The sequence below is a fragment of the Sorex fumeus genome, unplaced genomic scaffold (genome assembly GCF_029834395.1).
Source record: "Sorex fumeus unplaced genomic scaffold, SorFum_2.1 ptg000227l, whole genome shotgun sequence".
Taxonomy (NCBI): domain Eukaryota; kingdom Metazoa; phylum Chordata; class Mammalia; order Eulipotyphla; family Soricidae; genus Sorex; species Sorex fumeus.
In genome coordinates this window covers 43302-114989 of record NW_026606284.1, presented here as the reverse complement: position 1 = coordinate 114989, position 71688 = coordinate 43302, and the positions used below count along the sequence as shown (strand labels likewise).

General features: G+C 46.1%; 4 protein-coding genes and 1 pseudogene across 4 annotated transcripts; all 5 read right to left on the bottom strand.

Moving 5' to 3' along the window:
• Positions 1-16064: 16064 nt before the first annotated feature.
• Positions 16065-17018, bottom strand: LOC130017863 (olfactory receptor 7A17-like). The gene has a single exon (XM_056108630.1). It carries the CDS (start codon positions 17016-17018, stop codon positions 16065-16067), a length of 954 nt encoding a protein of 317 aa, XP_055964605.1.
• Positions 17019-26775: 9757 nt separating this feature from the next.
• On the bottom strand, positions 26776-27714 carry LOC130017862 (olfactory receptor 7A10-like). Its single transcript, XM_056108629.1, has one exon. The coding sequence runs from the start codon at positions 27712-27714 to the stop codon at positions 26776-26778; it is 939 nt and encodes a 312-aa protein (XP_055964604.1).
• An 8622-nt stretch (positions 27715-36336) lies between these two features.
• LOC130017861 (olfactory receptor 7A10-like) lies at positions 36337-38564 on the bottom strand. Its single transcript, XM_056108628.1, has 2 exons — positions 37654-38564; positions 36337-36370 (listed from the first exon to the last, which is right to left on the bottom strand). The coding sequence occupies exons 1-2, from the start codon at positions 38562-38564 to the stop codon at positions 36337-36339; spliced, it is 945 nt and encodes a 314-aa protein (XP_055964603.1).
• Positions 38565-49499: 10935 nt separating this feature from the next.
• Positions 49500-50450, bottom strand: LOC130017859 (olfactory receptor 7A10-like). Its single transcript, XM_056108627.1, has one exon. The coding sequence runs from the start codon at positions 50448-50450 to the stop codon at positions 49500-49502; it is 951 nt and encodes a 316-aa protein (XP_055964602.1).
• Positions 50451-71371: 20921 nt separating this feature from the next.
• LOC130017877 (uncharacterized) lies at positions 71372-71462 on the bottom strand (annotated as a pseudogene).
• Between the last annotated feature and the right edge of the window lie 226 nt (positions 71463-71688).

Below are 71688 nucleotides of genomic sequence, written 5' to 3'. Positions count from 1 at the left end.
CCAACGAATTTTTTTTCTTTTAGGGTCACATTCAGCGTTGTTCAGGGATTACTCCAGGCTCTGCACTCAGGAATGACTCTTGGAGGGTGCTTGGGGGACACTATGGGATGGCGGGGATTGAACCCGGGCCAGCTGTGCAAGGCAAACTCCCTACTCGCTTTACTAGAGCTCTGAGCCTGAGGAATTTTTTAGGGGAGAGGGCATTGGTGTGGGCCCTCTGGATTCTGGGGATCATTGGATTGAACCTGGTCGGCCACAAGCAGGGTAAGATTATTTTGTTGTTATTCTCTTCACTTTGAACAAGAAGAGTTCTGAACCCACTTTGCTCTGTCTATGACCCAGCCCTTTAGAAAGGTTTCCTGTTACATTCAACCCCACATGCCATCTCCCCACTTTCTGAGGGTTCCCCAACGCTCCTCTACAAGGGAGGCATGGATACAGCAAGATACAGCTCATAAACCCCCAAGTTGAGGTGAGGGAATCCGTCATCAAGGTCTGATGCTGTTTTGCTTTTATTTGATTTGGGACACAAAATCAGCAACACTCAGGGGTTCTCCTGGCTCTGACTCAGAAATCACTCCTGCATGATGGTGCTGGTGTCAGTGGGCCCCATGGGTGGCTCATGTGAAGTGGGAAGGAGAGAGTTGGTCACTTTCTCCCCATATGCCTCTGCCACCCGGGACCCAGGGTTACTGGGTTCTTGTCTTGCCTCGCAGAAAGGAATTTCAGGACTAGACAAGCAGTGAAATAAATAGATTTCATTTGGAGGACTTTTATTTATTTATTTTTTAATTTTTATTAGTGAAACACCATGAGGTACAGTTGTAGACTTACAAATTTTTGTGCTTGGGTCTCAGTTATACAATGATCAAGTACCCATCCCTTCACCAGTGCCCATTTTCCACCACCATGGGTCCCAGTATCCCTCCCACCCCCCATCCCCCCCCAATCCCACCCTGCCTCTGGAATGCCAGAGGCAGGGCATTCCCTTTTGTTCTCTCTCTCCTTTTGGGTGTTGTGGTTTGCAAAAGAGGCATTGAGTGGCAATCATGTTCGGTTTATAGTCTACTTTCAGCATGCTTCTCCCATCCTGGGAGGATCCTCCCAACACCCTTTATTTGGTGTTCCCTTCTCTATCTGAGCTCCCTTTTCCCCTAGTATGTGTGGCTGGCCTCCAAGCCATGGAGCAAAATTCCTGATACTAATCTCGGCCACTTTTGGGTGTTAGTCTCCTATTTTGTTACTTTTATGTTCCCCAGATGAATGCAATCTTTCTATGTCTATCCCTTTCTTTCTGAGTCATTTCGCTTAGCATGATACTTTCCATGTAGTACCACTTGTATGTAAAGTTCATGACTTCATCTTTTCTAACAGCTACATAGTACTCCATTGTGTAGATGTACCAAAGTATCTTTAACCAGTCATCTGTTCTTGGGCACTCAGGTTTTTCCCAGATTCTGGCTATTGTAAAGAGTGCTGCAATGAACAAGTGCAGATGTCACATCGACTATACATTTTTGCCTCTCTGGGATATATTCCCAGTTATTTGGAGGACTTTTAGGGTGTGGAGGGGGAGAGAGAGAGAGAGAGAAACGTACTCAAGAGAGAACACGGGCATCTCCAAGGGTGGAGAGAGCCCCTAAACACATCCTAGCATTAGACAGAAAAGTATGAAAGTCCACATCTCAAGAGGGGAGATACGGGCGACACATGTGCTCAGCCTACATGTGCTCACCCACGCGGGCGTGAGCAGCACATGAGCTCAGGCAGCATATGCGTGCCCTTCCTTTGTTCAAAGTGGCCTTTATAGGGTTTCTCCAACCTGCCCCACATGGGCCTGTTGCTAAGGAGGTTACCAGGGAGGTTGGGAGTGGTGATGGTCTTCTTTGAGCTGGATCACATTTTAATCAGATTAAGGGAGAGGTCTGAGGGTTTGAGGAACTTCAATGGGGAGAGGTCCTATATCCTCAGGGTCTGCCGATGGTCTTATCAGGTCTTTGTTTTCTGTATCCACAAGGTGGGTCAGTCCTAGAATTCTTCTTCCATGAAACTTTGTTGGGGCTGGAGCGATAGCACAGCGGTAGGGCATTTGCCTTACAAGCGGCCAACATGGTCGACCCGAGTTCGATTCCTCCGCCCCTCTCGGAGAGCCCGGCAAGCTACCAAGAGTATCTTGCCCTCACAGCAGAGCCTGGCAAGCTCCCCGTGACGTATTCAAGTCTTATGATGGAGACGTTACTGGGCCCGCTCGATCAAATCGATGAACAACGGGAGGACCGTGACCGTGAAACTTAATCCAGGTTTCATTGCCAAGGGCCTTTCCCTAACTACCTGCCTATATCATTGTCTCACCTCACAGAAAGGAATTTCAGAAGTTGACAAGCAGTGAACTAAATAGATTGTTTTTGGAGGGTTTTTGGAGGGGGAGAGACAGAGACCGAGAGATACAGAGAGAGTAACTCGCTTAAGAGAGAATGCGAGCTTCTCCAAGGGCGGAGAGAGCCCGTAGAACATTTCTAGACACAAAAGCATGAAAGTACACATCTCAAAGGGGGAGATGCGGGTGACACATGTGCTTGTGCTCGGGAACCACATGTGCTCGGCCACGTGGGCGCAAGCAGCACATGGGCTCGGGCAGCATATGTGCGCAAGGTGGCCTTTATAGGGTTTCTCCAACCTGCCCCCACGTGGGGCTTCTTCCCAGGTAAAAGTTCGTTGCTAAGGAGGTTACCAGGGAGGATGGGAGTGGTGATGGTCTTCTTTGGGCTGAATCACTGAAGTTAATCAGATTAAGGGAGAGGTCCTAGGGTTTGAGGAATTTCCTGGGGAGAGGTCCAAGTTCCTCAGGGACTGCTGAAGGTCTTATCAGGTCTGTTTTCTGTATCCACGGCGTGGATCCGTTTTAGGATTTGCCTCCCAGAGGTTCCGTTGACCTAAGTTTCATTGCAAAGGGCCTTTCCGTATCTACCTGCCCACATGAGTGGGACTGTATGGAGACTCAAAGAAAGAACCAGGGTTCTGTCACTGCAGGCAAGAGCCCTAACCATTCTGCTCCGGCTGCAGCAGCCCAAGAGGTTTGCTTGATCCTTAATGACCCCACACTTAACACTGAAGCCAAGAAAAGGGCTGGAAATCTTTTTTTTTTAAATTTATTTGATTTTTTATTTTTTGCTTTTTTTTTGGGTCACACCTGGCGATGCATAGGGGTCACTCCTGGTTCATGCACTCAGGAATCACTCCAGGTGGTGCTCAGGGGACCATATGGGATGCTGGGGGTCGAACCCGATTGAGCCGCGTGCAAGGCAAACGCCCTACCCGCTGTACTATCACTCCAGCCCCAGGACTGAAAATCTTAAGCGTGGGAAAGTTCCGCCAAAACGCCACGCGATGGCGCTGTGGGGCGTTTCCGTGGCTCCCCAGGGATGTTTCTCTCCAAATTTCCACCCTTGGGCTTGCTTCAGTGTTAGGTATGGGGTCATTAAGGATCAAGCACGCAGCTTCGGCCGGTGCAGCGTCGCTGAGCGGTTAGGACCCGTGCCTTGCCTTCACTGGACCATCATCTGTCCATTGACTCCCCATCTGGTACCCCAGTCGTGTGCCCTGCGGGATTCCTGAGTGCAGAGCCAGGAGAGTCCCCTGAGCGTCTCTGGGTGTGGCCCCAACCATAAACAAACAAGAAAATTAAAACAAAGCAGCCTCAATCCCTTGATGGCGAATTCCCTCACCCGACTTTGGGGGTTCTGAGTTGTATCTTCTTCCATGCCCCCCTCCTCCTTGCAGAAGACGGTTGGGGCACCCTCAGAATGTGGGTGATGGGTGTGGGTTGCCCCTAACAGGAAACATTGCTAAATGGCTTGGTCGCAGACCTAGCAAAGTGGGCTCAGAAGTTTTCTTGCTCAGAGCAAAGAGAACAAAAAAATAAAAGAAAATAACCTTGCCTTGCTCATTCCAGACCGGAATCAAAACCCCTGCACCCCTCGTTGTCCAGAGACCAAACTGGGGCAACCCACCCGAACCCCCAGAGGAGATTCAGCAATGTGCCCCACAAAAGTCTGAAGGTGGGAATCGAGCCCTGGTCACCCGTGTGAATGACAAGCACCCACAAGGCTGCACCTGTGGGAGCTGCGTGCTTGATCCTTAATGGCCCCATACTTAACATTGAAGCAAACCCCAGGGTGGAAAATTCTTAGAGAAACAAGCCTGGAGGGGGATGTAAACTCCCGCAGCGCCATCTCGTGGCGTGTCACCGCAACTACAGTGGCCCGAATTTTCCCACGCTTAAGCTTTCCAGCCCTTTTCTTTGCTTCAATGTGAAGTATAGGGTCATTAAGGATCAAGCCAGCCGCTTGGGTCTCTGCAGCTGGAGCAGAGCCGTTAGGGCTCTTGCTTGCATTCATAGGACCCAGGCCCATTCGTAGTCTCCCCATAGGGTTCTCCACTCATGCCGGAGAGATTCCTGAGTGCAGAGCCAGGAGAACTCCTGAGTGTTGCTGGGTTTGTGTCCCCCAAACCATGAACAAACCAAATCAAAGCAAAATAGTGGAGGCCAGCCACACGTGCGAGGGGGCGCTAGGAAGTAAGGGCAGCTGAGACTTAGGTGAGAGATCAGATGCCCAGGAGGAAAATAGCTCTGAGAGCCATGTTATAGAGGCATAGCTTATACTGTCTTCTTGTGTCCATACAAAAAGAACATTGCTTACCACTCCTGGGAATATATCCCAGAGAGGCAAAAATGTATAGTCGAAGTGACATCTGCACTTGCTTGTTCATTGCAGCACTCTTTACAATAGCCAGAAACTGGAAGAAACCTGAATGCCCACGAACAGATGACTGGTTAAAGAAACTTTGGTACATCTACACAATGGAGTACTATGTAGCTGTCAGAAAAGATGAAGTCATGAAATTTACATACAAGTGGTACAACATGGAAAGTATCATGCTAAGCGAAATGAGTCAGAAAGAGAGGGATAGACATAGAAAGATTGCATTCATCTGGGGGATATAAAGTAACAAAATAGGAGATTAATACCCAAGAACAGCTGAGATCAGCACCAGGAGGATTACTCCATAACTTGGAGGCCAGCCGGGTATCCTAGAGGAAAGGGCAGTTCAGATAGAGAAGGGAGCACCAAATAAAGGGTGTTTGGAGGATCCTCCCAGGAGGGGAGATGCATGTCGAAAGTAGACTATGGACTGAACATGTTTGCCACTCAATGCCTCTTTTGCAGACCACAACACCCAAAAGGAGAGAGAGAACACAGGGGATTGCCCTGCCACAGAGACAGGGGGGGTGGGGGGATGGGGGTGGGAGGGATATTATCCATGGTGGTGGAAAATGGGCACTGGTGGAGGGATGGGTATCTGATCATTGTATAATTGAAACCAAAGCACAAAAAATTGTAAATCTACAACTGTAAAAAAAATAAAATAAAATAAAGGGAAAAAAAAGAACATTGCTCTGAATAAACTGTGCAAAGGACAAAGGGAGAAGAGAAAAACAAAATTTACAAGTCAACAGAGCACAAAGAAAGATGTTACAAGTAAACACCAAGGAATAGGAGCACTGTGATGGGAGCAACCCAATATACCTCAACTACCTGACGCTATGCAGGAAGGACAAAACAATGTTATCCTACACCCCACAAAGGTATGAAGGTAGGAATTGCATCCTGGTCACTCACGTGATAGACAAGTGCTCACTTGGCTCTCCTACCGCTGCACCTGTGGAAGCTCCGTGCTTGATCTTTAATTGCCCCATACTTAACATTGAAGCAAACCCAAGGGTGGAAAATTCTTAGAGAAATGGACTTTGGGAGGGACCAAAACTCCCACGGCGCCATCTCGTGGCGATTCACCGAAACTACCGTGACCCGAATTTTCCCACGCTTAAGATTTCCAGCCCTTTTCCTGGCTTCAATGTTAAGAATGGTGTCATTAAGGATCAAGCAAACCGCTTGGGCCTATGCAGCGGGAGCAGAGTGGTTAGGGCTCTTGCCTGCAGTCATAGGACCCTGGTTCTTTCTTTGGCTCTCCATACAGTCCCACCACCATGCCGGAGTGATTCCTGAGTCAGAGCCAGGAGAACTCCTGAGTGTTGCTGGGTTTGTGTCCCCCAAACCATGAACAAGCCAAATCAAAACAAAATAGTGGAGGCCAGCCACACGTGCGAGGGGAAAAGGAAGCTCAGATAGAGAAGAGAGCACCAAATAAAGGGTGTTGGGAGGATCCTCCCAGGGTGGGAGAAGCATGTTCAAAGTAGACTCTAGACCAAACATGACTGCCACTCAATGCCTCTCTTGCAAAACACAGGACCCAAAAGAAGAGAGAGAGAGAGAGAGAGAACAAGGGGGAATGCCCTGCCACAGAGGCAGGGTGGGATGGGGGGGATGGGGGGAGGGATGCTGGGACCCCGTGGTGGTGGAGGATGGGCGCTGGTGGAGGGATGGGTACTTGATCGTTGTATAACTGAAACCCGAGCACAAAAATTTGTAAGTCTATAACTGTACCTCATGGTGTTTCACTAATAAAAAAAAATAGTGGGGCTGGAGCGATAGCAAGCGGGTAGGGTGTTTGCCTTGCACGCAGCCAACATGGCCGACACAGGTTCGATTCCCAGCACCCCATATGGTCCCCTGAGCACCGCCAGGAGCAATTCCTGAGTGCATGAGCCAGGAGTAACCCCTGAGCATCGCTGGGTGTGACCCAAAAAGAAAAAAAAATAGTGTCAGAACCTTGATTCGAATTCCCTAGCCCCAACTCATGGTATTCTGAGCTGTATCTTGCTGTATCCATGACTGTTCTTCTTTGTATAAGAGGGTTGGGGAACCCTCAAAACGTGGGGAGATGGCACGTGGGGTTGAATGGAACAGGAAACCTTTCCAAAGGGCTGGGTCAGACAGAGCAAAGTGAGTTCAGAACTCTTGTTCAAAGCGAGGAGAGCAACAACAAACTAACCTTGCCTTGGTCATGGCCAACCAGGTTCAATCCCACATACTCAAGGGTCGCCAGAACCCTGCGGGCCCACACCAATTCCACCCCCCCCAAAAATCCTCAGTACCAGAGCTCTAGTACAATAGGTGGGGCATTTGCCTTGCATGCAGCCCACCATCCTGTTGTTCGTCGATTGTCTCAAGCAGGTCCCAGTAACATCTCCTTCTTCCTAGCCCTGAGATTCAAGGCTCTTTCAGGGTTAGGAGAATGAGACCCATCATTGTTACTGGTATTTGGCACATTGGGTACACCACGGGGAGTTTGCCAGACTCTGCCGTGTGGGCAGGTTGCATTCGGTAGCCAGCAAGGTTTAATTCAGCCGACCCAGGTTTAATTCCTGCCATTCCATAGGGTCCGCCAAGGAGTCATTCCTGAGTGCAGAGCCTGGAGTAACCCCTGAGCATCGGTGGGTGTGACCAAAAACAAACAAACAAACAAACAAAAAATCCTTGGCAGAAGTGATGTATTTAGAATTTCCAGGGAAGGGCATTGCCTGGTCTTAGGCACTGCCTCTCCTCTTGTGTCACCCTGTTCGCTCTCGGGCAGCTGGAGCACTGCTCACTGAGTGTCCCTTCAAGCAGAGAGTGAGTGGGGCGAGTCCCAGGCAGCACGGACACCAGGACACAGTTCACCAGTTTATTCTTTGACCTGAGGTCCAGCAGGGTGTGGGGCAGGGCCGGAAGATGCTGAACTCTCTCATATCCGCTCCAGCCCTTGGCGGGTGTAAGCCAGTCGAATCCACCCGACTCGGCCTCCTCTTGGCACACGGGTCCCTCGAGAATGAAGGCAGCACCATGGAATCCGGGGTCACCCCCCAACCCCCACTCCACCCCATCCGGTCTACACCTCCTGATCTGGCCAGGTGATTCGGGGTGGGGGGGCGGATTGGTGAGGCAGCATCCAGAGAGGGGGCACACAGCTCCACCAGGGCGTCCCAGTTTTTTCTGGAGTCCGATTTTGGCTCCTACACTCAGGGAACCCCCACCCGCTCTGCTCCCCCAAATCTCAGGGGAAGCCCTCCAGAGGTATTGGGCTGAACAGGAGGGAATCCAGTGATCAACAAGGAGATTCAGAGCACCAAAGTTTTGGGGAGGTCGGGAGGCAGGTTTGGGGTGCCTGTATCAGTTCCGAGCTGGAAGTCCTTTGTATGGGGTGCAGGGGTTCTAAACTTCCAGCTAAAATTCTGCTGCGGCCCTCAAGAGAGGAGGGGAGAGCTTTGGGGTCCCCTCGGAGGCTAAAGAAGGAAGGAGATTCCTCTTGTCTGACCGTGAGGCAGTTGCAGCAGAAGATAAATAGGGCAGTTCTAGGACTCAGCACCATTAGTGCCCCCATGGGGGCGTCCCTTCTGTCCCCGCTCCCATGACCCACTGACTCTCAATTACTGAAGCAGACGGGCCCCAGCTGGAAGCCGAATTTCTGGTCTGGCTGTCCAAAGCCGGCGGCCGCCACGTCGAGCAGGGACACGTCCCTGGGGGCGCTGAATTCCATCAGGGTCTCAGCCTGGCCCTTCCGGAACTGTGGGGGTGTGGGCAGAGTAGGTCAGGGGCACGGGGACCCCCCTGCACGCTCCCACTGTCCACTCCGTGGACCCTGCAGCCATCCTGGGGGACCTGGAGTGCGGCCGCTGACGTCCAGTTCAGGCCCAGCTCCTGGCCGGCGGCCCCCCGGGAGCACAGCGTCCTGGACCCTGCAGCCGCATCTAGCCCGGCGGCCAAGTTCTAGCACAGGCAGGTGAAGGTCTCCCGGGTGCCAGTACTCAGTAGGGACAGGAAGGACAGGAAGGAGAACTGCGGGTGTCGGGGACCAGCAGGACGCCAGGGGCAGGCCGGCCAGACCCGGCTCTTCCTCCTGTTTGCACTTGGTTTTGTTTTTGCACACCCAGCGGTGCTCAAGGATGACTCCTGAAGGGGCTCGAGGGTCACTATGAGGTTCCCGGGGTCGCACCCTGGTCGACGCGTGCAAGGCCAGCACGTCCCCGCTGGACATCGCTGGGGCCCGGCTGAGTCTCTTTTCCTCTGGAGACGCCTGTGCTCTCTCCCCAGGCGTGCTTCTCTTTAAACCTTTCCAAGCCAGTTTCTATAAAAACTATCTTGTGGAGGCCCGAACGATGGTACAGCGTGGAGGGCATACAGCCATGCACACAGCAGACCCGGGTTCGATCCCCAGCATTCCATTCCGTTTCCTGAGCACAGCCGGTGTTAGGACGCATAGAAGATAACCAGACGTCTGTTATGAGTTACGAGTTATGAGATACCCACTGGCCACAATGACCCTATGCGCAAATGCTAGACTTTAAATCTATAGGCTAAGGAGTGATGTACTTTTAAATGGATTGGTTAGGAAAGTCGGCCTCTCCTTTCTCATCCTTCTCAGTGCTGCCTTGTCGGTGAAGCCTTCAGGGTCAGGTGAATGAGACCAGTTGTAGTTACTGGTTTTGGCATATCGAATACACAACGGATAGCTTGCCAGGCTCTTCCATGCGGGCGGAATACTCTCGGTAGCTTGCCAGTCTCTCCGAGAGGTATAGAGGCTTTTGGGGTGACCTCTAATCACCCTTGTAGGTGTTGCCATATTTGAACCCTATCAAATATGGTACGACAATTCCAGAAGATGGGTATTTAGTGTCTTATGATGTGTCGCACGGCCGCAAGCGGCCGCGCGGGTCCGGAAAGCATCCTGGAGTGTGGCGACGGCTGGGTAGTGGAAGTAGTGTCGAGAGTGGAAGTCTGCCAGTGGGGTATTTATCTGGGTAGGGTGGGTCTCCTGTGCACAATTCGATCCCTGGGACAAAATCTCAAGGCCGACCTAGGCTGCCACAACGAAGGAAGACAAAAATGATCGTCTGTACTTTCAATGCACGTACGCTAGCATCAGATGCATCCATCGAGGACCTGATGGTACAAGCGCGAATGATCAAGTACGACATCATTGGTCTGACCGAGACAAGAAGGCACGAATCTCACCATGCCGTTTTCAACACTGGAGAAGAATTGTTCCTCGGAACATGCGATAAAAGAGGTGTTGGAGGCGTCGGTGTCCTTGTCAACACAAACTTGGCCAAGAGCATTGATTCATTCGAATGCCTAACAACCCGAATCGGACGTTTACATTTGAATAGATGTGGCTCACTGCCTGCAGTTTCTATCTTCGTTGTCTACGCACCAACATCTCATTATGATGAAAGAGAAATCGAGAAGTTCTACATGGAGCTAGAGAAGTTCTATAAAGAAGACCACACCTTCTACAAGATCATTGTGGGTGATTTCAATGCCAAGATAGGACCGAGAAGATCAGCTGAAGAACTTCACATCGGGACCCATGGCCTAGAATGGAACGAACAGGGTGAGAGACTGTCTGAGTTCATCATGTTGACCAAGACCATTCATGGTAACTCACAGTTCCAGAAGGCAGAATCTAAAAGATGGACATGGGAGTCTCCTGGTGGACGATTCCACAACGAAATAGACCACATCATATTCAATCGACGGTTTTGCCTGACTGATGTCGCTATTGTCCCAAAATTTCGAACGGGATCGGACCACTGTCTCCTTCGTGCAAAATTCTACTTCACAGAGCGGGGAGAAAGGGCTGCAAAGTTCAAAAAGAGAACTCCCAGAATGACCACCAACTGGGAACTCTTTGGTACTATTGCGGCAACATGGGAAGATGCCATTGTTGACAACATTGACGAGGAATACGATCGACTGGTTCAGCACCTCCATGAATGTGCGAGGAACGCCAAGAGAGAGATAGCCACAAAAAGTCGCCTATCTTCGAAAACTCTTGAGCTAATTCGCCAGCGTGGTTTGGCGCATGCCTCAGGCAACCGCAAGCTAACGTCCGAGCTTGCAAAGCAGTGCAGAGATGCGATCAAGGAAGACCTCAAAGAGAGAAGAGCAGAAGTACTGGTAGATGCGGCAGAAGCCGGGAAAAGTATTCGTAACGCCCGCCTGTCCTTCGCCAACTATAAGACCAAGATGACTGCCCTCCGACGTCCTGATGGATCCATCACATCCTCCAGAACGGCAATGGAGAAGATTATCCATGACTTCTATTCAAATCTCTTCGATAGCCATGTCCACTTGCCGACATACCAAATTCCACAGGATGGGTATGTCGTTCCTAACGTTCTCCCTTCCGAAATCCGACACGCCATTTCGTTGGTAAAGAAGCAAACAGCACCCGGCCCAGACAAGGTCAGACCTGAACACCTGAAGAACCTGCCGTCAGTACTCATCAATACACTGGCTCGGCTCTTCACTCGCTACCTGTCTGAATGCAAGGTTCCGTCCCAATGGAAAACCGTACTACTGTTCAAGAAGGGAGACATCCATGACATTGGCAACTATCGCCCGATCTGCCTATTGTCTGTCATCTACAAGCTGTTCACTCAAGTCATCCTGAATAGGATTGGCAGAACACTAGATGAAGGACAACCATGCGAGCAAGCCGGGTTCCGCAAAGGATTCAGCACCATCGACCATATCCACACGGTAACCAAGCTCATTGAGGTTTCTCGGGAGTTCAAGATGCCGCTCTGTTTAACGTTCATTGATTTAAAGAAGGCCTTTGATTCTGTTGAGACGGAAGTGGTCATTGAAGCCCTAGCCAATCAGGGCATTCAAGCCCAATACATCAGGATCCTCCGTGAGCTGTATTGCGGATTCACTACCAGGATCTCACCATTCTACAAAGAAGTGATCGTTGATGTCAAGAGAGGGGTACGGCAGGGTGATACCATTTCACCGAAACTCTTCAGTGCCACCCTCGAGAACATCATGCGACGACTGGAATGGGAAGGAATGGGAGTGAAGATAGATGGTCGGCAACTACACCACCTCCGCTTTGCTGATGACATTGTTTTAATAACACCAAACATCAGCCAAGCGGCACAAATGCTGGCCGACTTTGACCGTGAGTGTGGAAAGGTAGGACTACAGCTGAATCTTACGAAGACAATGTTTATGAGAAACAGCCTTGTTCCTGACGCCCCATTCGCTCTCAATGGAACGACCATCTCCGAATGCAACAGCTATGTGTACCTAGGTCGAGAGGTCAACATGACAAATGACCTGGCACCCGAGCTGCGCAGGAGGAAGAGAGCGGCTTGGAACGCCTTCAAGAACGTCGAAGAAATAGCTAAGAGGACGAAGAACCTCCGGCTCCGGGCACATCTCTTTGATTCCACTGTTCTTCCTGCATTAACATATGCCTCAGAGACCTGGGCCCTACGCAAACAAGATGAGAACGCCATTCAGGTCTCCCAAAGAAGAATAGAAAGAGCTATGCTTGGAATATCACGTTTCACTCAAATGAGAGAAAGAATCCGGAGTTCTGACATCCGTCGACGATCAAGGATCAGGGACGCTGTCTCATTTGCCAAGGTGTCGAAAATCAGATGGGCTGGTCACGTAATGAGATTTAAAGACGACCGTTGGACTAGAGCTGTTACTGATTGGATTCCACGGGATGTCAAGAGACCGCGTGGCCGCCCACCTACCAGATGGTCAGACTTCTTTGTCAAGATCATGAATGATCGGTTTGAGGCCCTCCATGTTCCCGGAGCGAAGAGATGCCATTGGGCTACACTAGCACGCGACAGGGACAAATGGAGACGTTACTGGCGCCCGCTCAAGCAAATCGACGACTAACGGGAAGTTAAGTGATTAAGTGATTAAGTGGTTAGGAAAGTATGTCATGTTACAAATCTATTGGCTATGAAATGTGCGGGCTCTGCTGTAACGGCCAGTGAAGGCCAATATAAGATCCCCTTTGAAGAAGTTCGGGGTCTTGCCTAACCTATCAGACCCGCGTGTCTCTGTAGGCGGTTGGACCCTGGCCATCCAGTCTTACAATAAACACTGCTTGCTGTTTGCAGTTTCTAAAGTCTCTTTGTTGTTAAAGGGAGATCACTATCCACATCCGAACACCAGGAGTAATTCCAGGATGCAGAGCCAGGAATCAGCCCTGAGCATCACGGGTGTAGCCCAAAAAGAAAAAGAAAAGGATCTTGTTTCACACACACACACACACACACACACACACACACACACCACATACACACACATTTTTTTTTTAATCCAGCTGTGCCTCTCTCGACTCTGAACTTCTGAAGAGTCTGTTCCTGCCACTGGCACACTTGTCTCTGTTCCCAGTCACTGACCCAGTCATTGCTCAAGCCTCAGTCAGGCTGCACCTTGTCCTTGGGGGGCCTGCGCATCCTTCCAACATGCCCCCAAAGTCCCCCCCATGCCTGTGGGTCCCCCACCCTCTCCCAAGAGCCAGCCTCTCCCCTTCTGGCCCGCTTGTGTGCCAACGCAGTGACTGACCTTCATCCCTCGTTGGAAATAGCTGTACCAGCTTCCTGGCATCTCCCTGGACCATGAGGCCAGTTTCACTAGAGGGATTAGGGGGTCAGCGAGCACAGGCTCTGGGTGCCTCTCACCAGCATCTTTTTTTTTGGAGGGGGGAGGGTCAAACTCCTAAGCAGTGCTCGGGGTTTGGGGGACCCTCCTGGTGAGAGTTGGTCGCACCTGTGTCTGTTGAGATGCAGAGGGCTGCCAGGGCCATACCTGTGTGTGGGGATGATGAAGTGCCATGAATCAAAACTCTTGGCATGTGCAAGGCAGGTGCCACGTCACCTGAGCTACCTCCGCAGTCTCTGCCCTGACCTTTGGGACCTTGTCATCAGGATGAAAACTAGAGGCGTCGGGGTCTCCCATGGTGCCTGTGGGCTTCAGGGGAGGTTTGATCCAGCACATACTCTTCAAGCAATGATGGACGGATGAAGTTGGTGAGTAAATGCGCCGCTTTCTTAGCTCCCTCTCAGCCTGTGTGTGTGGGGGGGGCGGGGAGGGCAATTCCTAAGCACTGCCTGCCTCACACTGTCTCCCAGATGTCCCCAGTGAAGCCGAGTCTATCCAACGATGACAATGATATGAAGCTCTCTTGGGGCCTCTTGTCCCAGCTTGTCACCACCCACCATACCCTCTTGCCCTTGGGGTGGCAAGATAATACTAGAGACTACTCATGATTCATACACAGCTGACCAGGGGTTCCATCCCTGGTATCTCAGAGGGTCCCCAGAGCTTGACCAGGAGTGATCCCTGAGCATTGCTATGTGTGGCCCACAGACAAACAAATCTTATTCTTAATTTTGTTTGCGGGCCATACCTGTCAGTGCTCAGGTCTGACTCCTAGTGTTTCTGAGGGACCCTACAGGGTACCGGAGATCAAATCTGGACCAACTGCATGCAAGGAAAGTGCCATTAGCAAAACATGCTAAAAAGGTAAAGGCCCTCCCGTTGATCGTCGATTTGCTCAAGCGGGCCCAGTAACGTCTCCATTGGAGACTTGGTTGTTACTGTGTCTGGCATATCGAATACTCTCGGTAGCTTGCCGGGCTCTCCGAGAGGGGCGGAGGAATCGAACTCGGGTCGGCCATGTTGGCCACTTGTAAGGCGAACACCCTACCCGCTGTGCTATCGCTCCAGCCCAAAACATGCTTATGATGAGAATAATGAAGCCTGGACTAGACATGATTGTGTTATTTCCCTCTTTCCCCAAAGTTACTTCCAACCCGTGGACCAACGCAATGAAACACAGATTTCAGACTTGATTTTCCTGGGTTTGTCAAACAACCCAAGCCTGCAGCCTGTCTTGTTTGGGATTTTTCTCTCCATGTATCTGGTCGCTGTCCTGGGGAACCTACTCATCGTCCTGGCTGTCATCTCGGACCCTCACCTGCACACCCCCATGTACTTCTTCCTCACCAACCTGTCTGCCGTGGATATCGGCTTTGTCTCCACCATCGTCCCGAAGATACTACAGAACATCCAGACCCAGAGCAGGCTCGTCCTGAGAGGACAGTGCTACAATGCAGGGCAGGGGTGGTGGAAAGAAAGAAAACAGACAATTCCCAATAGATCAATAGAACTTCTATGATCAATCGAACTGGGAACTGAGGAGATTGGGGGCTGGGTGGGCACAGGGACTGTGGGGAAGTGGTGAGAGGACAATATGGGGACAGAGAAACTGCACAGAACTAGGGTGGGTCATGCATACCTAGAAATGCATACCTAGAACTGCATCCCTGGAACTGCATATGAATTCTACAGCACAGCAAATGTGACCGCCTTTACCGAGCTAGGGGTAATTCCTGACTGCAGATGGTACAAACCACTCCAACAAGCAAACAAGCCCCCAATAAAACACTGTGCATTTTATTGATTATATAATTAGGAGGAGCGGTTAAAGTTCTATACAAAGAATGTGAGAGAGGCTAGAGCCGTAGTACAGTAGAGAGGAAGCTTGTCTTGGATGCAGCTGACCCGACTTCAATCTCTAGCATCCTATAGGGTCCTCCCAAGCACCGCGAAGAGTGATTCCTGAGCACAGAGTCAGGAGTCAGCACTGAGAACCACTAGGTGTAGCTCCCAAACAAAACAAATAAATAAGAGAATGACAGATACAAAAGTAAAATCGTGGTCTCAGAATTACCTCTAATCAAACTTGTTTCTTTGATAAATATGATATTTTGATCCAGAGGAGTACAGCTCATAGTAATTCTCTTAGCTAAAAGAAAATGATTGGACAGGATGTTATTTGAGAAAAGTTTTATTAAAACAATTCATGTTCTCTGGGCTGGAGAGATAGCACAGCGAGTAGGGCGTTTGCCCTGCACGCGGCCGACCTGGGTTCGATTCCCAGCATCCCATATGGTCCCCTGAGCACCGCCAGGAGTAACTCCTGAGTGCAGAGCCAGGAGGAACCCCTGTGCATCGCCGGGTGTGACCCAAAAAGCAAAAAAAAAAATCATGTTCTCATTGGACAAATGATAATTTCTTGACTATTTCTGATCTGTGGTTGGAAAAACACATTAGAGTAGGAAAACCACACCAGTCCAGAGTAGGGGGGATGTTGGCCAACAAAGAGAACAAGAAATAATTGAATTGTGAAAACTGAAATGAGAAGAGGAGGTAGGGCAGATCGAAATTCTAGGAAACAAATGTAAGGAGAAAGCTTTATTGACTCAGTGAGACCAAGAACAATTTAATTTCTGAAGTTTATCTTCATCATCCCTGTGTCAACTGTCCTTTGTGTAGCTTCTTTACAAAGAAAACCTTCAGGGCCCTCTTGATGTCCTTGTTCCTCAGGCTGTAGATAAAAGGGTTCAGCATGGGGGTGACCACCGTGTACATCACCGAGGCTGTTGAAGTTGCATGGGAGCTGTGGGTGGCCGCAGAGCTGAGATACACTCCGAGGACTGTACAGTAAAACAGGGAGACCACGGAGAGGTGAGACACACAGGTGGAAAAAGCCTTATACTTGCCCTGAGCTGATGGGATTTTCCGGACGGTGGAAACGATCTTAGAATAGGAGTAGAGGATCCCGGCAAAGGGACCACAGCCCAGAATTAAAGCTGCCATATACATCACCACGTTATTAAGGAAGATGTCGGAGCAGGCAAGTTGGAGCATCTGATTGAGTTCGCAGAAGAAGTGTGGGATCTCCACGCGCGGGCAGAACGACACCCGCAGCAGCATTAAGATTTGCACCAGGGAGTCCAGGGCACTTATCAGCCAGGATGCTGTGACTAATAGCCCACAGCGTAAGGGGTTCATGATGACCGTGTAGTGTAGGGGGTGGCAGATGGCCACGAAGCGGTCATAGGCCATCACGGTGAGAAGAAGGTTGTCCAGTACGGCAAAGAGTATGACAAAATAGATCTGGGTGACGCAGCAGGTGTAGGGGATGAGCCTGCTCTGGGTCTGGATGTTCTGCAGCATCTTTGGGGCGATGGTGGAGACAAAGCCAATATCCACGGCAGACAGGTTGGTGAGGAAGAAGTACATGGGGGTGTGCAGGTGAGGGTCCGAGACGACAGCCAGGACAATGAGCAGGTTCCCCAGGACAGCGACCAGATACATGGAGAGAAAAACCCCAAACAGGACAGGCTGCAGGCTTGGGTCGTTCGACAAGCCCAGGAGAATAAAGTCTGAAATCTGTGTTTCATTCCGTTGATCCATGGGGTAGAGGTAACTTTGGGGAAAGAGGGAAATAACAGGATCATGTTTAACCCAGGTTTCATTATTCCCATCATTAGGGCAAGTCATTAATAGGTCCTGGCTAGGACTGCTCCTCTGGAAAGAGCAATTTTGTGTATGCAGTGTGGGACGTGAAGGTGCAGTCCAAATACTTTCTGTGATTCTACAATATCAATTGGAGACTCTGAATACAGGTCCCCAACCCCACCAGGTCCTCACGGAGCACTTCACCTGATGGGCAGTTGAAGGAGCTCAGCCAAGCTTAAAGGGTCAGAACCGGACTGAGAATGGACACAGTAGAGCGGGGCCAGCCACCTGGAAGTCCCTAAGGATGCTCATGAGAAATTCTGAAGACAGGAGACAGAAGGAGAAAAGCCCAGACCGTGTCACAGAGCTCAAAAACAGAGGAGCTGAATGAAAAAAAAAATTAGAGGGGGGCCGGAGCAATAGCACAGCGAGTAGGGTGTTTGCCTTGCACGCGGCCGACCTGGGTTCGGTCCCCGGCATCCCATATGGTCCCCCAAGCACCGCCAGGAGTAATTCCTGAGTGCAGAGTCAGGAATAACCCATGAGCATCGCTTGGTGTGACCCAAAAAACAAAAACAAAAAAAAAAAACTAGAGGGCACAGTAGTAGAGCGGAAGATGGGAAAAATCCAACCAGTGAGCTTGAAGGCACAGAAGAGGAAATTATCCAAAGTCATCAGTAAAATAAGAAGTAATTAAAAGTAATCAGAACAAAAACCATATAAACTATTTGGAACCCCAGAGGTGACAATGTTTACAATCCAGGGATTCCAGAGGAAGAAGAGAATGAAAGTGGCAAAGTTCGTATCTATAGTTCTGGGACCACACCTGGCAATGCTGAGGGGTTACTCCTGACTCTGCACTAAGGAATCACTCCTGGCTGGTTCTGGAAACCATATGGGATGCTGGGGATTGGATTCTGGTCATCTGTATGTAAAACAAACACCCTCCCCACTGTACTTATAACTCGAGCTCCTATTTTTTTTTTTTGAGTCACTCCTGGATCTACACTCAGAGATCACTTCTAGTGGGGCTTGGGGGGGGCAATCTAGAGTCTTGGTGATTGAATCCTTATTGACTGCATGCAAGGCAAGTACCTTACTATATTACCCCCATCACTCTCAAAATCTTTTATTTTTAATTTTTGTATTAATTTTTATTAGTGAAACACCATGAGGTACAGTTGTAGATTTACAAATTTTTGTGCTTGGGTTTCGATTATACAATGATCAAATATCCATCCCTCCACCAGTGCCCATTTTCCGCCACCATGGATCCCAGTATCCTTCCCACCCCATCCCCCCTCAAAATCTTTTTTTTAAAAAATTAAATCACTATGAGTTACACAGTTACAAAGTCGTTCATGATAGGGTTTCAATACCCATTCTTTCACCACTGTACATTTCCCACCGCCAATGTCCCCAGTTTCCCTCCCTCCACCCCTCACCTATAATTATATTTAAAGAAAAATAGGGTTAGAGAGATAGTACAGCAGGCAAGACACTTTCTTTGCATGCGGCCAACCCTGGTTCGATCACTGACATCTCACAGGGTCCCCTGAGTACCACCAGGACTGATTCTCGAGTGCAGAGTCAGGAGTAAACCTTCAGCATCACTGGTTGTGGCCCCAAAACAAAAACAAACAGACAAAAAGGAGAAAATAATACCCAAGAATGTCTCCAAACTCAGACAGGAGTTGGACATTCAGAACCAAGAGGTTCAAAGAGCTCCAAATAGAAGAGACCCAATCAGACCCACCACGATACATTAGCATACAGTGGCCAAAGGGAAAGATAAAGTGAGAACTCTAAAATCAGCAAGAGAAAATATTCTTTGCTTAAGAGAACCCCTACAAGACTGTCAGCAGAGTTCTCAAGTAATTATAGATCAGAAGGCAGGCAGTGGAGGTGGCGTAGTATAAAACATTGCTGAATGCAGAATATGTCCCACCAAGAACACTCTACCCAGTTCACTTAGAATGCAGACCTCAATGAGGAGTAAAGAGCTTTTCAGTCAAGTAACAGTTCAGAGGATCCATGACCACCAAACCAGCCCTCCAGATTACCTTGAGGGACTTCTAGGGAAAGAAAAGTGGCCCAAGGAATTATGGGTCAGAAATGAACATGCTGGTATAGGAACTGAGCAAACCCCAGAGTGATGTCTTACCACTGTGCAAACTTGAATGAGCTCTCAGATGTTCACAGGGAAAGATTCTGGCTTCTGTTCTCTCTGGCTCTTCAATACAGGCTCATCTGGGTGTTTGGATGCATCTAGAAGGGAATGTTGAGCAGATGGTCTTCATGGGCAGGGTTGGAAGGTGAAGGATGGAGCGTAAATCTTCTTCCCAAGACCAGACAGCAGAAAGACATCAGTTCTGAATCAGAGTTAGAATGGCAGACAAAAAAAAAAGACAAAGGATAAACATAAAAGATAGAAGACAAGGACCTGTCAGGAAGGTAGCACATCGGGAAGGTGCTGGCCTTACATGCAAGTGACCCGGGTTTGATCCCCCGCAACCCAGGTGGTCCTTCAAGCACCAGCAGGAATTGTTCCTGAATGCAGCAGAGCCAGGAGTAAGTCCCGAGCATCACCGGGTGTACCCAACCACCCTCCTACCTCCAAATCAAAAGACAAAGACCTTATTCTGCCCAGCCTAAGATGAGCTAATTGTCACAATATTTGCTCCTACATATGCTCATGAGAGACTTTGGTGTTCTGAGTCCCCTGTTCAAAAGGAACCCTTATCTTTTAGGAGAGAGAAGGAATCATTTCCCTTGGCTCTCAGATCTCTCTCTCTCTCTCTCTCTCTCGCTCGCTTTTTGGGTCACACCCAGTGATGATCAGGGGTTACTTCTAGCTCTGCACTCAGGGATTACTCCTGGCGGTGTGGGGATCATATGGGATGCCAGAGATTGAACCCAAGTTGGCCACATGCAAGGCAAATGACCTGCTGTACTATCGCTCTGGCCCTTTTCAATTTTTATCTATGTTTCCCACAGGGCTCTGAGACTTACCGGGTTGGTACTTGAGAAGAAGGTCTTAGCAGAAATATCTGATTTTCTCTCTAGATGGTGGGTGATGGAGAATGAAGCCCTGATCCCTTTCAAGGTCTGGGAGGAAGGAAGGAATGAACGAACTGCCGGTCTGTTTCTAAGCCAACCGGAATCAGAGACTCTAATATGTTCACCCAGTGTGGGGCATGTTGAGGGACTGCGGCAAAGAAATATTTACATCTCCCTGTAATATTTACATCTGCTCATTAGACTCACTTTCCCACTGATTATTTCAAGGACGTGATTTTCCTGGGGGAAATTAGCTTAGTGCAAATGAAAGTTTTTCCTAATTATCTAGAACCCCAAGGGATGAGAACGGATGTATGTTTACTTATAGAAATCCTGCTCCGTGATCTCTCTTGTCACTGAGTTTTAAATTACCAAACCCCACCCCCTCCACATATAGTTGAATTTTCTCCCGAACATGAACGCCTCCTTCTGGATCTTCAAAGCTCTGATCTATAATGGTCATAGTCCTGGTATTCCCAGAGACCCAAGACTCTGCTCTTCTATGAGACTACCTGTTTCTTTGAGATGAACCTCAGGCATCACACTCCCTGCCTTGTCGACAGTTCTACATAGTTGTGAATTTCATGTTCATCAGTTCAAATTTGTCAGTTATCCCTAATTATAAAATATATTTAATTATGTAGGGACTGGAGGTTGTCTTGCACGCGGCCAACCCAGGTTTGATTCCTCCGTTCCTCTCGGAGAGCCCAGCAAGCTACCGAGAGTATCCCGCCCGCACAGCAGAGCCTAGCAAGCTCCCCGTGGCGTATTCGATATGCTAAAAACAGTAACAACAAGTCTCACAATGGAGACGTTACTAGTGCCCGCTCGAGCAAGTGGATGAACAACGGGAGGACAGTGCTACAGTGCTATTTAATTATGTAGAATATATTTGTTTTTTGTTGCAGTTTTGGTTCACACCCAGTGATGCTCAGAGCTTACTCCTGGTGGTGTTTTGGGGTTCCATATGAGATGCCAGGGATCAAACCTGGGCCAGCTGCTTCTAGATAAATGCCCTACCTGCTGTACTATTGCCTTTCTTTCTTCCTTCCTTCCTTCCTTCCTTTCTTTCTTTCTCTTTCTTTCTTTCTTTCCTTCTTTCTTTTTTTCTATTTTTATTGAATATTTGTGGAATAGACCATAGCAAAGCTGTTCATAATTGTATTTCAGTCATACAATAACTGAAAGCACCCATCTAGCAATGTACATTTCCCACTACCAATGGCCCCAGCTTTCTTCCCCCACCCCTAACACTTTCCCGAAGCCTGACTCTATAGCAGACACTTTTCTTCTCTGTCTCTGTCTCTCTCCTTTTGTGCATTATGGTTTGCAATATTGGTACCAAGAGGTCATCGTGTTTGTTGAGGGCATTCAGTATTTTTATTGAGAAGGTAAGTCTGGAATAGCTTTTCCAACTGGGTGGAAGCTCTGGGGTGTGGATATGACTGCCGGGGCTTCAAGAAGTATTGGGAGGTGGCGGGTATTGGTATCCCATACTGATCCCGAGAAAGTCTGGAGATTTCAGTCACAGAACCCACATACCTGAATTTCAGCAGATCGTTATCTCAGTGAAGTCCATCCAGAGACAATGGAATCCTGGAAGAATCCCAGGACGGTGGAGTCCTGCCAGAGGCATGGTGCTAATTTTGGATTGTAGAAACAAGTGGCTGCTGGGGCTCTGCTTGGGTGGGCACCAGGTTGAGCTGCCCCCCCGCCTCCAATTTACCCCTTTCTGCCTTGCAAGGGTCTAAGACTAACTCCGGCTTTTGATCTCTTTCGAGATTTACTTATGGGTCTCTGAAGCAAGGCCGATAGAAGAGCTTACATGGTGGCATGGCACTGGGGTTGGTCCATGGGAGTGATAGCTAGTACTTCCAGGAGTACAGGGAAGAATGGGGAGGTAGCCTATCCCGACTCTGAAAATTCTGGAGATTTCAGTCACAAAACCCACATATACGCATTTTTAACAAGTTAATATCTTGGTGAGGTCCATCCAGAGATGATGGAGTCTGGTAAGGGGGGAGGCGGCGATTTTGGATTGTGGCTGCCAGGGGCTCTGCTTGGGTGGTCACCTGGCTGACACGACCCCCCCCCCCCCCGTCATTTACTCTGGTCTGTTCAGCCTTGTGCAGATCCATGTCTGAGATTAATTGCGGCTTTTTTTCTCTTTCAAGATTCACTTATGGATCTCTGAAGCAAGGATGATCAATGAGCTTGTATAGCTGACCTGGAGGTAGTGTGTGGATGTGGCTCTTTATTTCTTACTTCTGGAAGTGCTCTATGCTCTGGTTCTATGCTCAGGGATCATTCCTGGTGGGGCTTGCGGGAGCTTATGCGGTGCTGAGAACTGAATCCATGAAGTCTACCTACAAGGCAAGAGCCCTATTGTCTGTCCAGCCCCATCACTACCCAATTAATTTCTATAAGGATTTATGGTTAATATCATCCAAAGTATTTTTGAGAAATTTCTTTTACTTTTCCAAAAAGAAAAGGGAAAATAAAATCAAATAAAATATTTCTGGAAAAAAATCTTATTATTGGGAGAATAAAAGACCACAACCCTCCACATATTCACATCTGGGGCTTCAGAAATTTTGAGTAGGGAAATCTTTTTCCTTTGCCTTCGATTGTTGTTCCTGTCTGGGCACCTATATTTTAATTATTTTTGGAATTTTGAGCCATGTCCTGCAGTGCTCAGGGCCAATTTCTCGCTCTGTGCTCAGGAGTGACCCTTAGTGGTGTTCAAGGGATCATACGTGGCACTGAGGATTCAAACGAGGCTCATGTCTACCATAGCTGCAAGTAAGGCAAATGCCTGACCTTTTGGACTATGTCTCTGTCCCTGGGAACCTGTATTTTAAGGGTCACATTTCGGAGAATAGGAAGCAGGTGCCAAGACCGTGGGAACTGCTTGTGACCCAGACAGTATACACCACAGTTGGGGGACAAAGAAGAGGGAGAGAAAGAATTGGAGAGAAAAGGGGAAGAAAGCAGGAAAGTCGGGAGAGGAGAAGAGCTGGAGGAGAGAGGGAGAATAACAGGAAGAGAGAGAACAGACTCTACAAATTCTATAGACATTCTTTGCACCCAGCTTGACTAAACCTTACCAATCCAATGATTAGGAACGAAATGGTGTAAGACCAGCTGTCAAAACCAGACTCCTATTCCCTGAGAATACAGAAATGGTTCCCAGTTCCAGCTGGCAATTCTTTAACGGCCAAAGAAAATAACCCACTTCATCCCCTGGATTTAAAGAAGTGATGAGGGTTGGACAAATAGATAATACAGTGAGTAGGGTGCTTGCCTTGCATGCGGCTGATGTGAGTTTGATCCCTGGCATCCCATATGGTTTTCTGAGTATCGCCAGGAATGATTCCTGAACACAGAGTTCAGGAGTAAGCCTTGAGCACAGATTGGTCTAGCCTCCGAAAAAAAAAGAAAAAAAAAGAGAGATGAAAAATAAATCAAAGAAGAAAAATTCAAATGCACACAAAACAAGGGAAAACATTAAAAAAATAATTATATGTAAAATGTTGGTCCCCAACAGATGGAAATGAGATAATATCATCCTTCCTCTGGCAACTTGTCGACCACGGGTCCCTTTAAAGTTTAAGAATCGCAAAGTGTATTGGTACATCTACACCATGGAGTACTATGTAGCTGTTAGAAAAGATTAAGTCATGAAATTTACATACAAGTGGTACAACATGGAAAGTATCATGCTAAGCGAAATGAGTCAGAAAGAGAGGGATAGACATAGAAAGATTGCATTCATCTGGGGGATATAAAGTAACAAAATATGAGATTAATACCCAAGAATAGCTGAGATCAGCACCAGGAGGATTACTCCATAACTTAGAGGCCAGCCGGGTATCCTAGAGGAAAGGGCAGTTCAGATAGAGAAGGGAGCACCAAATAAAGGGTGTTTGGAGGATCCTCCCAGGAGGGGAGATGCATGTTGAAAGTAGACTATGGACTGAACATGTTTGCCACTCAATGCCTCTTTTGCAGACCACAACACCCAAAAGGAGAGAGAGAACACAGGGGATTGCCCTGCCACAGAGGCAGGGGGGGATGGGGGGATGGGGGTGGGGGGGATATTATCCATGGTGGTGGAAAATGGGCACTGGTGGAGGGATGGGTATCTGATCATTGTATAATCGAAACCCAAGCACAAAAAATTGTAAATCTACAACTGTACCTCATGGTGTTTCACTAATAAAAATTAAAAAAAAAAAAAGAATCGCAAAGTGTCAAAATATCCCACAGCTGACCATCCTCTTAGAGAATGTACAAGGAAAATAAATCTATAATTCACTAAAGTAAGCATATAGTGCGCAAGGAAATAATTTTTAACTGAAAATTTTATTTTAGAATAAAAACACTTGTAAACATAGCACATGCAAAACTTTCATAATAAAAACATTGTATTTTGATGTCCAGTACTATTATTTTGGTTGTTTTCTGAATGTACATATTTCAAATATCAGATATTGAATGCAGGTATTGCAAATATCATTACCCTCACCCCAATATAGGGATAGTAAGAGTGGTCAGTGAATTCAGAGTGGTTGATAAATTCATTCCACAGATCAGGAAAGCTCTATAGAGATCCTTTCTGGGAATAAATGATCAGTTACCTTTTCTTTTTTTTTAAAAAAATGTTTTTTTGGGCTGGAGCCATAGCACAGGGGGTAGGGCATTTGCCTTGCATGCGGCTGACCCGGGTTCGATTCTCAGCATCCCATATGGTCCCCCGAGTACCACCAGGAGTATTTCCTGAGTGCAGAGCCAGGAGTAACCCCTGAGCATCGCTGGGTGTGACCCAAAAAGCAAAAAAAAATTGTTTTTGGTTTATGGTCCACATCCTTAGGGCTTACTCCTGGCTCTGCACTGAGAAATCACTCCTGGCACTCAGGGGACTCTATGACACGCTAGAGATCGAACCCAGGTCAGCCGAGTGCAAGGCAAGGGCCCCTGCATGACACTATCCTTCTAACTCCCAAGTTACCCATTCTAATGAGACAGGATGTTGTTTTCCTTCCATTTACTTTGTCAATGATTCCACCCCCGCCCTATTCCACTCAGTATCAATTCCACAGTCTCACTTAGGTTCCTTCTCTTCTCTCACTTCTATGAAATGACAAAATCCCCCTGTAGACCAGTCACACGAATCTAGAGTTATCTTTGTCCACCACAGTGCTGATCACTCAAAGTCTCCAACTTGAAAGGTGCCGTGAAGGATGACCTGGTGGAGAATGAAATTCCTAGTTGTTTTTTTTTTATATAATTTATTTATTTATTTATTGAATCACTGTGGGAAAAGTTACAGAGCTTTCAGGTTTAGTTCTCAGTCATGTAAATATCAAACACATTTCCCTTTACCAATACTTATTTTTAACCACGAACCCCAATAGACCCCCACCTCCCACCCCTCCCAATTCCTGTGAGGCAGATGAGTTCTAGTTAACACTCTATCTAATTTGACTAGATTCATTGTTTCGATAAAAGATGCACCATCATTGTTTAGAGTTTACGACCCCCCCCCCAATCAGACATGCTGAAAAAGCGTTGTGAAATGATTTGCTTTCTACAGCTGGGTTTAAGAATAAAATGATGTATTTCTGCTATTTTACTTATTAACCCTCGAAGTGTTTCTATCAAAAGTTAGATAGTTAAGAGATTGGTTTCTGTGCTCTGGAGTTGTGGCCATGCCGGAAAACCGCTCGTGGGGGGCAACTGGTGACCTCGGTCGGGCATGAAGGACGGACCGGAACGCCCCCTTCCCATGAGGTCCCTGCTGCCCCCACCCCCGGCTCAAACCTGCTGTCCACAAGGCTCCCATGCGGCCGCCATCTTTCTTTCCAGAGAAATTCCTAATTTTAAACAGCAGCCTGTGAGGTGACAGGAGGCAGAACAATCATACATCCAGTAGGGTACTGGCCTTGTATCCAATCAACTAAGGTTCTCAACCCCGGTTCGATCTCCATCATCCCATATGTAATCCCATACTCCTGCCAGGAGTAATTCCTAAATTCAGAGCCAGGAGTAACCCCTAAGGATCACTGAGTGTGGATCCCCCCAACATAAGCAAACAACCCCCCTTTAGACCAAAAAAACAGAAGACTGGGTTCTCTGTGAGCTTTCTCGCAACTGCATTCTACTCCTCTACCCAGCTTTAATCCATATTTGTGGACTCACACCTCAAATGAAAGGTGGTCAACCCAGATGCTTGCGTCTCCAGGGTTCATGGCTCAATTGACAGTGTAGGTCTTCTGTTCAGGGTCTCACCCTGGTGTATTTGAAATCCGTCAACACTTCATTTTCAAAATCCAGCTATATCTTTTAGAATGCCCCAACGCTCATGTTCGCTTGAAGAAGCCCTTTCCCATTTCATCACATGGAATGAACAAGTTCAGTGTCTAGTATTTCTAATTCTATGGCTTTAATTTAGTTTTAGTTTGGGGGCCATACCTGGCAGTGCTCGGGGATTATTCCTGGCTCCACACTCAGGAATTACTTCTGACAGTGTTCAAGAGACCATATGGGATGCCGGGGAGGCAAGTGCCCTCCCTGCTGTGTTATTGGCCTGGCCCCCGATTGCATGGTTTTTAATTCTCCAATCAAGGATTCTTTTTCAAACCTGGTATAGTCAACCCTTTATACTTTCCAACCCCGCCAATTTTTTCAGTGCCCCCTTGATGTCCTTGTTCCTGAGACTGTAGATGAAGGGGTTCAGCATGGGGGTGACCACCATGTACATCACCGAGGCGATTGAACTTGACTTTGATTCGTGGGTAGCAGCAGAGCTAAGATACACTCCTAGGACTGTACAATAAAATAAGGAGACAATGGACAGGTGAGACACGCAAGTGGAAAATGCTTTGTACTTCCCCTGAGCTGAGGAGATTCTCCGGATGGAGGAGACAATCTTTGAGTAGGAGTAGAGAATCCCAGCCAAGGGCCCACCACCCATGAGCCCAGCGTCAAAATATATCAGTATTTTATTGACAAAGGTGTCAGAGCAGGCAAGCTGAACCATCTGATCAAGTTCACAGAAAAAGTGGGGAATTACTAACTCTGGACAGAAGGACAGACGCAGCACCATTAAGCAGTGTAATAAGGAATTCAGGACACTCATGATCCAGGAGCCCAGGACTAGCAGTAGACAGAGCCGGGGGTTCATGACGACTGTATAGTGCAGGGGGTGGCAGATGGCCACGAAGCGGTCATAGGCCATCACGGTCAGGAGAATGTCATCCACTCCTGCAAAGAGCAAGGCACAATATAGCTGAGTGATGCAGCCCTCATAGCTGATGACTTTGCTGTGAGTCTGGATGTTCTGCAGCATCTTGGGGACAGTGGTGGAGATGAAGCAGATGTCCACCAAGGACAGGTTGGAGAGGAAGAAGTACATGGGCGTGTGGAGGTGGGGGTCTGAGCTGATGGCCAGGATGATGAGGAGGTTCCCCAAGAGAGCGATCAGGTATATGGACAGGAAAAGCCCAAAGATCAGGGGCTGTAATTCTGGCTCCCATGATAATCCCAGCAGAAGAAATTCTGTAACTTGTGTATAATTGCAAGGTACCATGTAGGGAGGAGTATGACTAGGAAAGAAAAATCCCAACACAGTTAATTTTCACAGGTTATAACGGACATGGAAAGGCTGTGGTTTATAGACTACAGTTGAGACATCAGTGTGGATATCTACTGGACAGATGTGATCCCTTTATGAGCCGTAAAATATCTGACTAGGAATTCTTTTCCCACACTCAGAGATTAAGTCGGTGATTTCTGTTGGTTGGTTGGTTCTTTTTTGAGCTATACCTGGCCGTGTTCAAGTCTTACTCCTTATTCAGGGATCACTCTTGGCAGTCCTCTGGGGGACCATATGAGCTGCCGAGGATAAATCCCGGATCAGTCACATGCAAAGCAAGCGCCTTCATGACAGTCCTATCTCTCCGGCCCTAGTCTGTGATATTGTTAAGGAATTTCTTCTGAGTTCTGTCTTCTCCTCAAATATATGATGTCATCCCACACAGCAGCTACATTCTACAATCCAAATGTTCCCCTTTACTTATGTATCCAGACATATGCAGGAAAAAATGGAATTTTTCTGTTCAAAGGACATTCACATTTGAAATAGGAAAGAACCAAGTATACTTTTGTATGCAGAATTTGATGATTGTAACATTGTTTATTTAGATAAGTGACTGCCTTTACCCCTGAAATTTCAAAATAATGTAACTGGACTTTTTATGCCCTAGCATCTTATTCAGTGTTGTAAAATTAATTGAATATACTGAGAAAAGATCCTGATCATCAAGAAAAATAAAATATTGAAATCTATTGTTAAAAATATATATGACATCATTAGAAACCAATGATTTTCATTTTCATTTCATTTCATCATCCTGTTATTCGTCGATTGCCTCGAGCAGGCCCCAGTAACGTCTCTTTCATCCTAGCCCTGAGATTATATTCAAGGCTCTTTAGGAGAATGAGACCCATCATTGTTACTGGTATTTGGCATATTTGGTACGCCACGGGGAGTTTGCCAGACTCTGCCCTGTGGGCAGGCTACATTCGATAGCCTGCAAGTTTGTCCAAAGTAGGAATGAGACAATAAGATGTCATAAAAAAAAGTTCTGATAAGATGTCGCGCGGCCGCAAATGATGGAAAAGGAAAATAAGAAACTAATGATAAGACCATATCATCTTCTATAAAAATGAAAGCAGGTATAAATTAGTATGGAGGAAGCTTTCCTATTTTCCTAGGAGTTTAGACAATCTGTTTGAACCGGAGTGATAGTACAGCAGGAAGGCACTTGCCTTACATGCAGTTGACTGGGGTCTGATCCTCAGCACCCCTATAGACCCTTGATCTCCACCGGGAGTTAAGCCTGAGTGTAGAGCATTGAGTAGGCCTGAGCATCATCAGGTGTGGATAGAGATATCAGGAAAAACTAAGCTGTTCTTGTCTCACATTCTGCCCAAGTTATTTCAAAATAGAACTTCAAAGGCTGGAATAATCGGTCAGTGGGGTCATTTTCCTTGCATGCAGCCAACCTGGATTCAATCCCCAGCACCCCATAGGGTTTGCTGAGTCTGTCAGGAGTGATAGTATAATTGCAAGGTACCTGAGCTCAGAGCCAGGAGTCAACTCTGAGCAACTTCTGAGTGTGCCCCATCCACAAATAGGTTCAAGACTTCAATATTAGGATTTAGAGATATAGGGCAGGGATTAGGGTGCAACATAACTGACTCTGGTTCTATTCCTGGCATCACATAGTCCCCTGAGCATTGCTGGGTGTAACCTGGATGCCCCTGAGCACTACTAGGTGTGTTCTTGAAGACCCCCTCTCTCCAGGGAACCAAAGAGGTTCAATGCATACCACATCTGGGTCCTGGAATTGAAAGGTTCACCAAGCAAAGAAAACAAGAGAAGTCCCTTTTTCAACACATTCAATACATTTACAGTGTGAACTCCCTGGGTGGGAAATGCTGCTGAATTCTATGTTTGAAGACTATTCTGGGCTGGAGCGATCGTACAGTAGGGAGGGTACTTGCCTTGTAAATGGCCGACCTGGGTTCAATCCTTGGCATTCCACAGGGTCTCTTGAACCCTGTCAGAAATGATCCCTGAGCACAGCGCCAGGAGTGAATCCTGGGCACTACTGGGTGTGGATCCCAAACCAAAACCAATAAGCAAAAAACTGTCCCCCTCTCCTCATTTCCAGCAGCAGTGATATCACCACCAACTCGATAAGCACATACTTAAAATATGGTCCCACTTAGCTTCAGTCAATTCTTGAGTCTTTCTAATATATAACATATGCACAAACACATATTTTAAGGGAAGAAGAGGGAGCTTTTTTGAGTCATTCCCAACAATCCTCAGAGGTTATTCCTGACCCTGCACTCAGAAATCACTCCTGGAGGTACTTGGGGGACCATATGGGATACTGGGGATTGAACCCAGGTAGGCTGGGTGCAAGGAAATTGTCCTTCCCCTTGTCCTATAGCTCCAGCCTATATAAACACATCTTTAAAAAGCTGGAACAATAGCAAAGCAGATAGGGCGTTTGCCTTGCACATGGCCGACCCGGGTTCGATTCCCAGCATCCCATATGGTGCCCTGAGCACCGCTAGGAGTAATTCCTGAGTGCAAAGCCAGGAGTAACCCCTGTGCATCGCTGGGTGTGACCACAAAGCAAAAAATAACCCCAAAAAGTCCATTATGTGCCTGGAGGTGGGGCCTGGTGATAGTTTTCTTGAAGCCACAAGCCCCTGAATGTGAACCCTAGTTCCATCCTGGAGCTCTGGCTGCCCGACATTGGGAATTGGGGGATCTGCTCTCTGTCACCAGCAGCAGTGACACCACCACCAAATCAGTAAGCAAATGCTTCAAATATGCCATCACCTCACTGTAAACTCCCGTGAGAGTAGTTCTGTGTTTTTTTCCTGTGGCTTAAACCCTAGAGTTTCTTAGATGTATTCCAATTTAATCTGAAATGATTGAGATCTTTCATTCCTTCTCCAGTCTCTTCAATTGGACTTCCGTTCTCATCAATGATCAACAATGATTCTTGTGTTAATGAATCTAATAACCCCCTTTCTATTTAGAAAAATGGGGGGGCACACCTGGAAGTGCTCAGGGCTTACTCCTGGCTCTGTGCTCAGGAATTACTCCTGGTGGAGGTTGGGGCAACATTTGGGAAGGCCAGGGATTGCTGCATATAAGGCAAACACCCCACCAACTTTACTAACTTTCTGGCCTCAATTTTTTTCTACATTTTAATTTTTGGATTATTCCTGGTTGGTGTTCAGGGTTTTCTCCTTGCTCTGCCCCCAGGAACTACTCCTGGTGGTGTTCAGGGAACCATGTGAGATGCTTGGGGAATCAAACTCTGGTCAGCCATGTGCAAGGCAAATACCCACACCTGTTGTACTATTGCTCCAGATCCCCTTCCTGCTATTTATTTATTTATTTATTTACTTTATTTTGGGGGTTTTGGGTGCCACATCTGACATTACTCAAGGGTTACTTCTGGCTCTGCACTCAGGAATCACTTCTGGAAGGATGCTGGGGATTGAACCTGCATCAACCATGTGCAAAACAAGCACTGGACCCTCTGTACTATCTCTCTGGAACCCCCTCCCTTGCCTCCTACTTTTTTAAATATATGAAACAAGTGAATAACAAAGTATTCTGGGATCGAAGAGAAAGTATAGGGGTTAAAGCACTTGCCTTGCACTTATCTCCCATTTGATCTCCTGTTTCACACACTCCCTTGAGCACTGTTGAGAGCCTTTCCTGAACACAGATTCAAGAGTAGCCTCTTAAAATGGCTGGGTGTGGTCCAACACCAAACCCCAAAAAGAGAAAATTTTTCCTAACCAACAACCAGTGTGGTCAGCAGAGAGATTGTGGTAAGACCGGGTAGTAAGTTCACGAAAAAATGCTTCCATTCCCTGAATTATTTTCTTTGGGGATAGGGAAGGGGAAAGAGTTGGTATTTTGGGACCACATCTGACAGTGCTCAAGGCTCCTTTCTGGCTCTGTTCTCGGATATCACTCCTGGCGGGGCTCAGGGGACCCTACAGAGATAGTACCCAGGTTGGCCGTGTGCAAGGGAAGTGTCCTCCCTGCTGTCCTATCACTCCTGTTCCACTCTCAACTACTTTATTTATTTTATTTTATTTTTTGCTTTTTGGGTCACACCCAGCAATGCACAGGGGTTACTCCTGGCTCTGCGCTCAGGAATTACCCCTGGCGGTGCTCAGAAGACCATATGGGATGCTGGGAATCGAACCCGGGTCGGCCGTGTGCAAGGCAGACGCCCTACCCACTGTGCTATTGCTCCAGCCCCTCAACTACTTTATATTTTAATTTTTTAATTTTAAAAAGTAGTTCACAGTATTTGATTTACATTTAATATTTAAACACCAACCCCACCCCCATTACACCTTCCCTTCACCATATTTTGGATGTTTTCATCTCGAACCCCAACCCTTGCCCCAAAGCAGAACTGAAATAATATATTTTGTATTGTTTTCAACTACTTTTTGAACTCCCCGCTGGCCTCGGTCACGCACCCAGATGGAGTCTCTGAAGATCGCTGTGTAGAAACCCCAGAGCCTGCAAGGACGCTTGAGGCTGCAGAGGAAAATCTTGCATCTGCAAGCGACAGCAAGCTGGAGCAAAGCTTGGGTCCTGGAACCAAACTTGGACATTCGAAGGCGGCAACCATAGCCGGGCGAGGTCCCCAGCACACCCTAGGAGAAGCTGCAGCCCAGGAGATATTTACAGCTGGCTGGTTCTGCTCATTAGCTTCTGTCCCCGTTGTCACCCCAAGCCCTGAGCACACACATTGATCTTCTCCTGGGGGGATTCAGTTCAGGACAAAAGGAGAAATAATTTTTCCTGATGAGTCTCTTTCCCCAGAGGGAAGGTGAAAAGTCACTTTGTAGTTGGTTTCTCTCTGAACTTAACTTCCAGCTCCTTAGGACAATTGAATCGTCTGCTTCCATGTCAGGTCAATCACACACTTGGTCTCATAGACTCTCAGTATAGTTACAGGTGATGGGTGGGACTGGCCACGATTGTTCTGGAAAGCCAGGGTCCTCCTCATCAACAAGGAGGAGAGATGGGTTTCTTTTATTTAAAATTTTTTTTAATTTAATTTTATTTTTTATAAGGTTGTTCACTATATATATATATATATATATATATATATTTTGCTTTCTGGGTCACACCTGGCAATGCACAGGGGTTACTCCTGGCTCTGCACTCAGGAACCACTCCTGGCGGTGCTCAGGGGACCATATGGGATGCTGGGGAATCGAACCCGGGTCCGCCGCGTGCAAGGCAAAAATGCTCTCCCCGCTGTGCTATTGCTCCAGCCCCTATCTTTAATTTGAAGGCCACACTGGCGATGCTCAGGGGTTCCTCCTGGCTCTGCACTCAGGAGTTACTCCTGGCGGTGCTCAGGGGACCAGATGGGATGCCGGGAATAGAACCCAGGTCGGCCACGTGCAAGGCAAACGCCCTACCCGCTGAGTTCACAATAATTTATTACATTCCACTCTGCCACAATAGCAGGCCCTAAATAATTTATTTTGCATTGTTTGTTATGAATAATTCCCTAAAAATGATCAAAAAAGTTTTTCTTAGAAGAAAGTGTGTGAAGATTGTTGTATCTCACCCTGGAGCTCTTGTATAAGAGATTACTAACATGTTGTTACAGGTCGAGCCTTATATGCTTAATATTTTTTCATTGAAATTGATTTCGTCTACCTTACATCCTATCCAATGTGTGCTACTCCTGGCAATCAGTGGTATAGAGTATGAGTTGTCCTGCTCCAGAAATTCTAAAATTTTAAATAAGGTGATACAGCTGGAGTTAAATTTTTAACTGGGTGGGGACTCTAGGGTCTGCAGTTTGTTGATCTTTTCCGAGATTTATTTGTGAGTCTCTGGATCATGGCAAGTTCATGAGCTTATATGGCACCAGAGGCAGTTTGTGGGCACGACTTCCAGAGTCCTGAAAGAACAGGGGATGGGGAAAAGTCACTCAACTCAGACTCCGTGAGAGCCTGGAGATTTCAGTCACAAAATCCACTGTCACTGTCACTGTCCTCCCGCTATTCATCGATTTGCTCGACCAGGCCCAGTAACATTGTGAGACTTGTTACTGTGTTTGGCAAATCGAATATGATAGGACACAGGTAGCTTGTCAGGCTTTGCCGTGCGGGTGAGATACTCTAGGTAGCTTGCTGGGCTCTCCGAGAGGGGCGGAGGATTCGAACCCAGGTCGGTTGTGTTGGCCGCGTGCAAGGCAAATGCCCTACCTGCTGTGCTATCGCTCCAGCCCACAAAATCCACATACCTGAGTTTTTCCACAGATTCATTCATGGAAGAGGCTCGTCTGAGCCTGTGGAGATTGGCTGTGAGCATGGTAGTGATTTGGTTCTGGAAGTTTTTGGCCATCCGCCCACTGTTTGTATGGGTGGGGTGGAGTCACCTGCCCCCCCCCCAACCAGATGCGCTTCTTTGCTCACCATGAAGTTCTGTGTTGCTTTTGAATGATCCACGAAAAGATTTATGATTAGAAGGGAAATTAATAGTTGCCACAACATCCTTATTAAATGAATATATTTATTTATAATGAATATACATGATATAATGAATTTATTTATTTATGAATTTATTCAAACGTTGTATTTATTTAAACATAAGCTGATGGGTCAACTTATATAAGAGAAACTCTTTTTTTTTCTTTTTGGGTCACACCCAGCGATGCTCAGGGGTCACTCCCGGCTCTGCACTCAGGAATCACTCCTGGCAATGCTTGGGGGATCATATGGGATGCCGGGGATCAAACCCAGGTCGGCCGCATGCAAGGCAAACGCCCTACCCGCTGTGCTATCGCTCCGGCCCTGAGAAACTCTTTTGGGGGTGGTGACAACTAATGGTGCTTACACCTGGCTCTGCACTCAAGAACCTTGTGGTACTCAGGGGTGCTGGGTACCAAACCCTGGTCAGTCGCACACAAGGCACGTGTCCACCCAGCTAGACTATCACTCAGGTTCTTCAGATTGTTTCTTGATCTCGACTATTGTAAGGAGCATAATTGTCCCTATGTTCTTCAGAATTGGGCCAGCGTGATAGGACAGTAAGAAAGGCCTTTGCCTTGTATGTAGCTAATCTGGGTTAGATCCCCAACACCACAGATGATAACCCTGGCCACTTCCAGGAATGATCCATGAGTACATACACAAGAGTAATCCCTGAGTATTGTGGGCTGTGGCTTCCCCACCCCCAGATCCTCCAAGATAAATGTAGAACAAAGGTTTTGTGTTCTTTGAATATACCTAGAAGGAGAATCACTGGGTCATGTGAAAGCTCTATTTTTATTTATTTATTTATTTATTTTGCTTTTTGGATCACACCCGGCAATGCACAGGGGTTCCTCCTGGCTCTGCGCTCAGGAATTACCCCTGGTGGTGCTCAGGGGACCATATGGGATGCTGGGAATCGAACCTGAGTTGGCCGAGTGCAAGGCAAACACCCTAACCGCTTTGCTATTACTCCAGACCCTCTATTTTTAATTTTTTTGAGAAGTCTGGATACTTTTTTTGTTTGTTTGTTTGTTTGTTTTGGGACCACATTGGTGGTGCTCATGGCTTACCGCATATACCCTCCAGCACTGGAAATTTCTGACCATTTTTTTTTTTTTTTTGCCACACCAGCGATGTTCAGAGCTAATTCCTCGCTCTATACGTAGGGATCACTCCTGGCAAGCTTAGAAAACCCTATGAGATACCAAGGATCAAACCTGGGTCAGGTGCAGGCAAGGCAAGCTCCCTACCTGCTGTGCTATCACTCCTGATCCTCTTTTTAAGTTTTATTTTAGGGGGTCCGGCAGTGCTTAGGGTTTATTCCTGAATCTGCTCTCAGGGATCACTCCTTAAAGGCTCAAGTGGTGCTGGGAATCAAACTCAGGTCAGCCTCGGGCAAGACTTCCTGGTCTTTTTGGAATGGTCTGTTTTCATTGGTGTGAGGCAACACTTAATTGTCATTTTGGTTGGCATTTCCCTCAAAATTCAGGGACACTGAGCACTGTTTCCAATGCTTGTCAGCCATCCAACATTCAGATTCAGAGAAGTAGCTGTTCAGTTCTTTGTCTCATTTATTTATTTTTTTTAAAGAAGCCAATTTATCAATTTATTTATTTATTTTCCCTTTTTCGGAGGGGGGGGTCACACCCAGCAATGCCCAGAGGTTACTCCTGGCTTTGCACTCAGGAATTACTCCTGGCGGTGCTTGGGGGACCATACGGGATGCCGGGGATCGCACCCAGGTCGGCCGCGTGCAAGGCAAACGCCCTAACCCGCTGTGCTATCGCTCTGGCCCCTGTCTCATTTATTTTTTAACATGGGGTTATTTGTTGTTGAGTTTTGTGAGTGCTTCATATGATCCTGGCTATCATTTTGACACAAATTGTACCTCTTTAAATATGTGCAGCTTGCCATATCAGTCATACCCCTGTGCATTAAAGGGGGTCTGGGATGATGCGTTCAGGGCTCAGAGTAAGATTTAAGACAGAGGTACTTGGTCATTCTGAAGACCAAAAGGAATATTTTTGCAGTTGGAAAAAGAGAAAGAAGTCATGTTATGGATATGAGTAGTAGATTTTAATGAAGGCAATTAACTTTTGATAGAATCATTCTTTTTTCGTAAACTAGATTATCCAATAAACATGAATAATCTGATCATAGTCACATCAGAGAGGCACTAACTGCCACATACAATATCACCATTGCTAGCACATCATTGAAATTCTCCTGTGACCAAGTGTGATTCCATAGGAATGATGACACAGAGGCCTATTTATTTAGCAAAAACCAAACAACAATGACTAAGGATTTGTGTCATTAGAAAAGAAATTACTGTTTTGGGTGGAGGTTTGAACCACACTCTGCAGTACTCTGAACTTCCTCATGACTCTGTTCTCAGGGATCACTCCTGGTGGGGCCCAGGGGACCCTATGCTATTCTGGTGATCAAACCTAGGTCAGCCATGGGCAAGGCAAACACTTTAACCACTATGCTATTTCTTTAGCCTGAAAAGAAATTTTTTTTGTTTGTTTTTGGTTTTTTTGGTCACACCCACGAAGCTCAGGGGTTACTCCTGGCTCTGCACTCAGGAATCACTCCTGGTGGGACTCGGGAACCCTATGGGATACTTAGGATTGAACTCGGGTTGGCCACATGTAAGGTACTATACTCTTGCTCTGGTTGAAAATAAAACTATTTTTTTTTTTTTGCATTTTTGGGTCACACCCAGCGATGCGCAGGAGTTACTCCTGGTTCATGCACTCAGAAGTCTCTCCTGGCAGTGCTTGGGGAACCATATGGGACGCTGGGAATCAAACCTGGCTCTGCCGCGTGCCAGGCAAACACCCTACCCACTGCGCTATCGCTCCAGCCCCGAAAATAAATTATTTTTAAGAAGTTCAGCTGTTGAGATAAAAGGCAATGTCCACGTGTTTAAGGTCAGAGCTTGAGACTGAATTTTGGGAACGAAGAATAATCTTAAAGAAACCAACTGTTATTGATACTCAAAGCTGAATGTTTAATGCAGCTCGTGACTTCAATTATAGAGGAAGTGGAAATCAGGCAAAACACCAAAACATGAAAAGAAGAAGCAAGTTCTGGGGGCTGGGGCGATAGCACAGCGGGTAAGGTGTTTGCCTTGCATGCAGCCAACCCAGGTTCGATCCCCAGCATCCCATATGGTCCCCTGAGCACCGCCAAGAGTAATTCCTGAGTGCAGAGCCAGTAGTAACCCCTGTGCATCGCCAGGTGTGACCCAGAAGAGCAAAAAAAAAAAAAAAAAAAAAAAAAAAAAAGAAGCAAGTTCTATTTGAGCAATCCAAACCAAGAACCAAAGCATTGGGTTCTCTGACTTCGGCCATGTCCTCAGCCATGGTCCATCGATCCTTTGAGAGGTGTCATCAATAACAGCCTTTTGAGAGCCCCCTTGATGTCCTTGTTCCTGAGGCTGTAGATGAAGGGGTTCAGCATGGGGGTGACCACCGTGTACATCACCGAGGCGGTTGTGATTGAGTGTGAGCTGTGGGGAGCAGGAGCGCTCAGGTACACGCCCACAGCCGTGCCGTAGAACAAGGTGACCACGGAGAGGTGAGAGGCACAGGTGGAAAAGGCTTTATACTTGCCCCGAGCTGAGGAGATGCGGAGGATGGAGGAGACGATCTTAGAGTAAGAGTAAAGGATGCCAGAGAGAGGACCGATGGTCAGCAGGACCGCTGCAGACTGCATCACCAAGTCATTGACGAAGGTGTCCGAGCAGGCAATTTGGAGCACTTTGTTGAGTTCACAGAAGAAGTGGGGGATCTCCAAGTCTGCGCAGAAGGACAGCCTCAACGTCATTAAGCTTTGTAATAAGGAGTGCAGGCCACTCAAGGTCCAGGAGCTCAGGACCAGCAGAGCACAGAGCCGGGGGTTCATGATGACCATGTAGTGCAGGGGGTGGCAGATGGCCACGTAGCGGTCGTAGGCCATGACGGTCAGGAGGAAATCATCCAAGACGGCAAAGAATAAGACGAAGTAGATCTGCAGGATGCAGCCTTCGTAGCTGATGACGCTGCTGCCCGCCTGGAGGTTCACCAGCATCTTGGGGACGGTGCTGGAGGTGAAGCAGATGTCCACCAAGGACAGGTTGGACAGGAAGAAGTACATGGGCGTGTGGAGGTGGGGGTCGGTGATGGTGGCCAGGATGATGAGCAGGTTCCCCAAGACCGTGACCAGGTACATGGACAGGAAAAGCCCATAGATGAGTGACTGTAATTCTGGTTTCCTTGACAATCCCAGCAGAAGGAATCCTGAAATGTGTGTCTCATTTTCTGCCTCCATGGGGCAGAGATTTGTCACTGAGACAGCAAGAAAATAGGATGAAGGACTTTTGCTTAACCAACGGGCATTACCCACTTAGATTAAATTCTGTAATTGACCCACCACAAAAGGGCTCAAGATGTTCCACCAACGCTCTTGTGTTACTTCTGGGTTGGTATCTCTTTACAACCAAACCATGAACTTTTAATTAATAAACAGTGGGAGAGAGGTACGAGGGAAATGAAGATGGGGTTAGATGTAACATAAGGATAGTGACTAATTTATATTTCTATAAGTATTTATAAAATATATTTATATTTAGGAAGTTATTTATATTATATTTATATAGTTATATAGTTGTTTTGAGGTCACACTTGACAGTGCTCAGGGCTTACTCGTGGCTCTGAACCCAGGAATTATCCTGGTGATACTCGGGGGGTCCCTATGGGATGCCAGGGTGTCAAACCCAGGTTGGCCAGAAGCAAGGACAGTACCCTGCCTCCTGTGCTATTGCTCCATTTTCTAAATACTTTATCAGTTTTTTATGTTTATAGTTTAGCTCTAAATTAAACACTATTATAAGCATATTACCTAAACTATACCAACAATTCAAATAAATAAATACAGTGAGAAGCATGTTCAAGAATGTATCATTTTTTTAATTTGGGTTTTTTTTTTTTTTTTTGCCAGAGCAATAGCATATTAAGGCACTTGCCTTGCACGAAGCTGACCTGAATTTGATCCCAAGAACCTCATACTCTCTCCCGAGCACTGCCAGAAGTAATTCCTAAGTGCAGAGTCAGAAGTAACCTCTGAGCATTGCTAGTGGGTGGCCCCAAAACTAGCAAACAAAAAAGAAGTCAGTAAACATTGGTGGGACTAGAGTGTAGGCTGGAAAGGCTGGAACACATGTTTGCATGTAGAGAACCCCGAGTTTGATCCCAATACCAAGTGATCTCTCTCCCCCCAATATCTCCTGAGCACCCTTGGGTGTGGTGGCCCTTAAACCCCAACAATATTGGTTGAGGATGAAGTTATATTAAGGATTGTGGTTTCAAAGTACTGGTATGAAACAGCACAGAAGGAAAACAAATGTATAGACTATAAAATAGCTTCTCTAAAGGTTAAAAGTCAGTATTTTGATGACTTTTGAAATGAACCACTAATACAGTGTTAGATGCACAAAACTTGTGCATAAAATGAAATAACAGAAGACACTCAAAAAAGTGGCAGAAGCATTATCTAAATTATAATTCCATGTTAGATACATACTATGATGGCAACTCAACAATTTAATGAACAGAGTGAAGAGGAACCCACTTGAAAAGGCTAATACATGTCAAGTCAAAACATGTAAGCACTGGTAAATCCCCCTAGAGAGAGAGATTCACACAGAAAAGATGCCTAAACCAAAACGCCAAAGTGAGGGAAGGTAGCTTCAAGAACTAGATAGAACCAAAGAAGAGGGGCTGAAGCAATAGCACAGCGAATAAGGCATTTGCCTTGCACGCGGCCAACCCGGGTTCGATTCCTAGCATCCCATATGGTGCCCTGAGAACCGCCAGGATTAATTCCTGAGTACCAAGTCAGGAATAACCCCTGTGCATGGCCAGGTGTGACCCAACTCCAACCCCCCCAAAAAAAAAATCAAAGAAGACTAAAAGGAAAAGGAATCAGGTAGTTCCTTGGACCCAGTCTTTATTTTTATGACATTTTTGATTTTTTAAATTTTATTTAATTTATTTTTAGAGCATTATAAAGCTGTTCATGATTGGATTATAGTCATACAGTATTCCAACACCCATCTCCCCACCAGTGTACATTTCCCAGCAATCTTTGACCCAGTCTTTCTCAGACAATTTGCGATAAAGAACGCAAGAGAATCTAACCATTAAATATAGTCAGACCCACACACAGTGAAATAATTGCAGAGTAGAGTTTTTTTGCATTTCTCACTTCTTTATGTTTATTTTCTCTTTTCCCCTGTTTTTTTCAATTCTCCCTTTTTTCTCTCTCTTCCTTTTCACTTCTCTCTCTTTATCCCCTCTTTTCTCTCTTTTCTTTATGTCCATCTTTTTCATTTTTCTCTCTTTTCTTCCACATTTTCTCTTTCTCTCTCTTTTCTTTTTTAATTTTCTCTCTTTTCCCTTTTTACTACCTCCTTTAGTTATAAAATAGATTTTTTTCAATTTTGTTTATTGAATCGCCATGAGATAGAGCAGCACAAAATTGTTCACAATACATTTAAAGAGTATCATCCTGGGGCTGGAGTGATAGCACAGTGGGAAGGGCATTTGCCTTGCACGCAACCCGACCTGGGTTCGATTTCCAGCATCTCATATGGTCCCCCGGGCACAGCCAGAAGTAATTACTGAGTGCATGAACCAGGAGTAACCCCTGTGCATCGCTGGGTGTGACCCAAAAAGAAAATAAAACCAGTATCATGCTGAGTGAAATGAGTCAGAAGGATAAGGACAGATATAGAAAATAGTTTTTATATGTGAATCATCAGACTGAAGGAAAATACTGTATCTTGTCTCATCATGTTGCCTGCCAAGTAACATCTTCGTTCTTTAGCTATAAAAGTTTTTATATGTGAATCATCAGAATAAAGAAAGATTCTGTATTTTGTCTCATAACCTTATTTGCCAAGTAATATCTGCAAACAAGCAATTCCTTGATCTGATTCTTTTCCTCTATTCATAAGCAAATTGTATAACTGAATTTTACCAATCTGAATTCAATGCCTATTCTTTCAGACTGAGATGCTATTTCCTTAACCCTGTTTATACAAAACTTATTGGATAGGTTTGACTTTTACTAGAAAAAAATCAAAACTCTCATTCTCAACTCCAACTGGACTTACATGTGTCAACAATGAAAACAATGGTGTAGCAGTCAATACTCATTTCTTTTAAGATACATTTTCTTTGTTTTGTGGCCAAACTTGGCAATGCTCACGGGTTACTCCTGGCTCTGTGCTCAGGAATTGCTCCTGGTGGGGCTCAGGGAACCTATGGGATTCTGGGAATCAAATCCTGGTCGGCCACGTGCAAGGCAAGCACCCTACCCACTGTACTATCTCTCCGGCCCCTCGTTTGTCTTTTTAGATAAATGTTTTGGGCCAGAGAGTATAATGGACAAAGGGGTAGAACTAATGCCTTGATTTTTCAGTAAGGCAAACAAGCATAGCAATCTCTTGCAGAGTAAATAAACCTTAGTCGATATTTTTTTTTTGGAAGATAAGTCACATGCAGCTGAAGTCACATGCAGCTGTGCTCATGGGTTACTCCTGGCTCAGATGTGACCCCTGGCTGTGCTCGGAGGACCATCTGTGGTGTCAGGGATTTTTAACTGGAGTTGGTAGAAGGCACAGCTAGTGCCTTATAGCTGGGATAAAGGGAACTATTATGACAATGATAGTTGGAAATGATCACTCTGGATAAGAACTGTGTGCTAAAAGTAAGTAAAGGAACAAACATGATAACCTCTCAGTATCTGTATTGCAAGCCATAATGCCTAAAGGAGAGAGAGACAGAGACAGAGAGAGAGAGAGAGAGAGAGAGAGAGAGAGAGAGAGAGAGAGAAGAAAAGTGCCTACTATAAAGGCAGGTTGGGAGGGGCATGGCAGGAGGAACCTGGCGACATTGGTGGTGGAAAATGTACACTGGTGAAGATGAAGGGACGTGTTGGAACGTGATATGACTGAAACCTTTTTTTTTATTATTAGTGAATCACCATGAGGTACAGTTATAGACTTATAAATTTTTGTGCTTGGGTATCAGTTATACAATGATCAAGCACCCATCCCTCCACCAGCGCCCGTCCTCCACCACCACGGGTCCCAGCATCCCTTCCACCCCCCATCCCCCCGTCCCACCCTGCCTCTGTGGCAGGGCATTCCCCCTTGTTCTCTCTCTCTTCTTTTGGGTACTGTGTTTTGCAAGAGAGGCATTGAGTGGCAATCGTGTTTGGTCTATGGACTATTTTCACCATGCTTCTCCCACCCTGGGAGGATCCTCACAACACCCTCTCTATCTCTATCTGAGCTCTCTTCTCTATCTGAGCTTCCTTTTCACCTAGCACGTGTGGCTGGCCTTCAAGTCACGGTTTAAAATTCCTGGTACTAATCTTGGCCATTCCTGGGTGTTAGTCTCCCCTTTTGTTGCTTTATGTTCCTCAGATGCCAAATACCAGTAACAATGATGGGTCTCATTCTCCTAAAGAGCCTTGAATATAATCTCAGGGCTAGGATGAAGGAGACGTTACTGGGGCCTGCTCGAGGCAATCGACGAGTAACAGGAGTACTATGTAGCTGTTAAAAAAGATGAAATTATGAAATTTACATACAAATGGTACTACATGGAAAGTATCATGTTAAGCGAAATGAGTCAGAAAGAGAGGGATAGACACAGAAAGATTGCATTCATCTGAGGAACATAAAGCAAGTTTGCCAGACTCTGCCGTGTGGGCAGGCTACATTCGGTACTCCATTGTATAAATGTACCAAAGTTTCTTTAACCAGATATGACTGAAACCTGATCATGAACAGCTTTGCAACTGTGTCTCTCACAGTGATTCAATTTAAAAAAAAAGAAAAAAGAAAAGCTAGTATATTACCTTCTGTATTATCTCCCTGGTCCTGTTTCCATTTTTTATTTCGGCACTGCAATTGACAATCCAAGTAGCAGTAACAGAGTTTCAGAGAGATGGTGTTCTGGAAGAAAAGATGAAATCATGACGTTCACTCACTGTCCCTGGACAGAACGGATAGGTCTCGTGAGAAGTTGAATAAGTCAGAGGAAGAAAGACAAGTACCAGGTCCTCTTACTCTTCTGTGACTGATAGAGTAATAAGACAAGGAAACGAAATAAAATAAAATAAAATGTAAAGAAAACAAAGAAACTCTGGGTATCAAAGAAAAGCAAACCCTTGGTGTAGGATTTACAGAACCGAGAATGCCAAGTAAGGACTAGGGAATAGGTGGGGGAAATTATGACGAGGACTTTAACATACCCTGGTGCAGGGTCTTGCATAGTTCAGTGGTGGTGAGGTGTGGTATGTACATAAGTGTTAATACAATAGTCAGCATATGACCCCAACTATGTAATTTTAAAAGACTATGTTTTTTGGGGGGAGGTATACCCAACAATGCTCGGGGGTTATGCCTGGCTCTATTACTTAGACATCACTCCTGGCAGTGCTTGGAGGACCCTATGGGGATCCTAGAGATTGAACCCAGGTCGGCTGTGTGCAAAGCTAGTGCCTTCCCCATCTTACTAACTCCCCAACACCTTCCCCCTTCCCAAAGACTATTCTTCACCCCAAACGCTCCCCAAATTTCTCATTTTTGGTCTCACCTAGCTAGGATCTCTGGAATTGAGGATCCAGGTGGGTCTCTGAATTCTCTTTCAGATGGTAGAAGACTTGAAGACAGAAAGAAGTTTTAAAAAATGGAAAGAGAACACACATGAAAAAAAACCACAGAGGTCCTGTCCATCCAACAGTCTCACTCACAGAGAGAGAGAGGCAGGAGGAGGTATTTACAGCTCTTCTTCCTGCTCATTATCATATTTCTCCTTTTTCATGCCAACTCTTGGTGCACGATTGTCCCGGGGGACACTGGCCTGGCCAGACAAGGAAAAAATTCCTGCAACTCTTCTGTCTCCCAGGATATCAGGTTGCCAGGCAAGCGAACCTGGTCATGTTTTCAGTCTTTCACCATGAACTCTTGTTTTGTTACCTCCTATCGTTCTGAATTATCTGTCAACTGTTAAGTCAAATAAAAATTTTTAAAAAAATTTTTATTAGTGAAACACCTTGAGGTACAGTTGTAGACTTACAAACTTTCGTGCTTTGGTTTCAGTTGTACAATGATCGAGTACCCATCCCTTCACCAGTGCCCATTCTCTACCACCAATGAACCTAGTAGCCCTCCCACCTCCCCACCGCATCCCTCCCACCCCGCCCCACCTCTGTGGCAAGGCATTCCCTTTTTCTCACTCTTTTCTTTAGGGTGTTGTGGTTTGCAATAGAGGTATTGAGTGGTCATTGTGTTCGGTCTATAGTCTACTTTCAGCACGCATCTCGCATCTCGAGTGAGTCCTCCAAACATCCTTTACTTGGTGTCCCCTTCTCTATCTGAGCTGCCCTTTCCCCCAGCATATGATGCCAGCCTCCAAGCTGTGCAGCAGACCTCCTGGTACTTATCTCAACTATTCTTGGGTGTTCATCTCCTCTTCTGTTGCTTTATATTCTCCAGATGAGTGCAAATTTCTACGTCCGTCCCTCTCTTTCTGACTCATTTCACTTAGCATGCTACTTTCCATATAGAACCACTTCTATGCAAATTTCATGACTTCATCTTTTCTAACAGTTGCATAGTATTCCATTGTGTAGATGTACCAAAGTTTCTTTAAAGATTCATCTGTTGTCGGGCACTTGTTTTTTTTTTTTCCCAGATTTTGGTTATTGTGAACAGTGCAGCAATGAACATACAAATGCAGATGTCATTTCGACTATACTTTTTTGCCTCTCCGGGATATATTCCCAGGACTGGTATTGCTGGGTCAAATGGGAGCTCAGCCTCTAATTTTTTGAGAATCATCCATACTGTTTTCCAAAAAGGCTGAACCAGTTGGCATTCCCACCAGCAGTGAGGAAGAGTCCCTTTCTCGCCACATCCTCGCCAGCACTGGTTGCTTTTGTTCTTTTGCATGTGGGCCAGTCACTGTGGTGTGAGATGATATCTCACTGTTTTTTGATCTGCATCTCCCTGATGATTAGTGCTGTAGAGCATTTTCTCATGTGCCTTTTAGCCATTTGGATTTTTTCTTTGACAAAGTTTCTGTTCATTTCATCACCCCATTTTTTGATGGGGTTGGATGTTTCTTCTTCTGGAGTTCAACCAGTGCTTTGTATATCCTTGATATCAACCCCTAATCGGATGGGTATTGGGTGGATATCCTTTCCCATTCTGTAGATTGTCTTTGTATTTTGGTCACTGTATCTTTTGCGGTGCAGAAGCTTCTTAGTTTAGTATGGTCCCATTTGTTTATCTCTGTTTCCCCTTGGTTGGTCAGTGGCATGTCATCTTTGAAGACACCATTAAGCCTCAATATCCTGGAGGGTTTTGCCAACCTTGTCTTCAATGTATCTTATGGATTCTGGTCTGATGTTGAGGTCTTTAATCCTTTTTGATCTGACTTTTGTGCATGGTGCAAAACAAAATTTTTTTTAAAAGGAAGTGGAACTTAAAAAAGGAATTGGAAACACAAAAATTCCCAACACTGAAACTAACTAATCATGGCTCAATAAGGATCAAAACCACGGTTGGTCTGGGAGCCTTAAAGCAGCCCCCATTTCAGGCAGAAGATGAGAAAATGGAAATCAGGTGAGAACTGTCATCCTAACAAGATGCCCAGTTGGACCCCTCTCTCTGTTTTGCCCTTGTGGCAGCTGGTCTGTTTAATGATAGGCTCACTGAGTGGCTGGAAAGTTGATGGGGTATGTGGTTACCCAAGATTTCTAGAGTCAAAATATTTTCTTCCCTTCTTGATGATGATTATGAAGAAACTTCCTCAAAATTCACTGGTGTGCTCAGTGTTTATTCCATACACCGCATTTCATCTCTGAATTGAAGTAATCTTTAATGCAGGCCTGGGTGATGGGACAGTAGGGAGGGCATTTGCCTTGCACACAGCCAGTCTGGATTTGATCCCAGCATCCTATAGGGCTCCCCAAGCACTACCAGGAGTAATCCTGAGTGCAGAACCAGGAATGACTCTGGAGAAATCTTTTCAGAGTATTTTTTAATAAATTCTGTACCTATGATGCCAATTTTACATTATTTTCATAATTTATTTTATTTAATTATTTTTACATCCTTTAAAAATCTTAAATTGGGTCAGAATGTTAGTACAGTGGGTAGGGCATTTGCCTTGCACACAGCTGACCCTGGTTTACTCCCTGGCATCTCATATGGTCCCCTGAACACTGCCAGGAGTAATTCCTGCATGCAGAGCCAGGAGTAATCCCTTAGCATTGCTGGACATGACCCAAAAAGCCAAAAATTTTTTTTAAAATTATTTCTTTTCTATGATGCCAATATTATCACATCGAATCGTTTTATTCATAGGATTCAAGCCTAATGCTCTTAAGTCTTTCAAAGTTTTTTATTTTAATGAATCATCATAATACGGTTACAGACCTACACATTTTCATGATTACATTTCACTCTAACAATGTTGGAGTACCCATCCCTCCAATAGTGCCCATTTACTCTGATGTCCTTTTTTTTCCTTTTTGAGTCACACCCAGCGATGCACAGGGGTTACTCCTGGCTCATGCACTCAGGAATTACTCCTGACGATGCACGGGGGACCATATGGGATACTGGAAATCGAACCCGGGTCTATTGCTTGCAAGGCAAATGCTCTACCCACTGTGTTATCACTCAGTCTCTGCTCTGATGTCCTAAATACATTTTCTTCCACCATAATACCTAGAAGAGGATGGAGGGAGAGAAAGAGAGAGGGGAGGAGAGAGAAAGAGAGAGTGAGAGAGGTGTCTGCTAAGGAGGCAGGCTGGGGGTGGGCAGTGGGGGTAAGGGGAGGGAAATTGGAGACACTGGGGGTGGAAAATGTACACCAGTGGAGGCATGGGCGTTGGAATACTGTATGACTGAAACTAATCATGGAAAGTTTTGTAAGGTCCAATCTCACAGCGATTCAATAAAAAAATGAACAAAACCCCTCCATTTCTGATTCCTTGTACTCTGATCTCATCATTATAAAGAAATTCCAATTTGGTGGTACTGTTCTGGTAAGGAACAATCTCATTAGGAACCCTATGAAGTGTGGTTGTGACAGTTACCGTATTCCTGACATTAGAGGGAAGCCTTCATATTTCCACCATCGACTATGATGCTCAGGATGGGACTGTGACCTATGTTCTTCATCGTGTTGAGGTACTTTTCTTCTATGTCCATTTGGTTTTGGGTTTCCAGGTTATACACAGGGCTAGAAAATCACAAACCCTAACATTCGAACAGAACCCCAAATGACCTCTAACAATCCCAACGGTATTACCAAGAACAAAGCACAAGGTATCCTGGTTCCTAAACCATCTCACAAAACTACTGTAACTCAAATGGCATGGCACAGGCACACTTGCAGAAACATGGGAATGCCTACAGGGATGTGGATGGGGTGATGATAACTGTGACTGTTTAGGGGAAGACTTTCATCACAACATGAACCCTTCCAACCCGCCCATAGTATACATATACCTTTTACATTTAAACCTTCATATGTTCTGCTAAAAGTGGTCTATAGACCAAACATGACTGCCACTCAATGCCTCTCTGGCAAAACACAGTACCCAAAAGAAGAGAGAGAGAACAGGGAGGAATGCCCTGCCACAGCGGCAGGGTGGGACGGGGGAGGGAGGATGGGGGGTGGGAGGGATGCTAGGACCCGTGGCGGGGGAGGATGGGCACTGGTGGAGGGATGGGTACTTGATCATTGTATAACTGAAACCCAAGCACAAAAATTTATAAGTCTATAAGTGTACTTCATGGTGTTTCACTAATAAAAAAATAAAAAAATAAAAAACCTTCATATGTTCCTTTATACGAAGTTCCCAGACATATTTCCAACTACCCCCTTTCAGAAAATTAAATAAATAAATCCCTCAACATCCCCCTGAAAACTACCTTCTTGTTTGTTTGTTTGTTTGTTTGTTTTGCAGGAGTCACGCTTGGCTGCTCAGGGATTCCTCCTGAAACCTCACTTAGGAATTACCTATGGCAGGACTCAGAGGACCATATGGGGTGCCAGGAATTTAACTTGGCTTATTTTGCATGGAAGGGAAGTGTTCTCCCCACTGTGCTATTCATTCAGCCCAGAAACCTATCTTCTTTTAATATAGAGAAGTATCTCCCCTACCCTCACTTGCTCCCAAGCCTACTAATGCCTCTTGGTTCATTTTAGTGTCCCCTGATGGAGGATGGGTGGGTGGATGTGTTTCTCACCCTGGAGAAACTCTGTCCTGCAAAAAATCCCAGTATTTTGTAGCTTTGTTGTAAAGATTTTGTTTTTTATTTTTTAAAAATTTGGGGCCACAACCAGCTGAGCTTAGGGCTTACTCTGAGTTCAGGGATCACTCCTGGAGGTGCTTGGTGGGGGACCCTATAGGGTGTTAGGGATCAAACCTGGATCATTCCCATGAAAGGCAAACACCCTATCTGCTATAATATCTCTCTTGCCAGCCTATGTTTTTGCATATATATTCATAAATACTTCTTTGCTTTCTTTTGGGGCCATACCTGGCAGTGATCCGGACTGACTGCCCACTCTGTGCTCAGCGATCACTCCTGGGGAGGCTCTGCATTTCCAGGGATCAAACCTGGCTTCATGCAGCGCTAGTGCTTCCCTCCGTAACTCTCTGGCCAGATGTTATCTGCATCTCTTCCACTGCTCCATGTGTACCCCCTTTCAGTGGCCATTTGTGATCTCCAAGACCACAGCCACAATCACATGTGCCCCATATATTTTTTCTTTTGTTTTTGTTTGGGGGCTGCACCTGGTGATGCTCAGGGCTGACTCCTGGTTCTGCGCTCAGGGATTACTTCTGGCAGTGCTCTGGGCGTGAGGAAGAGGGACCCTATGGGATGTTGGGGGTTGAAACTGGGTCAGCCACGTGCAAGGCCAGCACATTACCATCCAGCCCCACACGTGTGCCATCTAACAACTGAGAGTGTGACAAGCCCCCCATTAATACCACAGTGTTCCAGCCCCCTAGTCAACTGTCCAACCCTGACTCATTGCTGCATCTCCATCGTCATCATCACTGAGAGAAGGGAAAGGATGGGAGGGAAGAAAATGCCATTAGGTACCATCCAAAGTCAGGGTTCCTCCCTGCCAACGTCTCAGTCAACCATCCTTGTGCCCTCGCTCACCCCAAGGCAAATAGCTTGGGAGGTGCTTTGCTCATGAGGCTTCTCAGGGCTGCCTTGATGTCCTTGTTCCTGAGGCTGTAGATGAAAGGGTTCAGCATGGGGGTGACCACCGTGTACATCACCGAGGCGATGGCGCTGGCCCTGTTGTTCTGGGTGGCCGCCGAACTGAGGTACACGACCAGACCCGTCCCGTAAAACAGGGAGACCACGGAGAGGTGGGACCCGCAGGTGGAAAACGCTTTGTACCGGCCCCTGGCAGAGGTCATCCTCAGGATGGAAGAGACAATCTGAGAATAGGAAAAAGCGATGCCCGAGAGGGGTACAATGCCCATCAGCACGGTGGCAAAGTACATCTCGATCATATTGAGGAGGTTGTCGGAACAGGCCAGTTGAAGGACTTGGTTGATTTCACAGAAGAAGTGCGGGATCCTCACGTGGGCACAGAAGGACAGTCGCAGCACCAGGAGACCCCGGATCATGGAGTCCAGGACACTCAGGATCCAGGAGAAGAGCAAGAGGAAGCCACAGAGGCGGGGGTGCATGATGGCCGTGTAATGCAGTGGATGGCAGATGGCCACAAAGCGGTCATAGGCCATCACGGACAAGAGGAAGATGTCCAGTTCTGCAAAAAGGATGAAGAAGTACATCTGGGTGAGGCAGGAGGCGTAGCTGATGGTTTGGCTCTGAAGGTGGATATTGGCCAGCATCCTGGGGACAGTGGTGGAGGTGAAGCAGATGTCCGAAAAGGACAGGTTGGAGAGGAAGAAGTACATGGGCGTGTGGAGGTGGGGGTCGGAGATGGTGGCCAGGATGATGAGCAGGTTCCCCAAGACCGTGACCAGGTACATGGAGAGGAAAATCCCAAATAGAACGGGTTGCACCTCTGGTTCATCTGAGAGCCCCAGGAGGATGAATTCTGAGAACTGGGTGTTATTTTCTAGTTCCATACCTCGAGCGTCATGGTCTGAAAAGTGGCAATAAGAGAGAGATGCAAAGAGAGAGAGCAATAGTACAATGGGGAAGGTGTCTGCCTTGCATGGGGCCAACCAGGGTCTATCCCCAGCATCCCATAGGGTGTCCTGAGCACCGCCAGGAGGGATCCCTAAGTGCAGAGCCAGGAGGAACCCCTGAGCACTGCCGGGTATGGACCCCCAAACGAACAAACAACCGCCCCCCAAAAAGCAAACAAAAAATTAATTTATATCACCCAACATTAAAAGATAAAGATAAAGGCCCTCCCGTTGATCGTCGATTTGCTCGAGCGGGCCCAGTAACGTCTCCATTGGAGACTTTGTTGTTACTGTGTCTGGCATATCGAATACTCTCGGTAGCTTGCCGGGCTCTCCGAAGTTACTAGTTCGAATTACATAAATTATGTGGTTCATACTTACTCTACAAATCAGCGCTTCTCGACTGGGGCCACATGGCCTCCTGTGGATCTCCAGGATATTTCAAAGAGGGTCACAGGTAAAAATTATATATCAGTGGGGGTTAAAGGCACAGGACTAGGAGGTCAACCAATAGGATGAAGGGGCAGAGGGAAGGAATCCGCTCAGAAGAAATTTGAAGGAGCCGGAGAGATAGTGGATAAGGCACTTGCCTTGCACGCAGCTGACCTAGGTTTTCTAGACTGCCAGGAGTGATCCCTGAGCCTAGAGCCCGAATGAAGCCCTGGAACCCAGATGGATGTGACTTAAAAACTAAACAACAGGGACTGGAGCAATAGCACAGCTGGTAGTGCGTTTGCCTTGCATGCGGCCAACCCGGGTTCGATTCTCAGCATCCCATATGGTCCCCTGAGCACTGCCAGGGGGGATTCCTGAGTGCAGAACCAGGAGTAACCCCTATGCATCTGCATCGCCGGGTGTGACCCAAAAAGCAAAAAAAAAAAACTAAACAACAGCAATCACAACAGCAAAAACCCAAAACAGAAACACCAGGAAAATGTTTATAAAACCTCCCGTAAATGAATGCAGGTAGTGTATGCTTCATAGTTTGTCTGCTGGTGCATTATCTCTTAGATTTCCTCCTTACTTCCTGATTCCCCTGCCCCACCCCCATGATTCTCATCATCTGTAATCTCAGGAGGTTCCCCGCAAGCACAGGCACCTCACTGGTCCTATAGAGAATTTTTCCCCACAGTGCAATACTCCTTATATGTTTTTTTTTCTTTAAACCCTGGACTGGAGGCAGAATTAGAGGTGGTGACTGTGGAGTGACATATGAAGGGCGAAAGGAACAAAAAGCTTTCTGTTGGGGAGTCAAAGAGATAGTATAGCGGGTAGGGTGTTTGCCTTGCATGTGGCCAACCTGGGCCCAAATCCTGGGACCCCATAAGGTCCCCTGAGCACCGTCAGGAGTGGTTCCTGAGTGTAGAGCCAGGAGTAATCCCTGAGAATTGCTGGATGTGATCCAAAAAGTCAAAAAACATTAAAACCCCAACAATAACAGCAATCAAACAACCCTGGAGTGGCATACATGAAATTTCCAGAACCATGAAAATGGCAAAGCTGCAAAATCTAGGATACTTGGTGATTTGTGTCCTGCAGAGTGCCTTTTTGTCTTTTTTGTTTGTTTTGGAGGGACATCCAGTGGTGCTCTGTGGGGAGGGGGGGCGCTAAACCACTCTCAGGCCCCGCGGAGGTGGCCCTAGGGATTGATCCGTCCATACGTGCAAGAAGGGACCAACTGAATGAACATAAGACACAAGAGACAGAGTGCAGTTTAGAAACAGAGAGAAAAAGGGACAGAACTTTATTGAGGGCTACAGGCTGTTTATATAGGGTCAGGGGCATCCCAGTCAAGAGCAGAAGCAATATAACCATACATGGTAAGGTCAGCAACAAGAGCTTTACCTAGCATTCAAGGTAGACATTTGTATATCAAAGGGTCCTGGAGGTCACTATAGATAAGGCCAGATAACTGTCAGCCTGATGTATGTGGCTTTAGATCAGGCATCCACTGAGGTCAGGAAGCACTGGGAGACTGTCACCAATATCTGTCCCAAGCAGTTTCTAACATGCAAACCACGGCCAGGGTCTATGAGAGGGCTCTTGGCTTCCCACAGTGCTCAAGAGTTATTCCTGGCTCTACACTCAGCAATCACTACTGGTGGTGCTCAGGGGGATCCTTTGGGATTCAGAGGACCGAACCAGGTCCGGCCACATGTAAAACTGTCGCCCTGCCTGCTGTGCTATCTCTCCAGCCCTTGTTCCAGTTCTTTTCTTATCTTTTCTGCTCTGTGTTCATCTCTCTTCTAGGTATTTGATTATATTTCAACCTTTTTACACTGAGAAACCAACATTGGTCTGCAAAACTCAAGCTGGTGGCTGAAAAACACTATTGTAGAGTGATTCACCCCAGTAGGACTGGACAACATATGTGTATGTGTATTTCTAAATCCACACTGGGTGGTTCTCAGGACTTAGCCCTGTATTGGAGCTCAGGGGTCAATCCTGGCAGTCCTTAGGGGACCATATGCTGTTGCCAGGGATTGAACCAGAGTCAACCACGTATATGGTGCTTGTTAATCCAGGGGCTGTCTCTCTGACCATGAAACTGGACAATTTTGGCTATGTTGTGTCTACAAGGGGTTGCCTGCCTTGGGGAACTGCATTTTCCATGTTGTAGTGATTCACTCTTTGAGAGGGGACTGAATCATGTCTCGGTCCTTCTTTAGCCCAGAATGCAAATTTCTTGAGAGGTCAGAGAGACAGTAAAGCACAGAGGAAGCTTGCCTTGCACATGACCAACCCAGGTTCGGTCCCTGACACCCTATATGGTCCCCTGAACCCCACCAGGGGTGATTCCTAAGGACAGAGCCAGGAGTAACCCCAGGGTATTATCAACTGTGGCCCAAAAACCAAACATTTAAAAAAAGAAAAATGATTTCATGATAGAGCTTTTTCCTGGCTGTATGAAAGAATGAGTATGGACAGAATCCGTTAAGCATGGGAGAGAGGAAAAATTGCTGTGCCAGGAAAGAGCCAGAGAAGTGGATGTAGACAGGAAGGAAATAGAACCTAAAAGGTAGCTTGCACAGGACCAAGCGATAGTGCAGTGGGTAGGCGCTTGCCTTGCTTGCTGCCGACCTGGGTTTGATCCCCAGCACTACACATGGTTCCCTAAGCCCACCAGGAGTGATCCCTGAGCACAGGGCCAGAAGGAAGACCTGACCAGTCAGATGTGGAGACCCAACCCCCAAACAACAACAAAGCAAAGACCCAAAAAAGGCAGAGGATGCATCTGAGCTGAAAGGCAAAAGCAGACGTTCAAACACCCACTAGGCTAAAGGCATTTCCCAAGTTCTCAGATCAGGAGAAAGCATATTTTGAAGATTTCATCCATCCTCAAAAGGCAATTTTACAATATTACGAGGAGACTCTCTCTCCAGATCTCATTTTTTTTCTTGCACTTACAAGAATTCACCGATCGCTGAGGTGTTTGCGTTCACTGAATCTAGTTCGGTTTCTTCCATAGACAGTTTTTACAGATGGCGGTTCTGCCACCAGGCTGGGCAGGTGGGTAGAAACCCTCATGAACCTCTGAACGATGCAGCTGTCTTTCTTCTGCGATGGGTTGAGCCAAGCAGGAATAACTGTATTATATAAAACAGCCTCATCTGTGTTAGGGCTCCAAGGACCTAATTCTCACAGTGCCTCATTAAAGAAATGATTCTATTGTTATTCTAATTTCTGAAGACTGATTCCTTGGGAGCCAAGAAGTTCAAAGGAAGTGGATTTGATTTTGCAATGTTGCTCCTTGGAGTAACAATGGAATTCAGTGTCTGTCCCCTAATCAATGCCAGCCTTCCTCCCTTAGATGTGGTCTGTAGGGAGCAGGAAGCGTCTATTTTAAGATTATTATTAATTATATAAAATTTTAAATATAATTAATGACTGGCATTATTTAGGAAAACAATACACAGCGGTAGGGCGTTTGCCTTGCACGCAGCTGACATGGCCAACCCGAGTTCGATTCCTCCACCCCTCTCAGAGAGCCTGACAAGCTACCTGTGACGTATTCGATATGCCAAGCACAGTAACAACAAAGTCTCCAATGGAGACATTACTGGGCCCGCTCGAGCAAATCGATGAACAATGGGAGGACAGTGATTGACTATTTAATCCTAGCTACATTGTTCCCTCTTGCAAACATTAAGTATGGCATAAGAGATGATGAAGATATCAGAAGAAACTATACACAAATGCATATAATGACAGAGGGTAGATATTATTCCTGAATTTAAAAATGAGCTGAAATAAAAGGTTGGTGATTGAATCATAATTTTATTTAAATTTATTATATTTTGTTTTGGGTGTCACACCCACAGGTTATCAGGACTTATTCCTGACTCTGCAGACAGGGAGAACTCCTGATGGGGTCAGGTGACCCTTTGAGGTTCCAAGGATTGAATCTGGGTCAGCCATGTGCAAGGTAAGCACCTTTCTCATCATACTATCACGCTGATCTATAAATGGATTTCTTCTTGAATTACATATTATTCACAGACATTTCTTCTTTATTTATTTATTTTTTTTAAAGAATCACGAGCTGCTTGTTACTCACCTGGAAAATAAAACTAAACTTGCAGCTGACGTCATTGCATCGAAGAGGAACTTTTTTTTTTTCTTTTTGGGTCCACACAGGCATGCTCAGAGGTTACTCCTGGTTAAGCACTCAGGAATTACTCCTGGTAGTGCTTGGGGGACCATATGGAATGACTGGAATCGAATCTGGTCGACTATGTGCAAGGCAAATGACCTACCTGCTGTATTATCACTCCGGCCCCACAAAGAGAACTTCTGATACCACATTTTCGTACTTTCTGTTTATTATACATTGATCGTATGGGCAATGTTGCCTTTGTTTCATGGTTGGTGTTCTGATTGTATTCTATATTGGGGGGGCATACAGTGATGCTCTTGGGTTACTGCTGGCAATACTCAGGGGACCATATGGGATGCTGGGAATCAAATTCTGGTCAGTCGTGTGCAAGACCATCACCTTCCCCGTTGTCCTACTGCCCTGCCCATCCTCATCAGTTTCTTTTTTTGTTGTTTGTTTTGTTCTTTGGATTTTTTTCTTTTTGCTTTTTGGGTCACACCCAGCGATGCACAGGGGTTATTCCTCGCTCGTGAACTCAGGAATTACTCCTGGCCATTCTCAGGGGACCATATGGGATGCTGGGAACCGAACCCAGGTTGGCCGCGTACAAGGCAAACGCCCTACCCTCTGTGCTATCGCTCCAGCCCTTCTTCATTGGTTTCTTTTCTTCATCTTGATCTCCACAGTGTGTGCATGAGTCACAAGCAAAAACTGAGTCTTCCAGTTACAGTTATAAAACTGGATTATAAAGCTATAAAGGAGATTCTATAGTTTGTGAATCAATGATGAAAACAATTTTTTTTTAAAAAAAGAGGAAGTAATTTGATGATCAAATTTCTCTCCAAGGAAGAAATTGAGCTCTCACTATTTGCAGATAATATGATACTATTATTATACAAAGCCTCTATGAAACCTCTACGAAGAAACTACTAGAAACTATAGACTTGTATAGTAAAGTCACAGGCTATAAAATCAATGCCCCAAAGTCCATGATTTTCCTATATGCAAATGAGAGAGAAGAAAGTGACATGAAAAAAGCAATTTCCTTCACAATCATGCCTCCGAAAATCAAGTACTTCAGAATCAGCTTATGAAGGTAAAGGACCTGTACAAAGAAAACTACAAAACGCTACTTCACGAAATAAAAGAGAACACGGCAAAATAGAAACATATCCCCTGCTCATGGATTGGGAGAATTAACATTGTCAAAATGGCAATACTCTCAAAGCACTATACAGATTCAATGCAATCCCTATAAGGATACCCATGAAATTCTTCAAAGAAGTGGATCAAACACTCCTGAAATTCATATGGAACAACAACCCCCCACGAATAGCTAAAACAATTCTGGGGAAAAAGAAGATGGGAGGCATCACCTTCCCCAACCTCAAACTCTACTACAAAGCAGTAATAATTAAAACAGCATAGTACTGGAACAAAAGCCAATGGAACAGGGTTGAATATTCTTACACACACCCTCAAATATATGGTCATCTAATCTTTGATAAAGGAGCAAGAATTGTGAAGTGGAGCAAGGAAAGCCTCTTTAACAAATGGTGCTGGCAAAACTGGAGAGCAACATGCAAAGATATGGGCTCAGACCTCCACCTAACACCATGCACAAAAGTCAAATCAAAATGGATAAAAGACCTCAACATCAGACCAGAATCCACAAGGTATGTGGAAGACAAGGTAGGCAAAACCCTCCACGATATCGAAGGTAAAAGTGTTTTCAAAGATGACTCACAACTGATCAGGCAAATGGAAACAGACATAAACAATGGGACTATCTTAAACTAAGAAGCTTCTGTACCTCAAAAGAAACAGTGACCAGAATACAAAGACAATCTACAGAATGGGAAAGGCTATTTACCCAATACCCATCTGAGAAACGGTTGATATCAAGGATATACAAGGCTGAACTCTACAAGAAGAAAACATCCAACCCCATCAGAAAATGGGGTGATGAAATGAACAGAAAACTTTCTCAAAGAAGAAATCCTAATGGCCAAAAGGCACATGAAAAAATGTTCTTCATCAATAATCATCAGGGAGATGTAGATCAAAACAATAATGAGATATATCACACCACAATGACTGGCCCACATCCAAAAGAACAAAAACAACCGGTGTTGGCACAGATGTGGGGAGAAAGGGACTCTCCTTCACTGCTAGTGGGAATGCCGACTGGTTCAGCCCTTTTGAAAAACAGTATGTATGTTTCTCAAAAAATTAGAAATTGAGCTCCCATTTGACCCAGAAATACCACTCCTGGGAATATATCCCGGAGATGCAAAAAAGTATAGTAGAAATGACATCTACACTTCTAAGTTCACTGAAGCACTCTTTACAATAGCCAGAATCTGGAAAAAACCTGAGTGACTGAGAACAGATTACTGGCTAAAGAAACTTTGGTACATCTACACAATGGAATACTATGCAGCTGTTAGACAAGATGAAGTCATGAAATTTACATAGAAGTAGATTTGGAGAGTATCATGCTAAGTGAAATGAGTCAGAAAGAGAGGGACAGACATAGAAGAACTGCACTCATTTGAGGAATATAAAGTAACAAAATGGGAGACTAACATCCAAGGATAGTAGAGATAAGGACCAGGAGGATTGCTCTACGGCTTGGAAGCCAGCCTCACATGCCGGGGAAAAGGCAGCTCAGATAGAGAAGGAACCACCAAGTAAAGGATGCTTGGAGGACCCACTCAGGATTGGAGATGTGTGATGAATGTAGACTATAGACCAAACATGATGGCCACTTAATACCTGCATTGCAGATCACAACATCCAAAAGGAGAGAGAGAGAGAGAGAGAGAGAGAGAGAGAGAGAGAGAGAGAGAGAGAGAGAGAGAGTAAAAGGGAATCCGCCTGCCACAGAGGTTGGGGAGTAAGGGTGGAGGTGGTGGGACGGATGCTTAGAAACATTGGTGGTGGAGAATGGGCACTGGTGGAGGGATGGGTACTCGATCATTGTATGACTAAAACGAAAGCACGAAGTCTGTAACTGTATATCACGGTGATTCATTTAAAAATAAAACAAAAATTTTAATTTTAAAAAATTCAAATTTTTTTTTCTCCAAATGAAATCTACGGGACAAGGCAAATTTGATTACAGAGATTGAATGAACATGATCTGAAGAGGCAAAAATTTGATTACATGTTTTATGATTACACCAAATATTTCTTTTCCATGATGTTCATCTCATCTTAGCAGTAAGAAGAATGGTCAGTGTATGAAGTTGGGGAGGTAAACATGAAATGAATGATTGATTGGTGTACTTCTTTTAATTTTTTTTCTGGAAAATTCCAGTCCTGTGTATAACTGTTGATGATGGCATGTTTCTTAAATGGAGGAGCCAGAGAGACAGTACAGAGAATTGGGCGCTTACCTTTCACACAGTTCACCTGGGCTTGATCCCCGACATAGGGACCTCTTGATCTCATAGGATCCCCTGAACTCTGTCAGGAGTAATTCATGAGTGCAAAGACAGGAGTGACCTCTAAGCATCACCAGGTGTGGATAGAAACAAACAAACAAACAACAACAACAACAACAAAAAATAGGGGCTGAGGCAATAGAAGTAGGGTAGGGCGTTTGCCTTGCACGTGGCCAACCCGGGTTCGATTCACAGTATCCCATATGATCCCCTGGGCACCGCTAGGGGAAATTCCTGAGTGCAGAGCCAGGAATAACCCCTGTGCATGCTGGATGTGACCCAAAAAACAAACAAACAAAAACAAATAAATAGAACATCCCATTTACTTGGGTCTCCTGTGCATGAGACAGGGGAACTTGGTGCCTCTGTGTGTGTGTGTGTGTGTGTGTGTGTGTGTGTGTATGTGTGTGTATGATCATGGGTGGTGAGGCTCAAAGAAGAGGTATCAGAGGGAATGGAGCAGCTGATGGGGAGAGGGGGCCTGGCTCATGAAGGGGGCAAGGGTAATTTGCAAAAAATGTTGTGAATAAGGGTGCCAGTGAGGTAGGAGGCAACTGTCTTTATAAGCTTCAATAGTTAGTATTGGTGGGACTGTGGGGGAAAAGGAGATTTATGTTTAGTGTAAATGTCTCTTGGTTCTGCCTGTATGAGAACAGTATTATTTATAAAAAAAACACACACACACACATAAAAAGGATCAGACTGGAGTGATAGTACAACATGCCATCCCAGATCGATCCCAGGCATCTCCTAGGATCCCCTGAGCACCACCAGAAGTGATTCCTGAGCGCAGAGCAAGGAGTAATCCCTGAGCTTACCCAGGGAGTGGCCCAAAAGAACAAAAGAAAAAAAGAATTGAACTCCTGTACAACTCAGTCATCCCACTTATCAGCATCTATTCACCAAACACAATAGCATTCTACTATCTAAAATATAATAAAATTTTTTAAATGCACAAACGCCTGTGTTCATTGCAGTTCTAAGAACCATAGCAAGAATATGGAAATAGGGTCTGGAGTGATAGTACTGCGGATAGGGCGTTTGCCTTGCACTCGGCCGACCTGGGTTCGATTCCCAGCATCCCAGGAGTAATTTCTGAGTGCAGAGCCAGGAGTAACCCCTGTGCATCGCCAGGTGTGACCCAAAAGAAAAAAAAGAATATGGAAACAATCCAATGCTCAGAAATGAGTAAAAATGTAGCTTAACTACACACTGGAATATTATGCAGCTGTAACTGATGATAAAATCTTGCAGTTACTGCAACCTGGATGAATGAGGTGTTTTATTTATTTTTTCCTGGCCACACCCGGCACTGCTCAGGGGGTAGTCCTGCTCTGCACTCAGGAATTAGTCTTGGTGGTACTTGGGGGACCATATGGGATGCCGGGGATCTCATATGCTGTGTGCAAGACAAGCACCTTACCTGCTTTACTACCTCTCCAGTCCCTAAAATGTCTTGACTCTTTCTGTTTTGGCTTTTGTGCCACACCTGGCAGTGCTCAGGGCAGACTCCTGTCCCTGCACTCAAGGATCACTCTTTGGCAGGCTTGGGGGACCCTATGGGCTATCAGGGATTGAATCTGGGTCAGCTGTGTGCAGGGCCAGTGCCCGTTTCACTGTCCTATCACTCTGGTCCAAGGATGGCTAAAAGTTTTTAAAATAAATCTAATACCCAAATTCTCTCTAGTGTCTGAATTATTACCAAAATCCAAGGACAGTTTTCAAAGTACGACATATCACAATCCAAAACTTGTCCAGAATCCTAGAAGAACCCAATGAACCAAAACAATAACACACACACAAAAGAGACCAAGGAAGCGTTATCACAATTCCTGACCTCAGTAGTCATTAACCCTTCCAAGGCTTATGCTAAAGTATCATCTAATTCATTGTTATTAATAATTTTCTTGGTTTTGGAGTCACACCGCTTGTCTGTGACTCTTGGAGGTTGCTTAGAAGACCATGTAGTCCCAGGGTTCATTCCTGGGTCTCCTTCATACAAAGCCTGCACTCAGCCCACTGAGCTATCTCTGTGGCCCTTAGAGTCAGTTTTGGGGACATATATTTTTCACTGGTTTGTATTGAATTCAGGACCTCACACATGCAATGCCATAGAGTTACACCCACAGTCCAATACCTCCTAATTTAACATGTGTAAACAGTCAATGTGGAATGATGAAAATCATGTTAAAAATAACATAAGACCCCCATCATCACTCACACATCACCACCACCCCACCCCACCTCCACCACCACCACCCTACTTCACCCCAAGAAAAAAAAAAAACAACATAAGAAGCCCAACCACCAAGCCAGGGGAAAGGGAGCTTGTCTTGTACTCAGGCATCCTGGATTGGCTCCCCAGCACCCCATAGGGTCCCCTAGCCTGCTAGTAGTGATCCCTGAACGAAGAGCAAGGAGCACATGAGCATCGTTGAGTGTGACCCTAAAACAAAAATATATAGAAATAAAAAATAAAGATGAAATTTGAACTTGGTTGGTGGCTGATGAATGAACGTGGTTCTCTTCCTCATCAAAGAGAACAGTTTCCAGAAATAGGGGGCCATATCCCCACGGCACCCTACTCTTTCTGAGGCAACAGATTTGTAAGTCCAGCCAGATTTAATGTTGATTTTGGGTTTTTATGGGGGGTGGGGAGAGTGTCAAAACTGGCAGTGCTCAGGGGTGACTCTTGGTTCTGTGCTCAGGCATCACTCCTGGTAGTGCTCAGGGGGACCCTATGGGATGCCTTGGATTGAACCCAGGTCAGCCACGTTCAAGTGAAGTGTCCTCCCCGCTGTGTCTCTCCAGCCCCTTTGGTGTTAGAATCTTGACCAAGCCCAAAGCTCATGGTGGGAAGGTATTGGGGAGAAGCTGTGAGAGTCATTAAGTAGGAATAATAAGATCAGCGACATCTTCGAAGTGACATCTGCAATTGTTTGTTCATTGCAGCACTCTTTACAATAGCCAGATCTGGAAAAAACCGAGAACAGACGACTGGTTAAAGAAACTTTGGTACATCTACACAATGGAGTATTATGTAGCTGTTACAAAAGACGAAATCACGAAATTTACATACAAGTGGTACTACATGGAAAGTATCATGTTAAGCGAAATGACTCAGAAAGAAAGGGATAGACATAGAAAGATTGCATTCATCTGGGGAACATAAAGTAACAAAATAGGAGACTAACACTCAAGAATGGCCGAGATTAGTACCAGGAATTTTACTCCATGGCTTGGAGGCCAGCTACACATGCTAGGGGGAAAGGGAGCTCAGATAGAGAAGGGAGCACCAAATAAAGGGTGTTGGGAGGATCCTCCCAGGATGGGAGAAGCATGCTGAAAGTAGACTATGGACCAAACATTATTGTCACCCATTGCCTCTTTTGCAAACCACAACACCCAATAAGAGAGAGAGAATAAAAGGGAATGCCCTGCCACAGAGGCAGGGTGGGATGAGGGAGATGGGGGGGGGGAGGGATGCTGGGATCCGTGGTGGTGGGAAGTGGGTACTGGTGGAGGGATGGGCGTTTGATCATTGTGTAATTGAAACCCAAGCACAAAAATTTGTAAATCTACAACTGTACCTCATATGTCTCACTAATAAAAAAAAAAAAGATCAGCAACATCTTATTATCTCGTTCTTACTTTGGAGAACCCGGCAGGCTATCAAAAGTATCCTGCCCGCACGGCAGAGTCTGGCAAACTTCCCGTGTCGTACTCAATATGCCAAATACCAGTAACAATGATGGGTCTCATTCTCCTAACCCTGAAAGCATTGAATATGGCTCTTTGAAAATCTCAGGGCTAGAAAGAAGGGGACGTTACTGGTGCCTGCTCGAGGCAATTGACGAACAACAGGATAATTGTGATCATGATCGTGAGTAAGATCAGCTCATTCCTGAATCCTAACTGCTCTCCTGGGATCAGAGAATCAGGAGAGAGTTTCCACTTGTCCGGATCAGTGACCCATAGGGACACTCACTGCATAGTTAGTGGCCAAACAACTAGATGCCAGTCTGCCTAATGAATAGACGCTGCGAGCTGTAAATATCTTCTCAGCTCCATTCCTCCCCTTGTTCCACCTGTGGGCTCGTGAGGCTGGTGGCTGTTGCTTTGGGAGTCTGAGTCTAGCTGGGGATCCATGCCCCTTCCATCCGGCTGGTTTGTTTGGGGGTTTTTGACCATCATCGAACCCAGGTGGAGTTATCATTTTTATTCTGAGGTCTTCCACTCAGCATTCCTACCCAGGATATCGACACCACCTGTGGTGTAGACGCTCAGGAGGAGGCTAGAGAGAATGGAAGGTAAGAACAGTTACCTGGTGCCTCTTGGATCCTGCCAGCCATGATCAGCTGAGACAGTTCTGTTGCATCATGAATAGATGCATTGCTCTTCTTCCTATCATTGTTGTTTCCATGTTCTTTAATCTTTTCTGTTTATACTGAGCATGTTCCTATTTTGACCGTTGTGAGTGAAAATGCATGAATGAAATTTTTGTTTATCTGCAAAACATGTGTGAGGGGGGGCACACCCAACTGTACTCTCAGGAATCACCCCAGGCGATTTTCAGGTATATCCTATGAATCGAACCCTGGTTGGGTATATGCAAGATCAGTGCCTTCCTCGCTGTACTATCTCTCTGAAATATCTCAATCTCTTGAGGACACAGCATTTCAATTTATGTTTTAAGATGACCCTCCTTGCTCATCGATCAGTCTGTACATGAGGATGAGTCATCTAATCAACCTACATTGTTGATTCGTTATTTGGACAGTTCATACTATTTTAGTATGTGGCCAAACCTTGCTGACTTGATGCTTTTCTTTCATGCTTTATCCAAGGTATAAATATGCGTGTACTGATGATTTGCGGTATGTGTGTACACTGTATGTAGACATTTTCAGTATGTCTGGATGTGTATATACTGTATATTAATGTTTGAATATTAAATGTTTGACATGTGTGTATGTGTATATAGTGTGTGTAGGTGCTTTGGAGTATGAAGTGCATATAGATGTTTTGTAGTATGTGTGTATATTGTGTGTAGACCTTTGGCATATATGTAGATTGTATATAGATGTTTCAGACTATGTGTGTATGTGCAGAGATATTTTGGGGCACGTTTGACTCTATGTAGATAGTTGGATTTTGTGTGCGTGTACTGTGTATAGATGTTTCGAATGTGTGTGTAGATCATGTGTAGATATTTCAGAGTATGTATGGGTTGTGCATACGCACCCCCACTGAGGCATAACTTCCCTAAAATGAAGAGCATCCTAAAAAGGGTCACATGTAGCAGAGAGTGAGGCATTACCCAATAGAGGAAAGTCAGCATGTAGGTGGTTTCATGGAGAGACCCTGAAAGAAAACATGTGGTGTGCCCAGGGTTCCTGTCTTTGTTTATAAGGTGTGTGTGTGTGCATGGGGGGCTCCAAAGTGGTGGTAAGGAGGTCCAGGGACCCCTAGGTGACCCGCCTGACTAGGGGTTTGGTGCCAGGGCTGGAGGAAGAGGGGCTTCTGATTTGGTCTGCAGTGTTGAGGATACCCATGTCAACCCAACCGTAATGGGGGTCCCCAGGACTGCACCGAATGATGCTTAGCAGCTTATGTGGTTCTGGAAATGAAAACAAGATTAGGATGCTGCCTGCAGATGCCCAAACCACTGCATTCTCCTCAGCCTCGTGTTCCAGGAGAACCCCGCAGCAGTGAGATCTCCTCTCTCATTCTCTAACAGTCTCTTTATCTCCCACCCTGGGTCCTCGGGACATGTGACTCCTGCAACAGCCCCAGAGCTTTGCCAACTCTGCATTCAGACATTTCTGCAGGCAACTTCCCCGGGCCACCCAGAACTCCCTGTGGTTGTTGGTGGAAAGTGCCCTGTTTGCTGCTATTACCTGAACTCCAGTTAGAAAAATGTGCACTGTGTGTGTGTGTGTGTGTGTGTGTGTGTGTGTGTGTGACTCTCTTTCTTGCCCTCTTTTTTGGGGACCATACCTAGCACTTCTTCCATCTGACTCCTGGATCTGCCTCAATAATTACTCTTGGTGGGACTCAGGGGACCTTATGGGGTGCTGGGGAGCGAACCCAGGTCGACCATATTCAAGTCAAGTGCCGTCCCTACTGTACTATCACTCCTGTCCCCTCTTCTCCTCTTTCAAGCATCTCCCGTTCTCATCCTTGTATCTCTCATGATCTGAACTGTTCGTTGCGCACTTTATGTGTGAACCTGCTTCCCCTTGGTTAGATTGTTGATCATCATCATTGATCATCTTGGCCCATGGCCTTCATTCTTCTCTCGCATCTTCACAGTCTGTGAATAGTCCCAAAGACACTGAACTTCAGATAAAGCCAGTGGTACAAATGAATCCTTTGAAAAAATGGACAGAAAGAAAAGAGACCGAAATAGTAGAGACGGTGTTGGCAACTTCAAAGAGAAGACCAGATCCACAGTCAAAGAATAAAATTAATTACATTTTTAAAATTTATTTTTAATCTATTTGGTTTTTTTGTTTTGCTTTGTTTTCTATGCCAAACCCAGTGATGCTCAGAGCTGACTCCCGACTTTGCACTCGGAATAACTTTTTTTGATTCTCAAGGGTCCCTATGGGATGCCAGGAATGGAACCTGGTTTGGCCCTGGAAAAGCAAACATCCTACCCACTGGACTATTGCTTTGGCTCCCTATTCATTTCATCTTGAGAATAGGGGAATGCACAATGCAATGCTTAGAGTTCACTCCTGGCTCTGTGTAGGATAACACTGTTTTGTCCTTCCTGCATAGCCTCAGGTAGTTTAGGTATATTGGTTGCTCCCATTCCTCTGTTTATTTGTAACTTCTTTCTTTGTGCTCTGTTGACTTGTAAATATTTTTTTCTCTTCTCTCTATGTCCTTTGCATAGTTTATTCAGAGCAATGTCCTTTTTGTATGGACACAAGAAGACAGTATATGCTATGCTTTTGTTATGTGACTCTCAGTGATACTTCCCCCCGGGCATCTGTTCTCTCACCTAAGCCTCAGCTGCCCTTACTTCCTAGCGCCCTCAAAAGCAGGGTCCTGATGAGGGACTGGATGGAACCAGGGCAAACGGTAAGCTATGTGCTACCCTGGCATTGAGATGGGCCAGGCCAAAGTGCCATAATGCTTAACTATAAGTTAAGAGCTTGGTCATGGACAAATGCTGTCATGATCCAAAAAGTAATGACTAGATTTGGACCCTAGGGTTAGGAATGATTAATCTGGCCTGAGCGCTGTAGTCGAAGTCTGTGGCAAGATGTTCCCAAGAGAGCTGCCCTACAAGCCTCAATGTTATCTCTTACTGTGTCCATACAAAAATGACTAGTATTGAGATGTTGATAGAGTTATTGGACTGAGGAAAGGAGAAAAACACCTTAAGAGGTATTTTGCCCGAGGCAGACAGGAAGGGCATTGGAATACCTTTTAGGTGGTGTTCCCTTTGAATTTGGTGGGCCCTCAGGAAGGGCTTGCTTATGTTGATTTGGCTACCTGACTGGGGGCAGTGTCAGCCCAGAGTTCTGGGGTGTTGGGGAGACAAGAGAGCAGTAAGAGTGAGAAGGGGCGGGGTGGCAAGATGGACCCCGAAGATAATAGCAAGGGGGACAGAGAGAGAAGAATGTAGAAGAATACAGGAGGAGGCACGTGGAGAGAGAGAGAGAGAGAGAGAGAGAGAGAGAGAGAGAGAGAGAGAGCCCAGGCTGCGAGATGGAGCAGAGAGATGAGAGTGAGAGACAGAAGGAGATGAGAATGAGGGGAGTGTGAGACTAGAATGCGAGGCTCAGAGAGACTGGGGCAGGTACGTGAGGAGAATGGAATAAACGGCATCTGATCAATAAACCGGCTTGGCCCTCGTTTCCTCCACCATCTGCCCAATATCCTGGGCTGCCCCGGCTGCCCCGCCCACCCTCGGAAGGCAGCCAGGGGGTGGCCCAGATGGCTCTTCCCCTGGCCGCCCAGGTTCTGGGGCACCCCGGACTGATCCCCCAGCCAGGGCGGCTGGGGCCATGGGGCAGACAGCGGAGGAAGCGAGGGCGACTGAGGCTTAAGTTGAGAAAGCAGGTGCCTGGGAATGAATAATATTCAAAGACAATTAAATCCCAATTACAAAAGCATAATATTAATTGTCTTCTTGTGTCTATACAGGCAGGCTACCAAATGTAACCTGCCCACATGGCTGAGTCTGGCAAACTCCCCGTGGTGTACCCAATATGCCAAATACTAGTAACAATGATGGGTCTCATTCTCCTAACCCTGAAAGAACCTTGAATATGGCACTTTTTAAAAATCTCAGGGCTAGGATGAAGGAGACGTTACTGGGGCCTGCTCGAAGCAATCGACGAACAACAGGATGGTCGTGATCGTGTCTATACAAAAGGACATTGCTTTAAGGTAAACTATTCAAAAGACATAAGGAGAGGAGAAAGGCAATATTAACTTATAATACAAGTTCAGTGTTCTAGAAAGATCTGACCTTACCAATTAACAGAATCTGATTAGGGGAAAAAGCTTATTAACAGGTTGGGGAAGAGGGCATAGGGAAGTGGTTACAGATAAACAAGAGAATGGGAGTGACTCGGGAGCACTTTGATGGGTGTGACCCTATAAACCTAAGATCCTTGTGGCAAGGGAGAAAAGACAAAGCAATGTTATCCTACATCTCCCCCTTTTTCTTTTTACAAAAACACAAAATTTGAAACAGAGAAACAATTCCAAATCACAATACAGTCTTAGTCGTAGTAAGATTTCAGTCCAACCCTGGACCCAGAGCAGTGCTTGTAGTAAAGCATCCAATTGTCCTGCACTGTCCAGGGTCACCAATGATGAGAGTCATTTAGCCGGTTCTGAAGAAGTGAAGTGTCTGGATCAAAACTGAAGAGTTGTTCCTGTAACAGCGTCAGAAGTGGCTGCAGTATTGAGTCCCAGAGGAGCAGCTATTAGGAGTCCAATAGATTTCTGGAAGCACTGGGTCAATCTGGGAGCACTGGAACAGGATCATCACAACTTCTGGCAGGAGTACGTCAGCAGGGAAATGCAGCCATTCTCTGGTCAGGTTCATCGATAGTCATAGATATGCAACCTAGCTTATGTTCGAGAAAACCACTTTTTAAAAGTTATCAGAGGCTTTGACCATCAGGGTTTGGTTCTCCATGCCTGGAGGTAGAGAAAGAGACAGAGGGAAGCTCCAATACAAATGGACATCCTAGAGAAAAATGAAAAGGTGTTCCTGTCAAGTCATTCCTTTCCCCTTCAGGAACCTGTGAATTCCAAGGAAAGGGTAAAAGTAAAGTATTGTTAATTCAAAATATGGAGGCCTGGCGTTGTCCAGTCCACAATCTGTAAAAGAGAGGTACAAGGAATGCTTTAATGTGAATCATGAGGTGTTGAAGGAGCTAGAGGCCTTTGCTTCAGGTCCTCTGATGGTGGCTCCTCTTCTTTCCCTTGTGACTTCCAGCTGAAATCAGTTTGGCGATGGCTTGGGGCTGGAATTTGAAGGGTTGTAAGTCTCTGGCAGTCTGAGGATCCAAGTTAGGTGGATGAATTTGACTTCTGATGAGACGTAACAGGACGCAAAGTTTCTCAGTGGGGTTATCACTGTTGAAACAAAAGCATTGCCTTTTCCACGAATGAGGAGTTTCCCTGCTACACTAGGTAGGAAGATACCTCCTCTTTTTTTTTGATTTGCCATGTCATATATCCACTGAATGTGGAGAGGTGGTGGGCTTAAAGCCGCAGTGTTCTCTTAAAAGTCAAAATGATTCTCCCTGGCCAACCACACATGCTAGGGGAAAAGGGAGCTCAGATAGAGAAGGAACACCAAATAAAGGTGTTGGGAGGATCCTCCCAGGATGGAAGAAGCATGTTGAAAGTAGACTATAGACCAAACATGATTGTCACCCATTGCCTCTTTTGCAAAGCACAACACCCAATAAGAGAGAGAGAACAAAAGGGAATGCCCTGCCACAGAGGCAGGGTGGGATGGGGGAAATGGGGGGGTGGGAGGGATACTGGGATCCGTGGTTGTGGGAAATGGGCACTGGTGAAGGGATGGGTATTTGATCATTGTATAATTGAAACCCAAGCACAAAAATGTGTAAGTCTGTAACTGTACTTCATGATGTCTCACTATTAAAAATTAAATTAATTAATTAATTTTTATAAAACCAAAATAATGCTTCGCCCTAAGAGTAGGCCTTACAGTGCCTTGTGGGATTGGTCCCTTTATACCAGAATTTAATTTGTAGTGACACTGGGCAGGGGTTATAGTAACCATATCAGGGCAGGAAATATCCAAGCTGCGCTTCCTGCCATCACTGGCTGCAGCGATTATACTGACTGGAGCTCTGAAACTCCACACAGGGGAGAGGGGCTGCAGCTGGGAACATCCACTGATATTGCAGGACCTGGGGCTGGTGCCTTTGCAGGTTTCCCAAATTGGGGTCAACAGCTGCATCAAAATTGAAGCGACAGTCTCTGGCCCAATGATTTCCCCTCTTACACTAGGGACAGGGCCCGGGAGGTGAAAGCCTGGCTTGGCAGTCTCTGGCCCAGTGGTTTCTTTTCTTACACCTGGGACAGGGCCCAGGAGGTGCTCTCACAGTAGCACGTTTGGGAGGTGCCCTGCAGTCCTTACGGAAGTGGCCTGGTTTTCCACAATTAAACCATCTTTTCTGAGCTTGTCTCTGTCCAGTACAGGCCTCAAAGCCTTCGTCTGCACCTTATGTTTAACAGAACAAACATCCCTGCATGCTTTTTTTTTTTTCCAGAGTTCAGGACTTTTTTTTATTATTAGTGAGACACCATGAGGTACAGTTGTAGACTTACAAATTTTTGTGCTTGGGTTTCAGTTATACAATGATCAAGAAGTACCCATCCCTCCTCCAGCGCCCATCCTCCACCACCACGGGTCCCAGCATCACTCCCACCGCCCATCTCCCCCATCCCACCCTGCCTCTGTGGCAGGGCATTCCCTTTTGTTCTCTCTCTCCTTTTGGGTGCTGTGGTTTGCAGAAGAGGCATTGGGTGGCAATCATGTTTGGTCTATAGTGTACTTTCAGCATGCATCTCCCATCCTGGGAGGATCCCCCCAACTCCCTTTATTTGGTGCTCCCTTGTCTATCTGAGCTTCCTTTTCCCCTAGCACTTGTGCCTAGCCTTCAAGTCATGGAGCAAAATTCCTGGTAGTAATCTCGGCCACTCCTGGCTGTTAGTCTCCCATTTTGCTACTTTATGTTCCCCAGATGAATGCAATCTTTCTGTGTCTATCCCGCTCTTTCTGACTCATTTCGCTTAACATGGTACTTTCCATGTAGTACCATTGTATGTAAATTTCATGACTTCATCTTTTCTAACAGCTACATAGTACTCCATTGTGTAAATGTACCAAAGTTTCTTTAACCAGCCATCTGTTCTCGGGCACAGAGTTCAGGATTTCTAATTTGTCCCAAAGTAGCTAAAGCAAAAAAAAACATAAAACATTCTTCTTTCCTTTACACCCCTAAACACAAAATAAGACTATTTGTAGGAAAAAATGGTTTTGTACATGGCAAAAAATATATATATAAATTTAAAACTTACAGATAAGGGTTAGCTCTATCACTCATCTCTTTAAAAAGTTTATACGAGTATCCAGTCAAAACCAACAGTATTCTCCCTTGAAATGTTATCTATACCGATTTCCAAGTAGACCACCGGACTGTATACTGTCTTGGAATGTCCTCGGAAGGCTCTGTCATTGATCAGGTAACAGAGTAAAAACCTCACAGTCCTTTCAAATCACCATCACGATAACGATCACGACCATCCTGTTGTTCGTCGATTGCCTCTAGCAGGCCCCAGTAACGTCTCCTTCGTCCTGGACCTGAGATTTTGTAAAAAGTGCCATATTCAAGGCTCTTTCAGGGTTAGGAGAATGAGACCCATCATTATTACTGGTATTTGGCATATTGGGGACGCCACGGGGAGTTTACCAGTTTCTGCCGTGTGGGCAGGTTACATTCGGTAGCCTGCCAGTTTGTCCAAAGTAGGAATGAGATAATAAGATGTCGCTCGGCCGCAAATGCAGCCACGTGCTTCCGGGAGCTGGGTTTTATAGTCTCTGAGTCTTGGCCGTTGATGGGATTACACGGCGCCAGGGAGCCAGTTGGTGGGTGTGACCCCTGCCTACTGGAATTTGGAGGATCATGGTGGAGGATGCTCAGCCCCGATCCGAGCAGGCTTGGAAATCTCAGCCCCGGGACCCGCATGCCTTTGTTCCTCTGCCAGTACCTTCCTGCGTGTGGAGAGTGGTCTCAGCATGGTGGTGGCTGGTTCTGGAGGTCTTCGGCTGCCGGAGCCCTGGTTGGAGCGGGGAGGGAAACTCAACCCACTCCCCTCCAAGGGGGCCCAGCGAAGACAGCTAGGCATGGGGGCAGGAGACTCTGTGCTGTTCTCTTCTGGGAGCTGGGTTTTATAGTCTCTGAGTCTTGGCCGTTGATGGGATTACACGGCACCAGGGGGCCAGTTGGTGGGTGTGACCCTTTCAAATGGAAGGAAAAAATGAGGGATAGAATAAACTATTCAAATTACATCTTCTTTCCTTGTGGCTTGTGATCTCCGCCTCCTCCTCTGCCTCCTCAGAAGCCTCTTTGGCCTCCAAAACCTCCTCGATCTCCTCTGACACCAAATCCACCTCGACCTCCTCCTCCACCACCTCGGCCACCAAAGCCACCTTGACCTCTACCTCGACCACCAAAACCACCTTCACCCTTAGGCTTGGCCCAGTCCAAAGTAACTTTGTTTCCATCAATCTCCATAAAAATATGGAATGCTTCATGAATTTGCGTGTCATCCTTGCGCAGGGGTCATACTAATCTTCCAGTTTTAGTCTACTTCCTGCCTGAGCAAGCACCCCAGCATGCTTTTAAATACCCCATTATGTCTTCCTTCTCTTTGATAGGGCAGAATGGCCTGGCAACCCTCATTAGCATTTTTCAAAGGCCAATTGTTTACTCAACTGCTCCTGAGTTTCCTTACCCTTAACCTGCATTTCAATGGCTTCCATCAACCTTCCTATGAAGTCTGCAGAAGGTTCTGAGGCCCTCTGGACAATCTTTGTAAAACTTCCCTTAAA

Bases quoted from the DNA above. Each gene is read 5' to 3' on its own strand.
- LOC130017862 (XM_056108629.1), bottom strand. From the start codon at position 27,714: ATGGTACCTTGCAATTATACACAAGTTACAGAATTTCTTCTGCTGGGA.
- LOC130017863 (XM_056108630.1), bottom strand. From the start codon at position 17,018: ATGGATCAACGGAATGAAACACAGATTTCAGACTTTATTCTCCTGGGC.
- LOC130017861 (XM_056108628.1), bottom strand. From the start codon at position 38,564: ATGGAGGCAGAAAATGAGACACACATTTCAGGATTCCTTCTGCTGGGA. The intron at 36,371-37,653 runs GTTATTGATGAC...TGGATAATCTAG, and splicing joins AAGGGGGCTCTCAAAAGGCT to TTTACGAAAAAAGAATGATT.
- LOC130017859 (XM_056108627.1), bottom strand. From the start codon at position 50,450: ATGGAACTAGAAAATAACACCCAGTTCTCAGAATTCATCCTCCTGGGG.